Here is a 72,089-nt window from a genome sequence, read left to right on the forward strand (position 1 = left end):
CTCGCCAGGCTACAGATGAGCTATAACACTCAGATTCACAGAGTAAGTAGTTCTAAACATAGACTATGGGCTGTATCTGTAAAGAGTAGCCTGCCAAATGTATTATATTGTATAGAAATGAGCATATTAATATAATTTTGACAATGGGTCAGTAATTTGTGATAATTAGGCTACTTTACAATTAATTTCATTGTCTGTGGAACGTGTTCAAGCTCCCTCTTTCCAACCTGCACTTCATTTCTTGTAACACATGTTAGTAAATTACAATATCACACCATTTCAAATGTATATTTTAATTTAATTTAATAAATTATAATACTTTAGATATTGCACCTATTGTATCTGACTGTAGCCACTGTGCAGAATCTGTATAAGAATATAAATATATATGTTTATGAATATAAATAACTCTTGGCAGAAGGCAAAAAATGCAGAAGACACAATGAATGTATTTGTGCACACACACACACACTCTCTCTCTCTTTCTCTCTCTCTCTCCTCTCTCTCTCTCTCTCTCCCTCTCACACACACACTCACACTCACACACACAAAGAACATGAGAACATATGAACATCACTATAAACAACCTCAAAAAAGTAGTGTACACATTTACAATTTACTTTTCTTAATTTCTTTCAGCCACTCATCTTTTGACAGAGGCTCTGTATTTGGACAGTATATAGTGCCCTTAAAGGTGCCATGTGTAAGAATTGAGGTAAAAATATCCAAAAAATTAGCTACACGCATCAAAAGAATGAGAAGAAATAAGGGTGATGATGTCATTAAAAAAATGACAAGGTATAGTGCTGCATAGATATCAACCTGAATTAGCATGCTAAATTACTAGCCACAGCCCGACAGGTGTCATAATACCAGTTTCGGCCATGGGAGGCGGTATGCGAGCAACATAACCGCCAGCCAAACTGTAATACACGTTTCTCGGTTGTTACTCTAGGGTAGACAAACTCACTTTCTGAAGGTATACTGCCCCTATCTTTTATGGAATGTGGAGTATGAATTGATTTTTTGGCGGACATTACACATGGCACCTTTAAAGGGTTATATAATGGTGTAATGGTTCGGAGTAATCAGAACCAGGGTTCGACCAAGGGAAAACAGGTTCTGGGAGGGTGTTTGGCTCGGGGTCATGGTGCAAAGGACCCTAGGGTGAAATTACTCCGAACCATTGCTTTAAACTGACTGTAGCCAGTTGCCTTTGTCCGGAACTGTCCACATTTCCGCCATGAATTCGCCTCCACTGTTCGTTTATTAAACCTGGCCATGGAGGTGGGTTTCTGTGGGCCAGGTGAGGGCTGGTGTGGGATAGCAGGAGGTCTGGGATGCACTGAGGGAGCAGGTGAAGGGGAAAAATCAGTGACTGTGGCTGGGCTCTGAGGGAGGGTAAAAACAACTGGAGCAGGGAAAGATGTAAGTGGAGGGAAATGGGCAACGACAACAGGAGGTGGTGTGGCTGAGGCAGCTGCTGGCTTTGGGAAAAGCTGCCTTGATACAGGTCTTGCATAGACGGTAGGTGGGGCACCAACAGGGTCTTCTGCTGCTCGCCTCTTAACCCTGGCTTGCCCTACTGTGCTCAGGGGCAGATGGTAACTGACCTGGACACCAGAGGTTGGAGGAAGGATAACAGGGCGAAGGCTGGCCAAAACAGTAGATACTATAATACTTTTCAGTAGCCTAGTTATTTTATTTTGCTTTAATTATAGTTATTTTGCTGTAGGTCTAGGTTGTATATTGATTGATGTGCCCATAACAACTCGCTGGTTGTACTGGCTGCATGCTTGCACTGAGTCATAACGTGGAATAGTCCTCGCCTAGTAGGCTACCTTCGGAGTGGAGATGTGGGGTGTTGGTTAACATCTGTTGATTTCGAGGAAGGTCTGTATTTGTCCCAAAGTGCATGAAACTTGCAAGTTCAAAATCCCCCCGTATATATATATATTTTTTTTATCCCAACCACCACCCCCCCTTATGGGGGACCTATATTATTCTGTCTTTTTTTCTTTCCCTTTCTTATATTTTTTAATTATAATTTCTTCTTTTTCCAAACAATCCTCAAAACACAGAAATCACATATAATGGAAGACAATAAAAAAAATGTACAAAAACAAAAATAAAACAGTCCCCAACATTTCAAACCATATATTAATTAACCCACATCCCCCACCCCCCACCCATCTCCAGGAAGGAATTATATCTTACTTAATTGTTTACTGATTTACTAAGAAATTATACCTTAAACATCTAAGTAATGAAAAGAAAGAAAAATAAAGACCTAAGGCCATCCTTCTCCATGCTTTATCTTAGACCATCTATCTACATACTTTATTTTACCTGTCTCACATGCCATTATACCCTCTATTTTACAATAGTGTCTGATATAATTCTTAAAGACTTTTAAATTATTATTTTTTAAATCCATCATTTTATGTATGAATACTTTTCCCAACAACAGAATTATATTTTGTATTGCCTGGCTTTCATTTACCAAATCGCCCAGGAGTACTGTAGGGAGATCTAAGCGCAAAATGATGTCATATTTTAACAGCCAACTTTGTATTTCAAGCCAAAATATAGCAGTTGAAGGACAGTACCAAAATAAGTGTTCCGTAGTCTCCTCCTCCTCTAAACAGAAACAACAGAATGGATTTGTCTCTATCCCCCAAATATGCAGCATCTTCTTTGTGTTTAAGTATTTAAAAATTAATTTATATTGAAAAAAAACATATTTTTATATCTAATGATGCTTCATATAAGTTACTGAAGATTTCTTTCCATGGAAGAGGACAATCTATCATTTTTTCCCAGCTATTAAAAATTTTACATGGGAACTCCACCAATTTATCAGTTTGTAGATAAAACGTATATATTTCCTTGTTAATTTTTGTTTTATCTAGCCATTTGTTCTGCTTTATATTTGGTCTACACACTAAATTATTATCAGAGCTGGTTTTAATTTTTTGTTTCCAACTTAAAGGCAGGGACGCGGTTAATTGATTATACTGTTGAATAGTACATACCTCCCCATACCTAATTCTTAATTGTTTATATGGAAGGATCTCACATTTTTCATTCACAATATCTTTAACAAAAATAATTCCTTTACTAAACATTTGCTTAAAAAAGATAACTTGTCCTCCAATTCATATATTTGAATCCCCCCGTATAGTTGGATGAAGGATGTACAAATGAAAAAAAAAACAGGTGTTATAGTATAGGCCTTGTAGATGATAATGCAGCTATTCCTGAGGCTGATTGTAAGAAGAGTCACAACCAAGGAAATTCTTTGGAAGCATATGCAAAGCATATGATCAAAGATACTTTAGAACAGTTGTTTTTTTATTTGTACATCCTTCACCTGCTTCATATACTCATCACATTCCATTCTTATATACAATGCACATTACTGTTGCTGCAGTATCATACTGCATGTTATGTACATTGCTTTTGTAAACACTCTGTACACTACCTGTGTGCTAAATAATACTATATGTGCATTCATCGTCTATTGCCTATATATTATTGCTGAAGATGGAAGCAAATTACTTGTGTGTACTGACTCACTTGGCCAATAAAACACATTCTGATTCGGTTTCTGGGACCATGTGGGAATAGTGAGAATATTTTTCAGTAGCTTTGGTACTTTCCCTCTCTGGCCACAACATGGCACTGTAGGCATACAAAAGGGCCATTGAGTTAGTGTTACAGTAGTGTTGCTTCATCATTTAAAACATCAAAACAAAGTGACAATGCTAACCAAATGCCCTCTTTAATATTGCATTTTAACTACTGTTAGAGGGATCACCCAAACCTAACAGGCAGAATGGCTTGAGCGCAAAACCTTTTTTTCAGCTCAGGGGAACAATGTTTATGTAACCATGATTCAGTGATTGGTTGAACCAGGCTGCCAGATAATGTTTTATCTACGTTTTTTTTGGAAATTTGTGTCTATTTGTGTATATCCTCTGGGAGACTGAACTTCAAAGCTGTTCCCTCTTACCCCATGAATAGTTATGGATTGAGTACATAACCCACTATACATCATAATATGTAATATATATCATAATATAATATATAGTCTCTTGTTTTCATGATGACCTGGCTGCCAAGAGCATCTGACTCTATTGAGTGTGTGGTAGACATATTCTAAAGACTCTCTTATACTCATATTTACAATTATTTATTATAACAAAGTGTGTCATATGATTCTATTTTATTAGACACACATCAAGACTTATTCAGATTGAACAGACATTACTATTGCTTAGCCATGTTTCTGGTTGGATAATCTTTTTTCAACCATCAGTCCAAATGATTACCCCTGGGAAAAGGAAAAAAAAATACATTTTTGTTTTAGGACATTCTCTCCTATATGGTCTGAGGGGTAAAAACCACATGATTAATTTGTACAAAGCTACTGTACGCCACTGTGTGTTCTGTAATGCCAAATGGCAAATCTGAGCCATCTCTTATTCCATCTCTTAGTTTTCTGTTTTACCCATTTTTAAATATCTCTCAACCCAGTTTTCTATTTTAAATCCCACAGTGCAAACATTTAGTTCTCTTTACTTTTTGTACATCCATCTCATCTCATCCTACACTGCTGGGAAAAAAACAGCTAGAAATCAGCTTATACTGGTAACTGGTTTTAGCTGGTCTTGCTGGTCTTTGCTGGTGGTTGGGCCACCAGGTGGACATGCTGGCGTGACCATCTGAGGAAGCTGGTCATGCTTGTGTGACCAGCCTGTCGTGTGGGATACAGCTGGTGTAAGATGGTCATGCTGGTGACCAGCCTGCCAAGCTTGACATTGTTGGTGTAAGATGGTCATGCTGTTTCCTAGAATGACCAACATAAGCTGACATGGCCAGTTAAACCAGCAATGTAGACTAGCAACACTAGCTAAAATGACCAGCTTGAGGTGGTACGACAAGAAAAACCAGCTAAATTACCATTGTAAGCTGGGTAAACCAGCTGAAGGTATGCTTTCGCAAGCGTTTTCCTGGTTTTCTCCTTCTTTACGCTTCTCTCATCCTCTCAAAGGAACTCTGGATCTCATTCATAGTGACCACTGGGTCCTTGGTTACCTGTCTGATGAAGGCCCTTCATTCCAGATTACTCAGTTTGGCTGAGCGGCCAGATCTAGGAAGACTGTTAGTTGTTCCAAACTTTTACATTTGAGAATGATTGAGTCATGCTCTTGGGCACTTTCAATGCTGCAGAATTGTTTTTGTATCCTTCCCCAGATCTGTGTCTTCACACAACCCTGTCTCGCAGGTCTACGGACAATTATCTTGACCTTGTGGCTTGGTTTTCACTCTGACATACACCATCAACTGTGAGACCGTATATAAAGAGATGTCTACCTCTCCTAATAATGGGCAATGAATTAATTTAGGCACAGGTGGACTCTAATCAAGTTGTAGAAGCATCTCAAAGATATTGATAGAAGTAGGATGCACCAGAGCTCAATTGCAAGTGTCATAACAAAGGGTCTGAATACTTATGTAAATTGAACATTTCAGACTTTTATTTTTTTTAAATTTACAAAACACTCCAAACACCTGATTTTTTGTGGAGTGTCGGAGTATTGTGTGTAGATTGCGTCAAAAACACACCCTTTCTTCTCTGTTACATTGCTCCGGAACTGTTCACGCAACCTTTATTGTGTGACAGAGCAGAAGTGGGGCTTTCCAACGAGACTACGCACTTGTCTGTACGATCAAGTATAAATATAGTAAAAAAAATAATGAAATTAAATCAAATTGCATCATATTTACAGTCTATACTTCTCTGCGTTCACCTGCACACCCATTACTCTCGTTTGAATTACTCGTTATCGCATAGATATGCCACGCATGTCAGATGAAAGAGGAGACACAGAGCTATCATTTGATACCAATACATCCTTCTGGGTTATAAAACAGACAAAGTGACAGCAAAATAATAACTTCATATAGCTGGACTTACCCCACGTTTTTGTCTGTTTTTGTGGCAAAGCATGTTTATAATCCAACACTATCGTGTGTTTCTCTATGGCAAAGCATGTTCATAATCCGTCTTTGAGATCCTAGCAAATTCCTGCATGGCATCCAATTCAAGGCTTACATTGCATCCCAATTTGTTCAACAAAGAAACACCTTTTTTGCAGTAAGAATCATTATGATATGAGGCTAACACGCAACCTCGGGTAAAGTCAGGTCAGATCAGTTCGTGTCACAGATATGGAGCGCAGAAAGGTCATTTTTCATCACTAAATAAAAAAATGCAATTTATTTCTGTAAGGCGCACACATATGTCTGTAAATTGCTCAGCTCCAGAGAATCCCTCCACCATGCCGGGATGGATTACTGCACGGGCCCAGGGGCCCAAGGGGTCAGGGGGCCCTGAAGCCCAAGCCTTTGCATGGAATCACTGCCTCAATATCAACAAATCAGGATGTAGGCTATGAATCTGATTGAATTAAAGTATTGGCCATCCCCAAAATGCACCAGAATACAGGAAATCACATCAAACAAATGAAAAATGTTCTGGGGGAGGACCCCCAAACCCCCTCTCCCACATATGCGACAATTAGTGGGGGGCCCTTAATACATCTGGGCCCAGGGGCCCAAAAGTTCATAATCCGTCCATGCCACCATGGCAATGATATTGCCAGATTCAGGACAGTCTGCTCTACACACACATGTAAGGCAAGTCGAGCTGCCAGCAGTGGTGAGATACATGTCAAAATATAAGAATTTTTATAATTAGATTTTTATTATTTAAAAATCAAAATTAAATAAATGCAAGTATTAATACATGAAATGAAACAGATTTGGGTAGCCTAGACTCTGAAAACAACAATACTGTATATAGCATGTGTATGCCACTTACAATGACCAGGAAAAATCCTTCTAACTAAAGGTAGTGAAAATGCCATTAAAACAGTCTAGGGTTCTAAGGGTTAAGATGAGCCTGAAACATAACAAAATGTGGAAAACTTAAAAGGGTCTGAATACTTTCCGGTTGCCCTGTACATAATTGAAGACTTAACTTTTATTCAATATTATCAGTAGTAATTGGTGGTTTTAAATATGTACAGAACAAATGTATTCATACCCCTGGCAAATATTGATGTAATGTTGATTTTCTCTTGACCAAGTTTGTTCTGACTGAAAATGACACTGCCACATGCCAAAAGGTTGTAAGACAATGTGGTAGAAACATGGAATCAAAAAAGTAATCGTTTTTAATCTTTTTTAGCATTTTTTTATGAAAAATAGCAAGTCCAAAATTTTTCATACCCTTTTTAAATAATCAATGGAAACACATTGACCACATTGTCTTACAACCTTTTGACATGTGGCAGTGTCATTTTCAATCAGAACAAACATATTGAGAAAAGAGAAAGAGAGAAAATCAAGAGAAAATCAACATTACATCAATATTGGCCAGGGGTATGAATACATTTGTTCTGTACATATTTAAAACCACCAATTACTAATATTGAATAAAAGTTAAGTCTTCAATTATGTACAGTGCAACCGGAAAGTATTCAGACCCTTTTAAGTTTTCCACATTTTGTTATGTGGAAAATCAACATTACATCAATATTTGCCAGGGGTATGAATAATTTTGTTCTTAACTGTATGCGTTCAGCTAAAAAAACATGAATGGTTTCATGGTCTCTGGGAAATGTACACCAGAAGGGAAGGACTCTTGATAAAGTAGATAATATCAGATTCTCTACAATATATTATTTAATTCAAGAGACAAATGTCACATTGATCTGAAACAAAATGGATGCCATAAAAATTTAAATTTCAGTCTCAAGCCAAAACAAGGTATAACATTCCCAACTCATTCATATACTGAGGAATACCATGCTTCTTGGTGTATAACAAAAATCATGGTCATCATCGCAGGAAAAAATATAGAAAAATAAAATTTTATTATAAAACATAATGGTAATTTTTTCACTTTCCAAAATAAATTAGTAAACCCCAATTATTTATAATGGTAAACATGTTAACTCAATGATAGTTTGTATATGGAAGAGTTTAGATGCTATTTTAAGGGTAGAAGTTTTTTTCATTCAGGTCACAATGCAAGACAAGATATAATGAATGCGGATGTGGATATTATTCCAATCACCTGCATTGCCTGATGACAGTACAACTAAAAACATTTCAGTATAATCTTCCCTGATAGTCCAGGCAAAGTAGTGTTTTACGTGAGACTAATTGTAAAATATTTTTTTGCAGCTTAGATCATTTCTATGAGGTGTCCAGAACAACATACTAAAAGTCCTAAGAAATCCTAGTTGAGGAAATATGTAAAATTCTCATCAATCCGAGATGTGTGCCAAGAAGGCTAGGCAACAGTACACCCCCAATGGGGCTACTTTTTTCTTTTACTCCTATCAAAATTAAACTTTACACAATGAAAGTACCCATTAAAAAAGTAAACTTTTTTGTATTACAAGTTTCTTTGAAAATTAATTTTAATATGCAAAGGAGCTATACACTAATCGAATATGCTCGAAATACACCCAAATAGGCCTAATTTTTCCTTTACTTTTACCACAATAACACTTTACATAGTAAAAGTATATATGAAAAGTAACTATTTTTGCATCACAAGTTTCTTTTAAAAAATGAATTTGAATATGCACGTGGGTCCACACCATTCATATGTATAACCCCCGCCGGTATAGTCGTCAGGGTCACAGAGGCACACACACAAGCCTCCCCACCACGACAAGGTACCAACAACAGGAGAGTTTTCTTTTTTTTTTTTTCCTAATGTTTAAAAAATCCAGCCTGGATTCTGGACCCCTTCTCTGTGACTCTTCCTGGTTTGTTCTTTGCTTAGTTCTTCCCCTCTGGGTCATATTCATCTGATAAATCAGGCAACTGTGAGTTTGTAATGACTAAGATGGCTATTCTGACTTTCTTCTGATGTTATCTGTGGGGGAATGTCATTAGGTAAGGCTTGTTCGCAAATAATAATAAAAAAAAGAATTTAGAAAGCAACTAGAGGCAAGATTGTGCAATCAATTCTTAAGGTCAATATAAGTCTTTTTGTGGCAAGTGACCCAGGTGGTAAGTGTGGCAAGTGACTTCAATTTTTTTTATCGCGTTTATGCATACATTAACTTACCGAATGGACAAAAATATGTTAGTTATTTGGTCCCTGTTTTTTTCTACTTGTGACATTATGGCTTCTTGGCCATAAGTCAGTTACGCCTAGTGTTGAGCTCATTTGCATATTTAAAATTGATTTTTCCAAGAAACTTAAAAAATGTTAGTTTTCATGTATACTTTCACTGTGCGAGGTTTGATTGTGATAGGAGTAAAGGAAAAAATAAGCCAGGGTGTATTTTGGGCATATGCGATTAGTATATTGCTCATTTGCATATTCAAATACATTTTCAAACAAACTTCTAATACAAAATGTTTTACTTTTCATGTAGACTTTCATTGTGTAAAGTTTTATTGTGGTAGGAGTAAAGGAAAAAAATCTTGGATTGATGAGAATTAAACATATTTCCTCAACTAGTATTTCCTATAGGACTTTTAGTATGTTGTTCTGGACACCTCATAGAAATGATCTATGCTTTTTTTGCCTCCAAAATGAGTTACTTTGCCTGGACTATGAGGCAGCTTTCTTCACACAGTCTCAGTGGTCATTTGTACCCACGGAATCCAAAACGGAATATTCTAGCTGTCTAAGCTGTACTTCAATCCTCACCTAGTCAACATGGTTGCCATAGTTAGTCACAAGCTTGTCAGTTAAAATGAAAAGAAAAGCAGACATTGCACAAACTAATGGATGTGATAGCTTTATGAATGGTGCCATGCTGGATTAGACATTAAATGTGAAGCTTTGGCACAGTCAGAGGGAGAATGCACTTTCAGACTCATTCACTCTCTGACACTCAACAATCAGCTCAACAATCAACATCTCAACTCAACAATCAACATCTCAATCAGCTGAAGCTGGACATGACAGAATTTGCACTGAAGTGACAAAAATACAAATAAAAATAAAAATGCAATGAGATCAGAATATGCACCGATATCGTATTGCCATAAACTAAGCTTGCTTTTTCCAATAAATACAGTATGTTAAGTCTAATTATTTGCCAGTAATATCTTGCAGGTAGAGTAAATGTGTTTCTCTCAGTTTCTTCTGTTCACAACCAGTAAAGTTTTTTTTTTTTCTGGGCTACTGAACACCTCTTATAGGAGTATAGTGATCTGTTTTCGTCCTGGACTTAAGAGTGCATGCCCATGCTTTTTATGCAGTAAAAAATTGATAAAGTCACTCTGCCAAATCAAGGCCTCAGAGCTGGGTGGTGACCGACTCCTCCTGGTCCCCTGTCCAGCTGATGGACCCCAGGCTGTCGCAAGGCCCCACCCAGCCCTCGTACATGTCCTCGCTGGAGCTGAGTAGGCGTGAGCTGGACGCCGTGATAGTGGAAGCACAGTGCCGGGGCCCCAGGGCCAGGGGCTGCCCCGCCGAGGGCGGTCGCAGCAGCAGGGCGCCGTCCCGCCCGTTGGACTGCCTCTGTTGCTGCTGCTCCAGCTGCTGGCGGTGGTGCCGCTGCTGCTGGGACGTGTTGTGATGCGCGTCGGCGTGCGCCCCCACCATCTCGTCCAGCCCGAGCCCCGCCAGCCGGTGGAGGTGCATCTCGCTGCGCGTGACCTGCAGGGGCTCGGCGGCCATGCGGAGGTCCACGCCGTCCGAGATGCTGTAGGCGGAGCGCGAGGAGCTGGGGGGCTCGGGCAGGTGGCCGTTCATGCGGGAGAAGAGCAGGCCCAGGCGCCGCAGCGAGTCCTTCTTGGAGCGCGAGAAGCGCTGCAGGCGTCCGCCGTTGCGTATGAACGAGGACGAGCACGTGAACTTGCGCAGGCCGTTGCTCTTTGGTTTCTTGTCGTTGTCCGGCGCGCTGTCGTTGTCGTCCTCTGTCGCTGGACCCTCCATGGCTGAGCCCTCCGTCGTGCCCGACATGGAGTGGAAGAGCGCCGACACGCCAAACTCGGAGTCCCGGGAGCGTTTGTCGGACGACGAGGAGAGGCTGAAGGATACGCCCTTGGGGCTTTTGGCTTTAAGGTCGTCGGCGGGGTCCTCATCCTGCTGTGTGGCGTCGCTGCTGGACGAGTAGGTGCGACGGGGCGGCTTGCGGTTGCCCAGCAGGTCCAGCACCTCGTAGCGAAAGCTGGAGATGTCCTGCTTCAGCTCCTGCAAGGGCAACAGAGAGGAAGAGAACTCAGAGATTCACATTTCACTGTAAATACTAAATACAGAGAATCACATTCTTTCGCATCACTGGTCCTAAATAATTCAGAGGAAATCAAATGTATAACATTTTCACTTGGATTTATATGTAGATATGACAAGTGTCACATTTAGTCATGAAAACTGTGAGACAAAACATTTAGAAATGAATAAAAAAATAAATAATGAGCGTCAGATTTTGGACAGGACATTATCTGTAACTCACTTTGAAGTTTTCCTCTGTCAGGCCTTCATCAGTCTTTGCACTGCGGATCATTGCAGCAACATACCTCTTCACCAAGTTCCTAATTACTTCCTGTAATTCAAAGAGTAATTTAAAAGACTGTAAGTTCTATACCAACTATACCAAAACCACACCAAACATGCATAGTAATAATAATAATAATAATAATAATAATAATAATAATAATAATAATAATAATAATAATAATATTGTATTGACTCTTTTATTGACATAAGAAGAAAGCATTTGAGACATCCATGAGGGACCAGGCTCACATGAGCGTATTTTTGGTTTTAATTCGATCAGGGAGAACAGGCATATTTATGACATATGTGATTGCTAGAGGTGAAAATCTGGACATGCATGTATTAGCATTTATTTACATGTTTAGCACAACATAAGCTGTGCTACTGCTGCAGTGCAATATATACAAGACTTCCTGAAGAATGGAGGAGAAATGGTCTGTGTGCTCAGGTTTGGAGAGGCGAACAGCTTTAACAGGCTCACACTCGATTCCCTGCACTTCCCTGTTCAGCATGTAGTGTTGTACTGCTCAATAAATGAATGGTCCTGCATCGATCAACCCCTCGCTAAAACTGCCATGCTCTCCCCAGCCCATCATACATTGTCCAGTTGGTGCAGCTCTGGGCACAGTGATCCCAAGGATCTGTGTACCGACAGCTCAGCTCTCGTCATCCTCATCCCTGCATCGTGTGCACCAGCCCACCGACACACTAGCACCAGCAACAGCAGTGGCTTGCTTGCTTATTTATTTATTCATTTATTTCTTTATTTATCCCCTTATTTATTTATTTATTTTTCCCTCCTGCTGATGCCCGTTCATTATCCGGCAGACGGCTGCTAGCTGGCGCTGCACTGGTGGTGAAGTCACATTAGCAATCGGTAAGGGAGCTCAGGCAGGCGGGCAGCTCGGAGCAGAGCGGAGCACGGGCCTGGGGAGGGGGCGGCAGAGGGATGCCACTGAAGGCAAGCCAAGCCACAATTAGCGTGATGGGCAAACGAGCCGAAAGCCAACGGTCAGACTGTTTCAGCGATGGAAACAAGATTAACGGCTCAAGCCTCCCTGACATACACACCAGTGACAAGGACATGGGGGACATTTTTCATTTATAAAGGGTTTTTTTTCACCCTTCTCTTCTTTTTTCTGGGAGTCATTCTCTTGACAGCCTCTAACTGAACAATATAATCACATTAGGAAAAAAATAGATCTCTCTAAAACAGATTAATTATACGTGGCATAATACAGCTGTCTGACTCTTTTCATTTTTACACTTACCATCAAAGATTAACACGCATGAATGCAAACATTCATGTCAAGCCATGCCTCAATGTGGAAACCAATGCCCAATTCAAGAATATTCCGTAATCCGATAATTACAGATTACATGTTGCACTGGTTTTGCACTGGTTTGAGAAACCAGTTGTAGGTGTGAGAATGTGTGTTGTCATTTATTAAGAATTATGATAGGCGGATATCTCAAATACTGTATCTCAAAGCTGAACTACGCTAGTTAGCCTCACTGAGATCAGTAAACTATCTGTGCTTGGCTTGGTGGCAGTAACAATTAAATATTTCTCTTAACGTTAAGTGATAAAGGCTGATTACTATAGCAAGGATAGAACAGTGAATGTTGCTGAAAATATGGTGTAGGCCTACATGGCATGCATAATGTGTAAGTTCCATATCAGTAAGTCAATTCAGTGAATGTCATTGCCCAGTTCCACAGTTTAAAATGATTCCCTGTGGAGCTTGGTCAGATCAAATTCATAAAGTGACTGGTTCTACAGACTATGTCCCTATGACAGACCCCTGTAATCTTTTGGCGTTATGCTGAAAGCATGTGTCTTACCTGATAATGCTGATTCTGAATGAGGTTGTCAGCATGACGCTCCTGAAATCACAGGAAGAGCAAAATCATAGTTGAAACTGAATCATCTGAAACTGCCAAGATGTAATAATTAAGTAAGATTGTGATCAAGAACGATTTAAAATTATGTGCTGATATACAGTATGTTCATACTGATAGATCATGGACTTGGATGGATCTTCAACTTACAGTCTTTTAAATTTAGAAAATTCCTTCTTACCATGACAAATATTACTCACTAATATTACTGCATATAGAAACTTCAGCAGGCCAAATCAATATTAGATGTGACATCTCATCCCGGAGTTCCTTGAGCAACGTACTGTACCAATCAATAAGATCCCTTGATCAAACTTCTGCTGTGGGGATTTGGAGAGCTTAGGGTGGCTTGGGGTGGTGATGCCAGCGGTGTAACAGCCTGCTAGCTCTGCAGCTTTAGCTCGGATTTCAAAAAGTTAGCATGAGGTGCCTTATATAATAGCTCTCATCCCAAACCATCTCATCTGTTCTGTACTATGTGTGTATTTGTGTGTGTGTCTGTGTGTGTGTGTCTGTGTGTGTATTTACTGCATGTGTGGGTGAACGTGGGTGACTATGCTTGCAGGAGAGAGTAGCGAAACAGTCGATCCCTTGCTCAAAGAGGAGAGAAGTTCATCTGATGGAGGGGATGTCAGGGGAATCGGTATGGTTGAAGCGCCGGTTGCCTAGCAACATGTGGCGGGCTACTGCAACTCGAAGCTGGACAGCCCAGGGTTCTCTCTCATACCGTATGCGTTGGAAAAAAGAAACTGTTCAAATGTGTGGATGGACAGGCACTACGCTCCACTGCTCCCCGCTATGTTCGAATTGATGCACACAGAATCTGCAGCTGTGGCAAACAATTTAATGTGGCTCCAACCTCCTAGCTCTACCCAGCTCAACACACAGAATGATTGGCTTGTAAGTCCTGATTTAATGGAAAAAAACTAGAAAAAAAACTACGAAGGCGTTATAATGGTGTTGAACAGATTACTGTGAGGGATAATATACAGAAATTCAAATGTTCATTTAATTCTCTAAACAAAACACAAAGAGTAAACACACAGCAGCCCACTATTATTATTAGACACAGACAAACACAATGACAGCAGCAGCAATGAAAGAATGTCTGCTCCTGCAATGCAATTCTGAGATTATCTTGAGAAACGAAATTAAAGACAAGACAGGAAGAAACAAAACCATTTTGTCACAACTCTTAGCACAGTCATTAAAAGTGTGCATCAGTGAGAGGTTAGACCGAGAATACAGACTCAGAAGACCATGCAAAGTTTCTGGCTTAAGGGAACATTTACAGAAAGCAGTGTTGTATAATGACTGCGGTAACTCATAGTGCTGGGCTCAGAATACTATTCTCTCTCTCTCTCTCTAATAACGGTCATTACACAATAGTGCTTCTGGGAAATCCAGTACCCAAGATCCATCCCATAATCGGCTTCCAACTAGTGAAATATAGGAGTGAGAGGGACATGACCACCTAATATATTTTGGCTTTGGCTAAATGATTTTTAAAAATATTCAAGTCAGAGTCATATTTTTATATGTCATATTTTTGTCTGGGCGTTGTCTTGTCGTAGGATTTCCCACCGTTATCTCCTTGAAGTTCCCGTGCTTCTTCCGCTCCTCAGGGTTGGGTTGTCCCTTCGCACACAGCCGGCTGTGCACCCACACGCACAGGTACCACACCGACTTTGGGCTGGGGACGATGTTAAAGGGGGGAGGCAGCGTGGCGCCCTCGTCAAAGTAGCTCATCCACAGCTTCGTTCGAGCGAACTTCCACTCGATGTCAGCATGGTCCTGTACGTGAGAGCATGGCAGAGAGTCAAGACCTAAGTCTCCTTAGACATTTAACATGCTATAGCACATTCAGAAGGATGTGGTCTTTGCGTGAGGATCTTTAGGAGATATTCAGAGAAGACATTAGGAAAATATTATTCGTTTTGCAACACGTGGAGACAGGGCATAGTATTTCATTTGGCACATATCTTACCGCTATGAGCTGGTATGAGTTGTTCATCATGGCAATGAGCATGTTGAGTAACACCACCAGGGAGATGACATTGTAAGTGCCAAACATGGTTGCACCCACAAATTCTGTGAACTCGTGTCGTGCCTTAACGTTGGTGACATACAGGTTGAGGAGCCCAAACACTGACCAGAAAAGTGACTGTAGAGTTTCAAACAACCTGCAGAAAAAAGTAAACAGACAAGTGAAAATATGCCCGCCTGACTTCTACAAATGATCTCAAGGAATATTACAAACACTGCTGCTTCGCTTATGATCATGGAACAAAACAAACAACAAAACAAACTCCAACATGGTCTCATATATTGGTGTGATTTCTCTGAAAATTTGCAGTCTACACAGTGAAATCGGGAGCTAAGTTGGAGAGCTGCAAAACAATAGGAAAGGCAGAGGCACAGCTCCAGATGTGCCTCAGCATTTCAATAAATTAGATGGATTCCCATTAGGCTTAACACAATGTGCAGATGAAATCAAGCGATGGAGGACAAGGCAGGGAGAGAACACACACTGGCTTCCAGCTACGACTGCAATCGGCAGGCAGAACACCTCCCTTGATGAGAACAGTGCTGCTGACATCATTTATTCAGTGAGACAGACAGCGAGGAGACGACAGACAGGAACAGAGAAACAGGAAGAGGAAAGTGGGAACAAAAAGGGACAAAGAGAATCAAGACTGACAGACAGAGAGGGAGAGAGATGGCAGGGGAGAGGATGTACACTATCACAATCACACTACTTTGCTCTATCAACTTGAAATCACGAGGGCAAGGTCTTGGCTGAACTTTTATCACAGCATTGATGGAAGAGAGTATGGTTGGATTAGAAGGCTGAATTTTCTTCATTCCTTCTTGTACATTACCATAGGCAGAAACACACACAAGTTCCTGACAAGACTTTCTTGACTTAGACCTGTGAGATGGTGCTTTAAAGATCTTGTATATTTCTGTTGTATATTATCTTCTGTTTGTGTTGAACAGAAAAAGACATGATGGCAGATGAAAAGAGTTCTGTGACACATAAATGACAAAACCTCCTTAAATTTACTTGTGTTGTTGTTCACACTGGCTACTGGGGTTGGAAAAATGTGTGTCAACAAAAGTAATCATTGGATTCATTTAAAGCCACCAACATTATGTTCATCACTCACAGACCACAACATATATCTAGTTCATTTTGTGGTCACTTTGGACATGTTTTTGGCCCCAGTATCCGCTGCAGGGCGAGACTTCATCTTGGAATTGACAACCTTAGACTGACTTGTGGAAAGAGAGCAGTGGAGAGACATTTTTGCCAGGAAAGTCTGTACTCCAGCAGAGACTCTTGCTTCAGGAAGCTAGTGTGCTTCTCCTCCTCAGCAAAGATCAAAGCAGGACAGGGGCAAGCGAAAGGTAGGTAATAAAGGGAAGGAAAAAACGTAGCATAGGCAGTTTCCCCTGCCTTTGGTATAAAAAAAAATCATGTAGTAGTATACTTAATGGCTGAAGAAGATATCTGTGATTAAATAAATGAGGAGTAAACAGCGTGTACTCCTTGTGTCCTATATATCCAACTTCCTTCCTCACATCTTTGCTGCCACATTTACTTTGCATATTGAGTTAGCTATAAATTATTTGCTACTAAAGTAAATGACTTTATTATTTATGCAGTGTTATACACACAGTGCACATTTAGCTGGGCGGGTTGCCATACTGTTTTAAGTCATGATAATCAAAACAAACACTGCTCCAGTTTTATTACAACCTACTGTGCTCCATGAAATCATAACAAACGGCAGGAAAATGTCTTTAGAGAGATGTACATTAAAAGCATTGTGAAAAGATTATGCCTTGAAGAAGAATGCTTAAAAAGTGAATGTGTTACATAGCTCCTGTTACATTGTACCATTATGTACATGTAATTCCATTATGTAACATGCTTATTATCCATGTATAACTTAAGCCTAAAGCTCTCATTGGGGTCTTTGTAACTCATTATATTACATAGTCACTGTGGTGTACTAATTCATGTGTAATTACATTGTGATAAGGAATACATAGTATAAAGTATGTCTGTTGATCTGATCATCTCCATTAAGCTATATAAGCCAGAGTATTCACTTTCAAAATGAACCCCAGCTCTGGAAGAGATGACATAATGTGAAAGGAGCTTTTCCTTTCTAAATATGCCCCCTCTCCATCCTCAGTATCTATTTAATCTATTCACATATTCTGTGTCCTTCTCTGCCCCTGAAATAGATAAATGAAAACAATATGGCCAGCATATTAAAACACTCATTTGGGAACAACTCCAATAAATCATCTTCAATATGCAGGTGCTGAAAAGAAAAGGACATCATTTGCTTCTATGTACCAATCTTACCGTACTGAAACGTCTGCTTTAATTACAGGCAGAAAAAAACCCCATCATAAATCACACAACTGTTGCAGATGCAGTAAAAAAAATAATCTGCCTTGTCACCTGGCTAGTCATATCTGAAAACTCCCTTCCAGATTCACTTTGCCAAAGTCTGCACTAATACCTTTGAGATCTATATCCAACGACAGATGTATGGTGTCATTTCCATTTCCCTACACAAAGCAGCAATTTTAACCAAATCCTTGGCAGAGCACTGAAATGTTTTGGTAGTACTTACGTGGAGAAGGCATTGTTCTGCTTCTCACAGCGGATGCCCTTGCAGTTGTTGGGCTCGTCGGACGCCTGCGTCTCGTAGTAGAAGTAGAGCTGGTTGAGGCCGTTGGCGAAGGCCAGCAGGACCAGGCAGTAGATGAAGAGGAACTTGAGGATGTCCAGCAGCATGCGGCCGAGCGAGATCTGCAGTGGGCCCAGGTGCGAGTTGGCCGTGAAGAGCGAGATGAGACGCAGCGAGCTGAAGATGTTGGCGATGGCGAACAGGGCCTCGGCGATGAGTGTCGGGTGCCACATCTCCCACTCCTCACGTGGGCGAGAGCTGTTGTACTTTTGGGGGCGGTATGGGGTTAGGGGACAGGGGCAAATGAGACAGAGGAAACTAGATTAAAGTTAATGTTAAATGAAATGGTAGATTATAAGTGTGTCATTGGTTTGTTTAAAAAAAGAGATGGAAAAATTATTAAAGAATTATTATTTACAATTAAAGTTAAAGAGAAATGGAGATAAAGACAGATTATTTAATTATGGGGAATTGTTTCCATTCTCAAAGTATAAACAGCAAATGACAAAAAAAAAATTGTTTAATCACACTGCAGTAATTTCTTATTAGTAATAGTCTGTGAGTTTTCATCAAATAGCTTTCATGAAAATAGAAAGTCAATTGCAGCATGTCTTGGTTGCAGAGATAATTTATGAAGAAGGTGAAAGGCTACATAGATTAGGTTGATTAATATACATCAAAGTGAGCTTTAAGATTTATATCTTTGTCTGATAGAAGCCTGTGATGATATATTATCATCTGTGAAAGATAATTGCTTTTGTTTAGCATGACTGAGTTCAGAAGTGGCAAAGGATATTTATCAAAATTGGTTTAGCTGCAGTTCATTTTCAACCAAATGTATATTGGTTGTACCTTGAAGTAAGCGACCATTTTCAGAGATATGGTGGCCAAGTAGAGTGAATTCATGGCAAAATCCATGAGGTTCCACCAATCGTGGACGTACTCCGTGAAGCCACCATCCCACATCTCTTTAATCTCGGCCCAGATGAAGCCTGTGGACAAAAAGTGATGATTATTCACAATTACCCATATGCAGCGACCACATAAAACCAGCATATATGTAAATTAAATCAAATAAGGTTAACCTTTCTCATAAATAGCTTTAGGCACTGGCTACTTAATGCGTAATCAATTACATAATTCTGATTCTTGTAATTCTATGTTTAATTGCTATATGTTCTAATGTACTTAGAGTTAGGCTTAGGGTTTGGTTTAAAATATGTACCGGTAACCATCATGTTAACATATTATGTAAATAAAATCACTATATTATCACACATTAACATGAATTAAGCTGCAGAGGCTCTAACCTTGGCTTACAGAAGACCTGAAACCATCTCATGGTTCTAACATTTGTAATTTATGGCGTACGAATGCATCTGTGATGAAAAGATCTCTACATGATTCAAAAGCTTAACTCGGGCTATGAAATAGTTCATGATTGGCATGAAATAGAATGACATTGTTTGATTCTGCTTAATGTTATATCTCTATCAAAGCTGTTTCATTATTTGCTGCAACTATGATGTAACAGCAAAGATATCTTCTCCTCAGCTCCACGGGACTGTGTGTTCACCGCCGAGTGGTGAACGTCATCATTTCCAGCCACCCACCCATTCCACACTTTCTCTAACCCACGTCCATCTACTTCACAACAAGCACAAAATAACCCATAAAGCAGCGCTGGCCACAACAACACCATATACCATATGCAGTATGGTGTACTGCCATACAGTGAAATGTGTCAATGCAGTATTTTTTAAAGCAACACCAAAGAGTTTTTTGTACCTTAAAATAATGTTTCCAAAATCGTTTCAGTGGTTCATCAACTTGTAACAGGGTGAACGGCACTTCTGCATTCGCTTTGCGGCCCTCTATCGGCTATAACCGCACTATGTAAGTTTGCCAGATCGGGTAGCGGTCTGTAGTTCGATGGAATGAGACATAAGAAACTACAAATTTGACTTGCATCTGATGTCGCAATACATTGTACTTACATAAATCGTGCAACATATTCTACCTTGTCTGTGGACATCGTTATTTGCAAAGCCGGTGCTGGATAAACAAATAGCGTGCGTGAGACAGAGGGAAAGTTCTTTGGTGTTGCTTTAAATTTTACGAAAAAATGTGATACATTTTAATCTGTATGTCTATGTATACCGGTAATGTCATTGTTGTAATTTTATGTACACTACCGGTCAAAAGTTTGGGGTCACTTAGAAATTTCCATTCCATTCCATTATAGACAAAATACCAGCTGAGATCAGTTGCATTGTTTTTTTTGTTTTCACTGTTAATTTTGTACAACATGACTGTCTCTGTATACTGTCATTGTTGTATGAGTATATCTGTGAATACTGTCGTTGAATTTGTACAGCATGTGTTTGTCTCAGTATACTGTTGTTGTAACAGTATGTGTACCGGCATATCTGTGAGTACTGTGTTATTTGTATGTGTATGTCCATGAATATCGCCGTGTGTGTATGTCTCTGCATGCTGTCGTTGTTGTAGTGTATAATGTGTTGGCTTCCACCCATGTGCAGTGCGCTCTCTTACCCAGCACCCAGGGCAGGATCATCCACTCTACCACGGTGGGCGGCGGGCCCTGCACGTGCAGGTCGGTGCGGACGATGTGCTGTGAGGCCAGCAGCAGGAGGAAGAGGAAGGTGAGGTAGGATGCGGTGTGGCAGATGAACTTGATGAAGGGCTTCTTGATGAAGAGGCCCAGGGCGCTCTTGGGCGCCAGCAGGTAGACCAGGGAGAAGACAGGGAACAGGAGCCCGATGACGAAGCAGGTGACCAGCTTGACCACCCAGTGGCGGCGGCGCCAGCCCGGGAAGCTGTCGTACCACAGGGTGGCCAGCAGCTGCTGGCAGTTGGGCTGAGCCACAAACTACAGGAGAAGAGATGGAGGGAAGAGGATGGGTCACTTTTTACTTGGATGGTCTCCGAAAAGGGCGTTCACACCAAGAATGATAACTATAGACCCTTTCAACAATAAAAACACAAACAATGCTTGAACGTTCTATTTGGGCCCCAATCTACTTCCTCTGCATTAAGATAACATATGGAATGTTAAAACGGAAGCCTTGTGGGGCCAACTATGATGCTGATAATGGAACTCTCTTGGTTCTATAGGCTACATTTTGGCGAGGGAGGATATGTTAGGAACATGCGCACATGCATGATTTTACTCAAAGTGACACAAACATATCATTCTTCATGTCATTATTGTTATAGTTTTGTGAACGTTGTTATTCATATTAGCTACAGCTATACTTTTTTGCTGTTATTGTTTGATTTCTTGTTCTTGGAGTGAACAAGGCTATCTACAGATGCTCAGGTTACAAACAAACTATCTGCTGACCATACTTTATGGTTATAGTTAGGGTTAGGAGTTAGGTTTGGTTAAGGTGATGTTCAGTAATTGATCAACAACCGTTTCAAAGACTGAATTTGAAGTTCAACAAACCATCTGCTGTCTCTGTAGGCGAACTATCCAAGCGAAGAGTTACCAGAGGATGCAACAAAGGCAAGCGATGTCACCAAAATACACATCACTCCGCCCAGATATCTAGCTGAACACATTCATCTGAGCCCAGAGGAATTCTATTACATAGGTTGCCAAGTATGTCTTTGTATTCCTCTGCTTGCTCTCCATTTCTTTAGACAAACTGCACTCCATATTTAAAATATACATGAGATGCTGTGTTATGGTTCTGTTACTCCTCTCTGCTTCCCAGCGTGGCCTGTGGCACACACAGTGCATTATTCTCATCAGGAACTTGAGCTGCAACCCAAACAGTGACAAATGAGCATACGGCATTTTCCCCCATTCAAAACTAAATTGCTTTCTGATTTGATGTTTTAGCCCCTTTGCAAGTCTAATGCAGAGCCAACTGACTGGTCATTTCCAGTTGAGTTGCCACAGAGACTCAATGGCTCTGAGCCTGAAATGTGTTTGTGGTCTCATCTCCTCTACGGGTGCCTTGGTCTCTGCTACAAGGAACCTGATTAAAGGCCTGTGAGCATGAGATACTGAATGTAGATAGAGGAAGAGAGAAAATAAGCCTTCAACTAAAAGAGATGATCAATCCATATACGTCTTCCTATGCAAAATGGGAGACACAAGTCAGGTTACACTGTTTTAAAAACAATGTTTTCATGCTGTCGTACCCTGCCTTGTCAGACTTTTAATAAATTAATCTTTGAAACTTTGAAAGTGATAAAAGAGGCATTTCTGGTGAGATCATCAGGATGCTGCCCTTGTAAATTCAATTTGTGAGAGAAAAGACCCATTAAAAGCATCACAACAGCAGCCTCCCCCAGCACTGCGGCGTCTTCCCAGAAAGCCTCTTATCCACGCGGGCCGCTGATCCGCTGCTGAGGGGAAAGCAGCCGTAAAGGGGATTTGGCCCTGTGACATATCTCGCTCAACCTGAGACGTACCAACTGACTGTGCAAGGAGTCAAGAGACTAAATCACAACAGAGGAAGAAGTAAGATAGGGAAAAAACAGAATTGCACTCAAAATGATTATTTGTTTGATGTTTTTTTTTTGGTTTGTTTTTTTTAAAATGAAAACAGAAAGAAAAGACACCAAAATAGAGTGGGAGAGATGGCTCAATAACTTACTCACTGCTCTGGATAATAAACTGCTACTGCAGGCGAAGCTGCTGTTCCTAAATAAACTTATTTCCGATAGCAACACTCCTACAATCTGCCTTGGGGGAGTTTTCGCACCGCACTGATACAAGATTACAAAGAGCCCAGCGGAGGGCCTCACCAGGGACCAGGGAGAGAGAGAGAGGGAGATGGAGAGAGAGAGGGAGAGAGAGAGAGAGGGAGAAAGAGAGAGGGAGAGAGAGAGAGAGAGATGGAGAGAGGGAGAAAGAGAGAGGAAGAGAGAGAGATGGAGAGAGAGAGAGGGAGAAAGAGAGAAAGAGAAAGGGAGAGATAGAACACTTGGATGATGGGAAACTACAAGGTTTGTGGTGGGAAGTGCAACACTGCAGCAGGATATCTGCATTTCATAACACTCACGGAGGCCAAAATAAGCAGCCGGCAACTTAAGATATCTGGGTTCTGAGCAAGGATGGGTTGTTTTTCTGGAGTGTACACATAGACTCATACACACTCACTCTCTATTTCTCTTTCTCTCTCTCTCTCTCTCTTACACACACACATACACACACACACACACACACACACACACACACACACACACACACACACACACAGATTTAGTAAGGTATCAGCCAAGCTCCTTGAACATTTTGCCTGGTTGTGCACTAAAATCCTGATGAAATCTTGGAGGGCAGATCTGCACTGCTTTATATTCAGCCTCTGATTCATCCAGCACCTGTTTGTTCTCCCCCTGGATTTCTCCGAGCACAATCAGGATATTTTGACAGCTCTGAAGCGCAGACCAGAAGTAATAATGGAGTAATATTTTCTCTGTTGCAAATAGTACCCCTATACCTGACTAACTAGCTCAGCCAAATAAGAAATGAGTTGAAAGCAAAAACGGGATGTGTCATGAAAGCAACGGCTTTCTGTACCAAGGCTCTGCTGCCGCAACCGAACCCCCCCCCCCCCCCCCCCCGTCCTCACAGCGCACATAACATCGGACAAGACCTACCCTTTGGGAATGCGTGGGGCAACAGCCTGGATCCAAACGAATGCTGTCTCTTTTGTCCCTGTCCCTGTGAACGTGTCACTACTTTTATGCGCCGGTCATAATACAAGATGGCACATGCAAGGGGAAAAGGTCTTGGACGGCCAATCCCCAAATGGATTGGCTCGAGTCTCTGAGTAGCACCACAAAGCCCCTGTCTGGCTCAGTCTCCTCTCCTCCTCTCATGTCATGTCTACATAAGGGGAGAGAATAGCCTGTCTGTGCCTTGTCCTTTTTTCTTTTGCTCTAGTGAGGAAAGAAAGAAAAAAAATAGATGGGTGTGCAAGCCATGCATGTAAATGTCTGTGGGATTATAAATACATATGGATGAGGTGAGTCCACAGGCTTTTAAATACTTCACAAACAGTGATATGCCATTAGGAAGATGCTCCCCCTTTGGAATGGCTCAACTGGCAGAGCCCAAACACCAAGCCCTTATTCCCTCCTGCTTGCATTGAATATTTAACGCTATTCTCTCTCCCTCTCCCTCTCTCTCCCTCTCTCTCTCTCCTCTCTCTCTCAGTTTATCTTTCCATCTCTACTGCTCTTCTGCCTCTCTCTCATACTGTTTCTTCTCCCTCTCTAGCTCCCTGCCATGAAACCACGCTTTCCAACTGACAACACCCACGTGTGTGTGTGTGTGTGTGTGTGTGTGTGTGTGTGTGTGTGTGTGTGTGTGTGTGTGTGTGTGTGTGTGTGTTTGTGTGTGTGTGTGTGCGCGCGCATTGCATGTTGATGCAGGTTGTGCACAGTGCAGGTTGATGTGCTATTTGGTTTGCCCGTTAACTGCACTTGCAAAGATCTATGCTGACTGTGTCTAAATAAGCAAAACCTCAATAACCTACCTACTGTTTTTTTGCTATAGCATTTCCCAGTGTGATCAAATTTATGGAATATGTAAAGCACTAATCAGGAGGGTGGCGGAATATAAAGTAGCACATAAAAATCAATGGTCCATTTTGTTGACAGACACAGAGCCAGTGCTAGCAGACGCTGTTTTTACTGTTACACAGTAAAGTCATTTAATTGCTTAAGGAAAAAAAGGCTCTCTGTGCTGAAAATAACAAAAAGGTAAACAGAGAAAGGAACGGCCCGCAAATAAACAACCCCCAAGAACACCAGGTCTCTGGAACACAATTTCACAAGGTAGTCGGGCTGCAGTAATCAACTGCCATTCAGCCGCAATCTTGTGTTAAGCAGAGCCATCTGGAATGAGTGCTTTTGAATGATTGGGTGAACTTGGCAGATATCGCTGACCATACGGCGACCAAATTCCTCAAGAAGGGAGCGCCATCGATCGCTCTGCAGCTCTGCTCACATGTGCTGCTACTGTTTGCTCCTCTGTGGAATTTGTTTCCCCTCCCCCCTCCTCCTTGTCAGGCTCTTCAAAGGGGCCTCACAGCAGAAGCGGTAGCGAGTGAGGTGCAAAAGCCCAGGGAAGCTGAAGAGCTACCACGAGGATGGATACCGCCTTTAGCCAAAGGAACAAAGACACCGTCTCCGCGTTCTCAATTCTGACTCCAGATCCGAGATGAAGTACATTGGAACTCGACACCAGCAGGTTCTATCCGCTCTGTCTGTCAGAACACGGTTGCGTAAGCAGCACCTCGCTCCGAGCCTCTATCCATGGCCTCTTTCTCTGGCAGGTACTCTTGCATACACTCTCTCCAGCCCAACCATCTACTTGCACACGCTCGGCCCCGGATGGACACAACACAAGTGCTGCGAAAGTGGACTATTGTCTGCCTGTTTTTGCTTGCGGAGAGTGGGATATCATCTCACTCTTAATGGCAAGCGATCCCCATTAACGTACGGCAGAGAAGCGCGGGCTCTGTCCAGAGAGCCTCTCAACAAATGGCGGAGTCACTAAACAACAGATGGGCTCACCGCCTGCCTCGCTCTCTTAGCATTCTGTACTTAGTACTACCTGCCAGACAATGCTTGTCATCTGCTCCGAGGGATGCTGGTGGAGATTGCGGGTAGCACCTGTGAAATGTCAGTCACCGGCCGCAGCACTTTGGATGTTACCACTGACCCATTTCTATTGAGAGCCCTGTCTGTGTGCCAGAGGGAGGGAGAAAGGAAGGGTGTCCAGACTGCCAATACCCCACTGGTATCAGAGGGTGGAGGTGTTATAGAGCAGTGTTTCCCAAACTTTTTTTCTGGGGACCCACTTTTTAAAAATGACAGACCATCGCGACCCATTCACTTCAGAGCAAACAATCATCCACCAATATTGTTTTAGGCCACAGGTTCTCAAACTTTTCATCATTAGCGTGGAAAGTTAGAAAGGACTACCGAAAAGATACGCCTGTCACGGTATGTTGTGACAGGCTATGTTGTAAGAATGGAACAAGAGGCTTTTGCGCAATAGCCAAAAGATAATGTGCCTTTATTGTAGGATAGCCTAGTAGAGTTCACAAGGTGGAAAACGAGAGGAAATAATAGCATTTAAAATGTTCATTTAAATTGTAGCCTAATATAATGTGCTGTAGTGTGTTTTAAATCCGAAATATTAAGGAATGTGAGGAGGTTGCTATTAACTTTAAAGAGTGCATCTACAATTGAAAATATCTACAGCCTATGAGACAAATTGAATAGCCATGTCCGGTATACAGATGTCTGATTTAGTTGACTAGATTTTAATTGGTCAAGCTGAAGAGATGGTGTCCATTAAGGTTTGTGCAAAAAGGCTGATTCATGTCCCTTGCATTTTGCAACTGTGAGGTCCATGGCAGGCGCCCCACATAAATGTTGAAATTTGGTGAGTGAGATGTCCACACTGTCCCCTCTGTGTTCGCCCCCCAGTTTCAGAGCTATTCTAAATGCAAAATTGCACATAGGGCCGTGACTGTAGTTAACAAACTAGATCCTAATAGAAAATTGTTAGTTTTCCTGGCTAAATGGTATAAGTTAGGCCTATTACACAACATAAATTGTGCTGGCGACCCAAATAAAATCTCCTGCGACCCACCCGTGGGTCGCGACCCAGTCTTTGGGAACCAATGTTATAGAGGGTTATTGTATGCAATGTATGCATTGTATCCTCTGGTCAATGTTGTCAAGCTAATATTTTTGACAAAATAAGTCATTGGTTATTCCTTATAGATTATAGATAAGAATGTCATTTGTGTGGCAAGGTTGTATATACTTTCCCATTTCTTTGATAATGTGAAGGTCAAAAAGCTACAATTTTGGCAACTCTTACTCAAAGTAAAAGTAAGGTCAAATCACAGTTACTCTACAGTACACAGAAGTAAGACTCCTTTGTGTGTAGTCAGCACAGCCCCATTGATCAAACCGCGGCACCCACCTCCTTCTGGTGGTACTTGATGGCCAGCTTGAGCTTGGCCAGGTCTCGGCACTCCCGTGGGTCCAGCTCCTCGCTGTGGTCGTCGCGGTGGTTGAGGATGATCTCCAGCTCGCGCGAGCTGCGTGCCTGGTCCAGCAGGTCCTTGGCGAAGAGCTTGCACTGGTGCGAGAGCTCCTCGTACTCCTGCCGGAACTCGTTCTCCACCTTGCTGAGCTCCTTAAGCTCCCACCCCAGGCGGAAGGCGGTGAGGATGGGATCCTCGCTGGAGAGCGCGATGAGCGACGGCGACGCCAGAGTCTTGTAGATGTTGAGGCGCGAGCGCGAGTGGCGCAGGCTGTCCACCTCCGAGCTGGACACGCACTCCACGCAGTCGCAGCGGATCTGGTGCGGCCGCGGCACCGTCACCTTGCGCTGCACAAGCAGCTTGATGATCTCGTAGTTGTTGGTGTGCGCCGCCAGCATGATGGGCGTGATGTCCGGCGTGAACTCGGAGAACTGCGTGTCCATCATCATGGAGGGCACCTGGGCAGGGGAGAGGGGAGGAGGAGAAGAGGGTGGGTTGGACGTCAGTGGTGTCAGAATATGGTTACAGGTAATGGAGGCATGGTGAGACAACACAACGACACACTGATTGGAAGTATGCAACACACACAAAAAAAACAATCCTATCAAAAACAGGTAGGAGGAGAATAACCCTACATACTTCGAATGGTTTTCCGCACAGAAAGGCTGCATGGAGCACTACCAAGCAGCGCTTCCTTTTGGTGTCCGAATCAAATAATAGTGAACAATGTCGGGCACATCTGTGCTTTGATGTCAGCAAAATGTGGTAGGCTTCCGCCAATCCTTTTCAGACTGCCTTTCTGCTCATTTCAAGAGATGGAATTTCTCCACGGTGTGAGATTCATATCACTGATCGAAAACAGAACTGCAGACTCAACTTAATGCACATAGATTTTATCAAATCATCAGAAACCCTTACGATTTATAATGCTCCCTTTGGAAGGGATTTTGTCATAAATTCAAGCGCTGCCTGGGTGTTTTGGCAAGGCCTGACACCATTAATCTCATTTAGAAGCAAAGTTACACGCATGAGCCATCCCACTGCAGCTCACCATTCAACGTCTATCTGAACTGAACGCAATTCACTTTCTGCAGTGTCACTTCTCCGAGCTCTGTGGGACATATTTTGGGTGAATAACAATGGAGTGAGAGGCAGGGCAGAGATGTTATTCAGGAACAGATATGAGTCTATAATCGAAGCAACCTCAGAGGAAGAGAAGCAGGTTTGAAGACAAACATGCATGCAAACAAGAGGCTAATACTAATGGACAAGGTTAAATTAGATTAGTAATGTCTGTTCATCGTGGAAGTGACATGGAAAGAGGTGGAATACGGAGAATGATGTCATTCAGTTTCATCACAATGCCAGGCATCCTCTACTTTCTCTCTTCCATAATCAACCTTGAGTCGCTCTGCTCAGTTTTACAGTTTGGTAAAACTGTCCATGAGTGTGTAGGCTATGCACTGTAACTTTGAAATGATCTTTTGCTTCGATTTTTTTATCTTTAACAAAAGAGAACCTAACAATGTAACTGGTAGTGACGATTTCCCTTATTTAAATGTAGTATGTTGCCACAGTCCCTTGTGATTTCCAAGGGCTTGATGAACATTTAATTAAAACACAAAGCAGGGGAAGACACTGTTGTAGAGAAGGAGGGGCTGAGAGGAGATACACACTCAGTAAACATCACACGACACACACAGTACACAAAACCCAGCAATAAGACACCAGTGTGCAGAGGCTACAAATATTAAACATGTTGGTACAGTAACTACATTTTGGAAATATGCAAGTACAACCACTGTATTGTTGGACCGATTTTCAGGATTGTCAAAACGTTGAGCATTGTGGAGGTAGAGTCCCACTTTATGATGCTCTATCATGATGATATGATTATTAGGGGGGTGGGGGGGGGTGCCTTGGTGCCTTGGCCGGTGATGATTACTGGGCCCCCTCATATTTTACTCCTATGCTGCAGTGTGCCTCATCTTGTGCATGAGTGAACAAATATTAGTGATCTTCACAGGGATGGAGAATGCTCCGATAAAGCCCAGGTACGTGGTAGGTTAAAATTCCGACACCATTTTCCTAACTAGCAGGGGTGAGAAAAATGACGGTCCCTTATTTTAATACACTGACTGCACACATTGTAACACGCACACATCACAAGTCAAGTCGAGCAGCACATTCTTCCATGTGTGGTGGCAACAGTATAAAATGTGCATTTTTTTTTCCTTCCCTGCGCCACTTCAAAGCAGACAAAAGTCTGAGCTGCGTGTCTGCCACCTCGCTCGCCGAACGAATGCATTTTGAGGAAGTCTGCCACAGGCGCCTCACATCTCCGAGAGACGGAAAGTAAAAAGGGGAAGGGCGGAGTGTAGCAGAGAGGGCAGGAAAAAAAAAATTTGATTAGAGCAGACCTTTGGAGTCAATGCTCGCTGTTTCGCTCGTGCACACATTAAAGGGCCCAGTACTGACCCTAGCCGCTCAGGAGCATGGGGGACTGTATTCAGTAGGACTGACGGAGCCCAAATCACATCAGGTGTACAGAGGCCAGCATTACCATCAATCTCATGAATATGAGAAAAAAAGAAATGTCAGCTGAGCTGTTTATCGGAGTGTGGAAGCAAGCTGGGTGTTGTAGGATGAGAAAATGTTGGAGCACTGAGAAGGGCCTCTTGAGATTGACCTTCAGATGCCGTGACTGACGACAGCTAATTTGCTGACATCTCAAAAATAAAATGAGATGGCGAAATTCCAAAATGAATTTGATAGGGCCCGCTAGGCCTCATTTTGAGTTCTCCTGGATGTGCGGAGGCTTAGAGGTAGATGTGCCTTCTTCCCAAGTTTCACTTTTCTGTTCTTTTGAAGATTATCACTTCAAACCTGATTAACAAAGCTTCATGTTAAATCACAGACTATAGTCAGCAATGGCATCATCCATCAGACATCCCTTTAGGAGCTTATGCCTTTCTGAACTCTCGATACACACTAACACAGTCAGTTAAATCAAATGACAACACAGCATCAGCTGAGCGCTGCAAGAGTAAGATAGATTTGTAGAGCACTTGGCCCTGTCCATTTAGTAAGCATTCAGACATAAGGGCTACAGTTGGCTTTCTGCCAAATTGCATCCAAGGTCCCTTGCGGTTGAAGTTATAATTGTCAGCCTGACTTTTTCAACCTTGTGTATGACATATGGCAACACTATGGCAGTAATTTCAAAGATAGGTAAAATGTGAGCAATCGTCTACTCTAGTCTGAAACAACGTAGTCAACTGTCACATGACCCTGAATGGTAATTCATTTTTACACTGCATTTCCAGCACAGGCAGATTAACATGTACCTGATGGATGAAGTACAATTATTGTGAATAATGAACCCATCTTCTGGCGTCACCAGCATCTGATTAGAATGGGGGAAGGCGGACGCTAATGGGCAACATTAGCGAGTTGAATAGCATTGAGTCACCTGCCTAAAGCATGGTGCAATATCCTCCAATCAGCACTCTATTACGGAGGCAACCTTTAATCTTTACACCATTCAGTTTCATACATTTCATTATAATTGATACATATACAAATTGCAGATTACGCTAAAAAATAAATTGATTTTTTTTGTTGGTTGACGAATATGAGTTGCATCTGTTACAATGAAATAGAGTGTGACCAAATTATGTTGAGTTATTTGTTTTCATTTACAATTCATATCAATCTAACACATGTGCATTATTTATGTGTGACAACTCTGATTAAGATTCAGCATTCAAATGATCCATTCACAGCACGGCCCCATTGCCAGGCTAGCCCTGCGTCCTGTATGTGGATATCTGAGAACTGGTCACAACAGAAGCCCCTCTCACACCTCTTTAATACTTCTCTCTTCCCTTCTGATAATCTGGGATCCATTTTCAATGTGCATCAATGTCCCTGTGGCAATAGTTATTCATCCAAACACTCAGTTCAGCTTGAACCACTGACACACTGGAGATTGTTTTTCTCTGGTTTGAGTTGGGATGAGGGCTTTTCTATGTAGTGAATAGCAGTGTTTTGTGCCTGGTGACGTGTGCAAGTGTGCTGTATAAGGGGATTTGAAGATGTTAGTATTTGCAGAGAAAGGTCCGGATGTTCTGCAATTAGTGAGAAAACGGGGGAATGGCGCTTATGCAGTTGGTTTTTGTGAGCCTTTCTTCTGCCAATTCCCATAATGGTTCATGAGCCTTTGTGAGTATAATCATGTTCTCTGTGTGCAGTTAGTGGTTCCAAAAAACTGCAAACAACCATTAGAAATTAGAATTTCATGCCTCCAGCAAACCAGCAAACCAATTCATACATACACTGATGTTTTTGGCAGACTTAAGGAGCATAGAGACAATATACACACAAATACGGCCATATACACAAAGAAACACGCTCACATTTTCTGTACAAAGCATGAAAAAGCTGACCTACGCAGAGACACACAGACATACGGAGCGTACCAGGCACACTCTTAAAACAAACGTGTTGAAAATAACACAACTTGTGTTGTTTATTTACACATCTCTATGTCCAGATAGGGACAACACAGTTTGTGTTGTTTCTAACACATTCATTTCAAGAGTGAATATGCATAATTGGCCACATGTGCACAAAAACACACTTGTACACATACCTCCTCCACACCCATACTTACATATACACGACCCCCACCCCTACACACACACACACACACACACACACACACACAGACACACACACAGACACACGTATATACCACCACCGGCTGCTTGTCCTACCTGTTTCTCGCCGCTGGGCCGCCGGTAGGAGAGCAGCAGCTCGACGGCGCCGACCACCTCCTTGCGTATGGCGTAGAGGAGTGCGTCGCCCACGTGCACGCCGTGGCTCAGCAGCAGCTCCATCACCTCCAGGTTCTCGTTCTCGATGGCGATGAGCAGCGCGCTGCGCCCCAGCGGGTCCAGGCAGTTGACGTTGATGTTGTAGTAGATCTCGGCCTCCTCCAGCGCGTGCTTGACGCCGGCGTAGTCGCCCTTCTCCACCGCCGTCAGGTACGCGCGCTCGGCCGGCGACAGCTCGGCCTCGGCGCGCACAATCTGTAGCGGGATGCGGTCGCGGTACGGCGAGTAGCTCGCCTTCTTGTAGTACAGCTGCGCCATGGGGTTCATGGTGAGGCCGGTGTGGTCTGAGCGGTCTCACAGGGCTCTGGAGAGGGCAGGCAGAGACACAGACATTGACCAGGGGAAGGAGTTTTAGAAGGACAGAGAGATATAGAACTTTCTTTTAGGCTTTCAGATAACCCTTAGTTACACTTCGTAATGTTCTATGGAATGTTCCATAACGTAATGTTCTTTGGAATGTTCCATAATGTTCTCTACACTCATACACGTTCCTACATGTTACTGCCTAAAAGCCTAACCCTACATTTCACCTCATTCTGTAACAAAAAACATTAATGTAATACATACAGTACGTTGATCGTATATTGATTATTAATTATGAAGTGTATTGTAGCTAAACTCAGGCATATATAAATGTCACGAAATGGAACCCATCCTGTTAGAACATATGTACTGTAGCCACACTGGCAGGGAGGCTGGAGAATGTGCTCTACTTTGCCTTTGATTATTCCACCCACAGATGTTAGTGGCACACTGGGCTAAAATGGTTTTCTGTTGCGTAGGCTACCTGACACTGGGATCTAGGCTACAGTCCATGCCTCAGCCTTCTCTCTCTGATTATTGCGGGCTCTCTCTGATTTGAGGCAAAAATATGCTTAGGGGTAGAATGTGGATAAAGACATTGTGGTCAACATGGCAACAGTGGATGTGCTGGCAACACAAGCAAAACCATTATGTTTAGACTGTCACAGAGGTCAGTTATTGCTGTTAATGGGTGCTGGAGGGAAGCTAGAATTAGGCATAGTGTGGTTTATACAATCATGTGCCAGTTAGGTGAGAAATAAATTTTTCGGTTAATTTCATAATAGGAACATCATTTTATAAAAAAAAGTGTATGTTTTGGCACACATGAAACATTGTCTGTATAGGCTTGTGAGGTTTTGCTGCAGTGTGTGCCAAAATATTTGCTGAATTAAGAACCATAACCCCATGTCCCTGTCTCACTCTTAACTATGGATTTTAAGAATTCCATTCCATAGCTGACCTTGTGTGAACCTTCTGCCTTAGATCAATGCATATTAGATTAATCAATTGTAATTAATGCCTGAGAGATCATTAGGAATGGTTCTTCTGGCCCTGAAACATCAGTTGAGAATTTTGATTTTGTTTGCTGTTACAGAAGAAAAGAGCATTCTCACAAATTAAATATTGAGCTTGTTCCTGAGACACATTCAGCGAAATAATTGTTCTGCTCATGCTGTTGAGAGGATTGAATAGCTGATTTTCAGGCACATAGATGAGAACGAGACAGCAGTAGCTTAAAGAGGACAAACAAAATAAATAATCATTCTGTTATTATGAAACATCTGAAGACCTGAAACCGCATGGCTACATCAGCTGGTCCTAATTAGTGAGACTCTGCTTGCCACTAGTTTAAACAGCATTCCTCTCCAGAGAATTGAAATTATGTTTTTCCCCACTGTCAGTCTATTTTAGTTTGTGTACAAAACAGGATGAACTGTTCCTCACAAAGAGGGAGAAAACACTCAGTTGTCCCATCACTCGTTGTCTGTGGGACATAGAAGATACAGTGTATAACCTTCTAGACTTTTTTGGCCCACCCTGGCATTTTTCTTCAATCTGCCCTTTCTGATGCTTCTCCAGAAGGCTGAATTAATCAGACGTGTAAACGCTTGGTGGAGATCTCCCTTTGATCTCTGCGAGCGAGCGAACACCCCAACCTTCCCCCCCTCCCACTCCTGGCTTCACTCAATTCCCTTCCCAAGATACTAACACACAGGGAAGCAATGGGTGACTGATCTACTGGTCCCCATGTGCAACACCCCCTACCCTCACATAAACAAACATACATAAACACACAGATGCGCCCACACACAGACACACACACACACACACATGCACACACACACACACACAACTCATTACAGTCCCTCACACAGGGGGAACCAGAATACCTCTGCAGGGCTACCTCCTGGCTTCTCAGTTGGTTCTGCAAAGAAAAGGAAAGATAAAGAGAGAGAGAGAGAGAGAGAGAGAGAGGAAGAGAGAATAAGAGAGAGAGAGAGAGAGAGAGATAGAAGGAGAGATGGAGGTGCATCCATATTCATGCTGCAGTGCTGCCATCAAAATGGGGGCCTGCAGGTGAGCCCATGCAGACCCCCACCAAGCCCTTTTTCTCCCTAATGGCTTAAAAGAGCGGGGGAGAGAGAGACTCACAGACGCAGAGGGAAGAGGACAGAGACAGACACAGAGAGAACCATTAAGGAGGAGTTGGAGGATGGGGTTGGGGAGGTGACTTGCTGGTACCCATGGGCATGAGAGTGTGTGGTGGGGGGGGGGGGGCTGCCTTGATGGCCTTGAGATGCGGAGTGAGTCAGTTGGCCCCTGCAGTGAGTTAAACATGAAGAGAAACGGGGAAACCGACACTGGCGTCGACCCACCCTCCCACCACTACGCACAGCTCTGTGTAAGCCTTTAGGCCAGTCATGGCCGTAGAGACTAAGCTGTCCTCTTCTGCCTCTTGTCAAACTCCCCGTGGCGTGGCCTTGAGCCCGGCCAAACCTGGGGTCCTGCCACGCACATCTCCATCCTGACTTTATTTGCAGGGGATTAACCCCTCAACCCCACACGTCCTCAGGGCCATTATGCGTGCGCTGCCGTCACACGTCCATCCTCAGGATGAACCCTTTCTTTTTTTAACAAGGAGCAACTTCCCTATATCAGGGCATCATTACTGATGAGCTCACATATCCCGTCGTTGCTGTGGCCAATAGTACAATCACTTGAGGCCTAGTAATTCATGGCTAAGTGCTGTACAATAGAGTTGGAGCACACAAATAATTCCGGAAGCTTTCTCGGGAGAAAATAGAGAAATCAATAAATGAATGCAATAATAGCCCTTCTGTCCGTCTTTCAAATCCAAACTATTACTAGTGTCTGATTTATGGCTTTGGATATGGTGAAGTGTTGCATACTGTGGGTTATGGTAATTAAAGTCAAAGACAGGAAGTGGCAGCACCAACACAAAAACAAAAGGCCTCAGGTAAGTCCAAACATTAACTATGAAAGACAGCTTCTGTCAAGGTCCACACACACACACACACACACACACACACACACACACACACACACACAAAGTGACATTGAGGTCAGAGAGAAGACAACTGTTTGCTACAACGATTCCACCTTGCGGTTTCTAATAAACCTTACCTCACCCTATGCCAGCCACACACACACACACACACACACACACACCCCTTGGGGATCAATAAAGTATATATTTATTTATCTATCTATCTATCTATCTATCTACACACACACACACACACACACACAATTTTTTTTTATAAAATGTGTACTGGTAAGCAGCCATTGTCATGATATATTGTATTTTGCATGTTTCACCCCCATGTCCAAACCTATGATTTGTGTCGGGAGCGGGAATGAGAGCCTTAGCAGCGAAAACCATTACATACTCATTTGTATTTCACCCGATTAGTCACTGACTGGCTGGTATACACTTGTGCACCATTAAACAAGACGAGGTCCTGAATTATTCACTAAAAAAAGCACCCCTCGGAGGGAAGGTCCATTTCTTCCACATTCTGACAGATGCAACATTTCACCCTTATTGGCAGCGGTCTCACTGGGGACAGAACACTGCTGTTGTCTCACTATTCCGCCTGGTTTTAGCAGCAACAGACACAACCTCCTTGTCAGATCCTCTTTGCTTTGAAGGGACTATTTATTCATGCCCGTCTCTATGCCAGGAGGAAGTGAAGATGGGTAGGCCAGATGCTTTTGCTTTTGAGTTTTGTTGGTGCTGATGTTGGCTGAGCTGGTTGCCTCAATGACAGAGGTCCCAGACTTAGTCTAGGGATGTTGTGTGAGCAGCAGTGTTCATCAGTGCATGTTTTATTCAGAGTATTTGTAGCCCTGCACTGACACCTGGGCTCATCTGAAAGCCTCTGCTACAAATGAGCACCACTGTAAATGCACGTAGCCTCTCCAGGCACTCACCCGCACACACACACACACACACACACTCACTTACACACACACACTCACTAACACACACACACAATGCATATGGACCTGCAGACCAGGCACACAAACATTCATACAAACTCGCACACAATGCTTTCATCCTGTTGTGCTGACCTATACACCATACACCTACTTAGACAATATTACCCACACACACAAATATCACACACACATACACACACACACACACACAATGCAAAATATACAATCCCGCGACTTAAACAGTCTCAGTACAATCAAATTGTCTTCGATGCCACAGCAGAAACTGCATACAATTACAATTCACCATCCTGTGCGTCTGGCCAGCCTGAACCTGGTTAGTTAAATGCCCACTGTAAATAGCAGACATGCTTCAGCTGCAAGCATTCAGGTATTTATTGATTAGATTAGCTCTTTGCTTGTGTGTGGCTTGTCATTAGGCTGACCAAATGGCTGAAGATGCACAGCAAGCCTTTTTCCTGCTAGTAGTAACAGCGCTAGCACACACAAACTAAAGGCTTAGTCTTAGAGGTTTCATCTGGCAGGGCTTGCTGTTCAGTGCAATTTCTATACTGCTAAATACAGTATACTGTACAGTATGCAAAACTTCAGTAGGTGGCCAAAGACGATTAAACCCTATCAACAAACAAAACATTGAGGAGGTTGCATTCAGATATTCAGTTCAGTTGTTCACTTGTTTATATGGCTTGTTAAACCAAAAGGCAATACAAGTCAATGATGCCTTTTTTTATCCCATTATTAACATACAACTGAGGGAACGCTTATCAATCCGCACTGTAATGCGATGCAGTAAAAATAGAACGCTGGCATCATCTGGCATGTCCAGGAGCGAGCGTGTGAGCGTTGCGATGCAGGGAAACGGTTAACATCACTGTTTCAAAGTACTTCTCTGGGCAGTAGCGGGCGGGTGGGCAGGCTCCACACTCATGGTACAGTGAGTGGGCTGCACATGGGTGCTGTATGCATCTCAACAGGGCAAAAAGCAATGGATGTGTTTATTATTGCTATTATTATTTCTTCTCTCTTTTTAAAAAAAAAACAGTGAGGAAGCCTGCAATGAGTTCGGCTGGCTCTTGCTCCTGGCCTTGGGCTAAGCTCCAGGAGCAGTGTGTAACATTGGGAGGCAAAAGAGATGCAAGGAAATAGAGACAGAACAATAAAGTTGGAGAGGGAGGAAGAGAAAGAGATTGAGAGGGAGGAAAAGAGTGAGAGAGAGAAAGGGAAAAGGTACAAGAGAGAGGTGATCTAGGCCACGGACACGGGTTCTGTTTTGTTCTTTGCTGTACTGCTGGCAGGAACAACAGGCGCCCCATTGATTAGCTTGCAGAAGAATCTGAAGAATCTCGACATTTGTTGGGGGGCAGGGAGGGGGAGAAGGTGAAGAAGGGCCAGATGCATATTTAAGATCCCACTTGCCCCCCTTTCCACCTCCAACCAACACCACCATCATCACCACCACCACCATCTCTCCGCAGTTACAGTTTTTATACAATCACTTTGCTACTATTTTCAGAACCTTGATGTCATTTTTCAAAACTCTAGACACAAAACTCAAAACGGTTATCACTTGTAACACAGGCTGTCTAATGTTCAAAACATTGCATTGTGCATTCACATCTTGCATTTGCACAATCATTGGTTCAAAAAACGAATTTACTGTGAAATACCATTGAAACATTTAGATCACCCACACACAAGCAACCGATAGTTTCACTGTGTCATTGTTCGTACAATCATTAAATATTGTAGAACAAAATAGGTGATACAGGTTTCATCATGGTACTACATGTACAGTAAATACATCTCTGTAAAAGTACTGCAGTAGTAGAGAGAATACTACAGACACAGTGACTGAATACATTAAGGGATGCTCTAGCTAATTGTTTGGAACGCACGTTGCCGTCGCTGGTAGAAAGTAGGACCATTCGTTCATTGCATCTTTGCGGGGAGGTTGTGCCAGAACTACACACTGGGCATTGCTCTAACAGTAACTCGTTTTGAGGTGTATGGCTCCAGCACACGCCAGTCTTAAGTGCCATCCCTTCTACTAAGCACCGCGGCGCTACCGAGTCTGACTTATGTCCAGTGGACGAGGGTGCACACTAAAGCTGACGTGGTTCTCTACTCCATCCCAGTTCTCTCCTGGGTCTCCCTCTTGTATGGCAGGCAAGGCCAAGATCACAGCAGCAGTTCACCACGTGTTAGCTTGACCACTGTTTTTCCCGGTATGTGTTGTTTTGGGTTAATTAGCTAGTTGTGTTTACAGCCACCACTATTGTGTCTCCTGTTTCATATTTGTATTTGTTTACTTATTTGCTCTGCCCCTGTCGGTCACTGGTCCAGCCGACCAGTGTCATTATCGCAGCCCAGTAGCGGCGTCTCTGGTTGAGACGTGGGCTGCGAAGTTTACAATTACCTTCTTTATTTCTACTCTTCCCCTGTTTATTACATTTTGCTTATTTTATATTTCTTTGGCTTGAGTGTTGATCCTAGGAATGGTTGTTAGCGCCATCTGTCAATGTTATGTTGTGTGAGTAACCTACTGGTAGTACTGTATTCTGCCCTTAGTTTGCAGTGTGAACATGCCCTTGTGGCTGAGTGTAGCCTCAAACTCATTTACTCATACAGTATAAGCTTGTTCGCCGTCTGATTTATCACATTGGTGCATTGGTGTGCAAGTGTACTGTGTGATCACGTATGGTTGAGTGTTTGCCAGAGGTACTCTAGCAGTGTTACGATAGCTTTCCCGGGATTGGCACCTTGCCTCATGTATGTTTCCTTATGTTGTTTGTTTCTTTTCTTTTGTGTTATCTCATCCATGTTTTGTACCCTTGCCTCTGATACAAATTTAAGTCACCAAGAAACGCAGACATAAATAAAATATTTATTGATCGTAACAGCCTTCTTGTTTGCATCCATTTACTTGGATAGCCTCAGAAGTACTAGGTAGCAGTCACCAGTGTTTAGTGTAGGCCTACTTCTACTTATCGTAAGTGTGTAGATCTTGTGTACTGGAGCCTAGCCCTGGTTACACTATGAAATAGAAAATAAAAGACAGCAATTACAAGGGTCTGCATCTGTACAGTGCAGTACTGTCAATACTGTAAATAGTCTGAAAAGGTGGTACAGTATTTGGAACCATAGACACGGTGTCTGATGAAGCATTGTACATGTTAGGGTACATCCATGGATATTGTAGTCTAACTGGTTCATGCTCCACGCTAATTGGTGACAAGGAATCTCGTTACAGTATCTTGAAACTTTCGTGATTTGCAGTAAACATGGGCAAATGTTTGTCTGCTTCCATACAACTATGCATTAAGAGTAATGCAACAGTTACAGTACTTATCATTTTGAGCAGTTGTATCATTTGATAGTTAGATCATTGTAAGGAAATGAATAGACACTCATTTGAAATGTAATGTGTGAATTGCCTTTTGAAATAGTAGTACTTTGATGTTGTGTCATAATGAAAAGGTGATTTTTGTTGAATGAACAAATTATCTAAGTTTTATGTGTATTTTATCCAAGCAATTGAGAAAAGGGTTAGAGTTTTGAAAAATGTGCATTTTGATCATTAGTTGTGAGTTTTGTGTCTAGAGTTTTGAAAAATTACATCATGGTTTTGAAAATAGTAGCAAAGTGATTGTAAAAAACTGTATTTATTTTTCTCTTTCCTTGTAAATCATGGCAAGCTGATATTAATAATGCAGGAAAGCTTTGGTTGTGGTTTTAAATTTGTTGCCATGAAATGCAATCACCACTACTCCTTCTCATTATCCCGTGAGAAAACAGAAGATACATTTCCAGTTAGAAGTGACTAATTGCCTTGTCAATAACAAGGTGTGTGTGTGTGTGTGTGTGTGTGTGTGTGTGTGTGTGTGTGTGTTCATTTCTCTCGATGAAACCAATTGGTCACTAAGAAACAGAATGTGATAGTGGAGTAACTGGCACTAGGCTCCACATCAGAGAGACCCAGGTGGAACACAAACATACAGTATGTATGTAACTTACTGCTCAGTGACCTGAGAGAATAAACAGCAGAATCGCTTAAAGGGTCCCCAAGGAGTTTTGAACTTTCAAAGGCACAGACACAGATAAGAGTACAGGTGGGAAGTTAACAGAACATAGCTCTGGCTGTTCACTGTGAATAGAACCGAATAGCAACTCGTCTCCTTTTAACCAGCGTGTACTGAGTGCATAATCTGAGTGTTTATATCTGTAAAGAGTGAAATGGATTGTTTCTTGATGTAGGGTTTTTTTTCTCTCCTTTACTGCTACTACTTAGCTTAAGTTTGTGTTAGTCTGGTGGGAGTGCGAATGGGAGATGCCGATCTTTCCCAGGAAGGGTTATTTAGCTTCTTTATGTTGTACGTCAGCTGTAAAACAATACGAGTCCTACAAGTGGCGACGTGGAAAATGGTTTTCAGGAGATCTTATCCGCCCATTCATCGCCTCAACCGCCACAAAAATGATTAATATGATCTTGCTAGTTCAAGCACAGAGACATTTAGGTGTAATATCTCCTCTGCCACATCAGTCATGGCTCATAAAAGAAACATGCCGTATGGAGGCACTTGTAAACACTGCATAATGGCCCTTCATGGTCCGTTGGACATTGTAGTCACACAGCAAAACTATATATTCCACTAAATGTGTAACACCATTTTCTTTTACAGCTTACAGAGAGAAACACACACAAGATACATGGACTCATGGGAGCCCTACATAATAGCTGTTTCCTTTTTGAACGCCAAGCCAGCAGTAGCATCGCTGACATCTCCAAAGAATCTTGAGGAAGCAAATCACGCTGAGGGGGGGAAGGAGGGAGGGAAGGAGGGAGGAAGGTTCACCTTGACACCACTGGTCATCAGACGCCAACAACGGGTTGCGGAGCAGTGAGCGCAGGACTGGCAGATGAGGCAGCCTGACATGTTGGTGAGGCCCCAGTGGCACTGCATTGCTCCTATGGGGAAACTCTCAGTGCAGCACAGTTACTCTCTCACAAGAGTACCATCCAGAAAGGATTTGTTTTCGTACTAAAGTATTGTTTCTATACTGATAGGGTCCCTCTGTTTTGCTTTATTCATTTGTTAATTTAGGAGAAAGATACGTGTTTCCCATTTTTTTGTTTTATTTTGCTTTTTGGAGAATGATATGTGTCTTTTCGTTTGTGTCTTTTTTCGGAGGGGAAATCGAGGAATCTGACCGTGCAGGACACAGTTTAGCCCCCCACTGTGCCCCTGGAGGTTCAAATGCCCCTCTCCTTTGGGGTAGTTTTTCCAGTCATCTGTCTGTTGGTGGCAGGAGGCCAGGGGACAGAGAGAGAGAGAGAGAGAGAGAGAGAGAGAGAAGGAAAGAGAGAGAAAGAGAGCTGATGGAGGGAGAGATTGAGAGATGGTGACGTTGCTGCACCCTGTTCTGCCCCTTCAGATCGTCTGTTCCCCTGTCACAGTGACTCACGCCATGGTGATGGATGATCACCACTAGCGCTAATACACCCCCCCCCCCATCTTTAGTGGGGAGAATGGCGTCATCCCCAAGATGGCATTTGTGCCTGGGTTTTTTCTTCTGCTGCGAAGCAGACGTATTTGTCTGGACAATTTAGGAGAGAAAATCTGGATTAAACTGCACTTAGATACATAAAAGCGCAGCAGACATTTTACTTCTGCTCATGGTTGCTGAAGTGTTCATCAGCTTTCTTGTTTGTTTGCTGCTATCACAACCAAAGCCAACAGTCACATTCTAGCTAAGCATGTCCTATTTCACCTCAAAAGTTTGAAATTACAAAGCCCTTGCTAGGAATATTATATTTTGTCATACTTTTTTTAAAGGACAACATTTATTTTAAAAAATGTTAGAGATAATAATTTCAATTTGACACATAACCCTTTCGTTGGTTTCTGCATGTTTTTTGATGTGAAACATAAAACAAGCTATAAGTTGCTTTAGTGAATATAAGTAAACAGGGAGCAGATGTGTTTACATAACGCAATGTTATTTTTGGTAACCCTTGTCAGGTGTTGAAATAAGAGCATGAGTCCCTCTCAGGTGTATCGCCACAGGTGTCACTTCAAAGCCCACCTGGGTGTGCGACGTCTTCCCTGGAGTGAGCATTCAATCAGAGATGCAGCTTCGCTCCACATTTTTACATATGCCTTTATGTGGCGCATATACAGTAACATGTGTGTATCTGTAAATGCGGCAAAACCATCGAGATCATCCATTTTTTATGCTAAATTGCTCCCCCTCTTCCTATCCCCACTCTCTTTTCTTCTCTCTCTCTCTCTGTCTTTTCATTTCTCTCTTTCACTTTGTCTGTCTCTATAGTATAGTATAGTATATATGCTTTTTTGATCCTGTGAGGGAAATTTGGTCTCTGCATTTAACCCAATCGGTGAATTAGTGAAACACAAACAGCACACAGTGAACACACAGTGAGGTGAAGCACACACTAATCCCGGCGCAGTGAGCTGCCTGCAACAACAGCGGCGCTCGGAGAGCAGTGAGGGGTTAGGTGTCTTGCTCAAGGGCACTTCAGCCACAGCCCACTGGTCGGGGCTTGAACCGGCAACCCTCCGGTTACAAGTCCAGAGTGCTAACCAGTGGCCCACGGCTGCCCACTATCAGTGATTATATCAAAGCACAAACACACATTTTGCTGGTGTGCGCTGGAGAAGCTATCACGCCACACGTGGCGATTGATTGACTGTCTGGCTAATTGACAGATTTCTTGATTGGAGTTAGCACATGACTGTATAGGTTCTTGAGCGCTTCATACCCCTGTCTATAAATCTGGCATGTCTCTCTGTGTGTGTGTGTGTGTGTGTCTGTGTGTCTGTGTGTGTGTGTGTGACAGAAGAGCTCTCAGGTGTTTCGCTGGCATTTAAGGCTGGCAGCCGAGGGAGATTCATTAGGGTGTTAATAACCTGTGGAGCCGTCTCTCTCTCGCTCTCTCTCTCTCTCTCTCTCTCTCTCTCTCTCTCTCTCTCTCTCTCTCTCTCTCTCTCTCTCTCTCTCTCTCTCGCTCTCTCTCACTGCTTAATTGTGTTGGCGTCCTTTTTTCTTTAAAAAAGGGTTTGAGAACAAGAGGTGCCATGAGCTCCACTGCCTCTCGTGCCCCTGTTACGGCTGTCTCAAGCTCAACAAGGCATGAACATCACGTAAGAATAGGGGCTGATAAACACCCTTTTTGTACTCCGTCAGATTGCTGCTGATGTGTTTTTTTTTTATTATTTCGTTTTTTTGCATTAACCAATATAAACATATTATGTTTCCCCTCTTTTTCTTCTGACATATTATTTGAGTAAAAGTAACATTTTTTACAGTAGGTTTTTAGTATGGTAACGTATTTTTCTCATTGAAATCGACTCCTTGTTTCTCTTCGGAGGACTGTTTATCATTAATGCATATCTGTAAAGCCATCAATAAAGATCTATGAAATATTCAGCCTTAAACCTTAAGCTCCCATGAGATAGAGAGAGAGAGAGAGAGAGAGAGAGAGAGAGAGAGAACTACTCAATAGCACAATAGCAGCCATAGTATCAGATTCAAACTGGATTCGCAACGCCAAACTCACCCAACGTGGATCTCTTCACATGCTGTATCGGTGGCAACCCAGCCACCAGTGAGCGCAAGCAGGTCCTGCGTGCGTGCGTGTGTGTGTGTATATATTTTTCCAAAGCAGCTTCTCTTTTCCGTTGGTAGTACAGTTGCCGTCTGCTTGATCATTGAGTGGGGTCCCTGGCTGCTACTGCAGAGCAGTGGTTGTGCGCTTGGTTTGCGGATCCCAGTCTGGGGACGCAGCAGTTAGAGAGCAGGTGGTGGGCTGGAGACCCTCCATCTTCTTCCAGCAACGTTGCTACCCCTGATTCCACGCTTCCCACCGCTACACAAGGAACAATGAAAACATAATGGAGGGGGAAAAAATGATGTAAATATCCACAGTTGCTCAGAGAGAGAGAGAGAGAGATCTATCCACCTCCTCCTCCTTCTCTTCCTCTGAGGATGACTGCCTTGTGTGTGTGTGTGTGTGTGTGTTTTCTTGTTTTCTCTCGTTTAGTCTCTCTCCTGAAAGCTCACATACACACTTACACAAACACACGTATGCTCATACACACACACACACACATGCACACACAGTACCGTGCCTCACATCTCCTTGATTGGCATAGTGAGAGAGCTTGGGGCTCGGCATGTGCTTGCCTCGGTTGTCATGGTGCCGGACAGAGTGTGGTCGCTGTGGCGGCTGTGTCGTCTGCGCTCCTGCTCTCTCTCTCTCTCTCTCTTGTTTTTCTCTATCTATTTCTCTGTCTCTCACTAGTACCAGCCAGCTACAATCTGTGCATCCTTAGATCAGGCTCCCCCTTTGCTCTATGCATTTTCTCCCCTCCCTATTCCACCTCCTAATCTCCTCTCTCTCTCTCTCTCTCTCTCTCTCTCGTTTCACCCCTCTCCTCAGCTCTGTCTCTCCTTCTTCCCCCTCCCCATTTCACTTCACCCACTCCTGTATGTTCCTCTTGAGCTCCCCCCTTCACACACACACACACACACACACACACACACACACACACACACACACACACACACACACACACGCACTTGCACAACCCCCATTTCTTCATATCCAATATCGGGTTGTTTTGCCTCTGTTGTCATCTCCCCCTTGTGTGTGTGTGTGTGTGGCTTTCTCTTTGTTCCTAAAATTGTAAAATCATAAAATACAGATCAAACCAGCCAAATTTCCAGTTAATATTTTCCTGCCAGCTATCATTGTAGTTTTATTTAGTCTTTGTCTACATGACGACGTCGAAAGAACACCTGACGTAATGGTTGTGTGCTCATCGTCATTGGTGAATTATCCTGATTCGTGGCAACGTCTAAAATTATCCTGGGAGTCGGACGTAAATATCAGCCAGACCAGGCTCTGTGACGGGTGGTCTTTCTCTCTAGGTTCAGCACCTGCCTGTCTGTTTAGCACATTCTGCCTTGTATCCTCCTTACACAGATAGATTATCCTTGGAGTTACTGAGACTATTTCCCAGGTGACATACTCCTCTATTGCAACTGAAACAGCTCTACTACTGCACCAATGATTATGGGGGTTTTTGTCTCTTGTTGTGCGAGGGTAAAGAAACTCCTCTCTCATCCATTTTTTTAATGTTGTTTTTGTTGATCAATTGCTCGCTACCCTCTTGAGGTTTGAACTGCTGATGTGAAAGCTTCCCTTCCAGCGCCTGGTCAGAGAGATCACTTGGGACTTAAAGATTAGTATCAAGAAAGATGCTAACATTACCAGATAGAGGCACGCAGGATTTCAGGAGTGGTACCTTGGACCTGTGGCTAACAGTGGTGTATTCCTAGATGGTTAAATGACAAACCTAGGTAAGTTAAGCCGGAGGAAGAGGTAAACACCCTAATAGAAAATCCCGTTGGCTTTGTTAAGTTTGGAGACTGAAACCCCTGGGCTGTTCTATTATCAGGTTTACAACTTCATCTGGGTTACCTTACCTAGGTTTGCAACTAAACCACCTACTTGGAATCATGGCCTAATCTGCATGTCCAGAGCTCTACAGACGGCTCACACTGGACTGTTAAAAGGTTCTCTAAGCAGGGTTGGGTGACATCACTTCTGTGGATGTTTCAAACAAAACAGAGAGCTAGCTCGTCCCTCTCTCCTGTGCAACTGAAACTGTCATGAACGCGCATCTCGTCGGTAATTGGCTGGAACAGTCTGTTATGTGTCATGGTCCAGGCTGGACCAGGCCGTTTTTGTTGCAGTTTTTGGAGCCTGAGCTGTCCACAGGGACCGCAGTTTTTCACAGCATATTTAGGAGACATGCAGCTAGCAGATCATGAGAAGATGTTTGCTGTATGTGACAAAAAATGTTCTATCTTAGAAACCACGTAACAAGACTTCACGAACATCATGCTCTGCATTGTTTACGCCAAGAGCCACCACTGCCCCATGCACATGTGCTCATCATGGTAGAGTGTGGGTTAGGTTACGGGCAGTGGGGACGGGAGCGGAAGAAGTCCAGCTGAAAAGGACTAAAGGGTACAACAGGTGTACAGTGTGCAGCTCACCTTGGTTGAGCCAGTTGTGCCTGTGGGTGAAGCAAGCGCAATGAGCATGGATTCCAAGCACTATTTATTATCCCCTGTGTCAGAGCATGTTAGAGGCTGTTTGTGGAGGGATGGAGCATGCTGGTTGGAGGGAGACAGATGGTTCCACTCCGTGTGTATACATGGATTTAAATGTCATGCACACAGAAACACACACACACACACATGCACAAAAACCTGCAACATATACTAATTTCATGCACTTGTCAGAAACAATGACTATGTTTACATGAATATTAAATATCCTGGAGCTTCGGACTTGTAACCGGAGGGTTGCCGGTTCGAACCCCGACCAGTAAGAACAGCTGAAGTGCCCTTGGGCAAGGCACCTAACCCCTCACTGCTCCCCGGGCGCCGCTGTAGCAGGCAGCTCACTGTGTCAGAATTAGTGTGTGCTTCACCTCACTGTGTGTTCACTGTGTGCGGAGTGTGTTTCACTAATTCACGGATTGGGATAAATGCAGAGACCAAATTTCCCTCACGGGATCAAAAGAGTATATATACTTATACTAAACAGTTTTCTTTCAAATTCCCTCTGCACGCAATAGGATAGCGCTACAACCCATGAGTCCCATGTGTTTTGGGTTGGCTAGTTGATAAAATTTGTCAACTTAAAAAAAAAAGCCTAACTTGAGTCGCGGCCAAAGCCAGATTCAAAGACCGCTGTTCGCCAGCAGCAGCATCCATCGTCTTTGTTTTCAAGTAGCAGGGAATTCCCGCGGAACCGTCGCAACTCTGTGGTCATTATGTTAAGCCCGTCCACCGACTCTATACACAATATGGTTGGCCTGACAACTGTTTGGTTTTAACAACTCGCAAGCCTAGGGTGCCACCTGACATTTTTTGGGTGGTGAAATAGCAAATACAGTCTAAAGATTATATTTTGAAAACACGTTTTTAAAAGCCTTATTTATCAATGACCCATAGGCAATATATGGGATACCCACTAGCATGCCAGCTAACTTTGTCTGCTTAGATAAGCAAACAAACAAACAAAAAAATCCCTGGTGTGGTGGGCATTTTAAAAAAATCAAGATCGAGAGGGATTTATTTGTCACATACACAGTATACAGCTTCTTTGAAGTTGCACATAAATCTGCATTTTGAGGAGACATATGCAGTAATTGTACTAGAGCACTGTGAAATACGGCCCTTGCGGTCTGTACCCACATGCTGGATGAGCGGCTAGGACTCACTGAGGTGAAGTGATGATGGGGTGAAGAAACAGCAAGCAAACATGGTTTTCGGTGGAGAGTGCAGATTTATTTACAGTGCGATAACAGTGCAAACAAAAAACCTTGACAAGACAAAACAAAATTCAACCAACCGGTTTCTTAAGCAATAGCAGTCACAGTTCCAAACTCTGTATTGTCCAGACTTCTCACACAGCACCTCTCCTTAGACTCTCTCACCAAGGCAGAAAAGCCTTGCTTTAAATAAAGCCAACCAATTAGGGGCCAATTGGTTGATACCACTATTACGGGGGGAATCTGCTCAGCATATGTACAATCAAACACTTATCACACACATAGAAACAATAAAGCAACATACATTTCACCATTAATAACAACAACATTACATATCCCTAATAAAATAATAGTAGCACCGCTATACATACAATTATTTAAAATGGGGATGAAAAACACCCCCGCATAATTATACACAGTTCAATTCCCCAATCAGGGAATAAGCTACATTTTCAATCCCTGTAATTGGGTGTGTGAGGGTTTTTCAGTGTCTGTGTGTAAGAGAAAAATAGTCAGTTTAAATGTTCCAGAAAGGATTGGGGAAAAGGAGGGACTACCTTTTCACAACCACACAAAGTCTCGTATTCCCACTCAATCTCCACAGACGACAAAGGATCAATTGTCAACGAGTCATAGCCGATTTTAGGCTATTGTTAGGGCTGCTCAAGCAGTGCTGGGGGCATGTCCGAGAGCCCCCATGTACATGCCCACAGAGTGTAGCTGTCAGGATCCTGCAGGGACTGACTGACTTTTTCCACCCTGGTGGCCATTTTGTGTATTGTCCTGTGTTTGTTTGCTTTCGCCTGTTCCCCATGTGCTCTTTTTACCTGTCTGCTGTCATGTGACTGTCTCCACCTTTTTTTCCTAATATGGTCTGCACTTCCTGTCTCGTTAGTTTCCCTCCGTTTCTGCTCGTACCTGTTCCCCGTTATCGTCTCTTGTTGGTTTCGTTCAGTCCTCTGTCTTTCTGTTAATTAGTCTTTGTATTTCTATCCCCCGTTTCTCTGTCCTTTATCGGTTCGTCTCTCTGTTTACCCTGTCTGAGTCTGTAAGTAAGTCTGTAAATGTCTAAGTTGTATTTTGTTACATGAAAGTGTGTTTTTCTACACTTTGGCCTGAACGAGTCTTGCGCTTGGTAGTGATGGGTAAATGAAGCCTCGAGCGCCGCTCGGCACGTTTCCCTAATGTGCCGAGTAATGTGCCAAAGCTTTCAAAACATGTAAGACAAGGAAAACACAGCGACATCTGGTGGTTTGCATAAATTATAGCAGCCACGGACTGGTGAAAAGAATGCCTATGATGTTCAAAACAATGCCAAAGCTTTGAAATGTTCTCATTTATTACATTAAAAGTGTTGCAAGAAATTTGCATTTCTGTTTGTCTCAATTCAATACAATAAAATAGGATTAGGCAACATAATCCCGTCACTCATTATCACGTGAAGATTGGTGTTTTGGTGGAGGTGTGAAATGATGTGTTATTCCAGTCAATAATCCAATCGGTCTCCCATCCACTTACCGACCGTAGTAGACACTACTTAGCTTCTGAAGCAGGACGAAGTATTATCCACCTCAAAACACTATGGACGAGAGTGAAAAGGGAACGACCAGGCGCCTAATTAAACCATACCCTATTGCCCGACATGTTTTGACGATTCATGAATCAAACTTTCAATAAAGAAAATATTATGTCAGCCATCATTGTTACATATAAATTATTAGCCTGTATTGCTTTGAAATTACATGATTGAAGTTGAGACAAGATTGCAACACAGACACGTTTTAATGTCATTGTTCTAAATTGCAAAGCTTTAGGTTAAGCCTATTTCTTCTTTATTTCTATGTGCAAGACATTATTGATTATGGACATTTTGCAGAAAGAAAAGAATGTAAATTCACAAATAGAGAAAGCATCCTATATAAAACAGGGCTAGAAACACAAATTTCACCTGACTCTTGCAATACAACACAACACATTCCGACACTAGAATGGGTGCCATGGTTCATGCAATTCAAAGCCTTTGAATCAGATTCCGAAGCAGTCACATGGGTGTGTGTCCCAAACGAAGCTTTAGACGTCACACTCATAAACCAAGGCCTCGTTTGTCATCAGTCACGTGATTTTTATGGAAATGACACAAGCCTCGAACCGGGGCTTCATTTGGCACGCCCCTTTCTGCTCGACATAAGCTCCAAAGTCTTCATTGGGCACATCACTAGTGCTTGGGTCCTATCCTGAAAAACCCTGACAGTACGAACCAACCAAGCATGGACCCAGCAGACTCTGAAGCCCGCATGGAAGAGCTAAAAGCAGTGGAGTACACTCTCAGCAGGCTCAATGCTGAGCTTGTAAAGTCCGGAGCGCCGGCTTACTATTTGCTCCTGCTGAGTTCCAGTTCCCTAATCCCGAGGAATCGGCAATCCCGAGGAATCGGCATTCTGGGAAACTAGGCTTGTCCGCAAGCCTCCCTCTAGGAAGAGACGTGGCTCCAAGCGTCGGGCAGTCCAGTTGCCTGATGCCACGGCTCCTATGGCCAGTCCTGAGGTGCCTGCTCCTGTGCCCGCAGCCGAGTCCGCTCTTGTGCCCGCAGCCCTGTCGCCCGTCTGTCCGGCCCCGCCTCTGCCCGAGTGGCCCCACATCTCCTCGAGCCGGCCCCGCCCATCTCTGTTCCAGTCTCCCCTGTCTTGTCCGATGCCGTCTCTGTCCCAGTCACCGTGCCAACAACTGGAGGCCAAATGAATACATTTTTCCAATCAATCATGACACAATTGAAAATAATACAAAACAGCTGTCAATTTAAACTGGTGCATCCTTGCTTGTATTTTGTGCTGTGTGCTGTGTTATGCCTGTGTTACTGTGTCCAATGCAACCCCTTGTAAAGAATTACTGTAAAACACAAATTATAAAGACTTTGAAACAAAATGTAACGTTATTGATGCCATTATTTTCTATGGTGGTAAACTGAAGTACTCTACACATTACAGAACCCATTACATAGGAACAACCCATTACATAGGAATATACTAGAACAAAGTAACAACAAAGTTCAAATACGTAGGTACTATAGAGTACAGTAAATATTCAGTCCACTCTGAGTGTCACGTCGATTAGGCCACATATTCTCATCCACATCACACCAGGGGAAAAACCTCTTTGAATGTCTTATCCACCCTTGACAGTCTTCAGCACTGATATCCTGGGCAGCAGCTATCATCGCATCCTGATCATAGGGCTGATGATCATACACTGTCCACCTCCTGATCCTAGAATCTCCGCTGCTAAGCCTGCTAGGTTGACCCACAGGAAAACATGCTCTCTGACACACGCATGGGCTGGGTACAGTATGTCTCCTTACCAGAACACAGGGGCACATGAAATGAATTCCTGAGCTTCGGCTCGTCTGCCTCGCTCAGAGCCAACACAAGAGACCGAGAGGAAACGGCATTAGAGACCCCAAAACAGCGGGAAGCCAAATTACATCATGCAGCGCAAAAAGAAAAAAAAAAGCTTTATTTCTGAAATCTCCACACTTCTCAAAGACACACACAGAGGATGTATTAAAAAAGGAGACAAGGGTCTCAGCATCATCTAACAGTAGTAGGGTGGGGAAATGGTGAGGATTTCACATGGACGACACACTGCGACAATCCGCTTACACTGGCACAGCCTGCGCACGAGGAGGCTCCCTCTGTCACGCTTCCTAGGCTCCTCTTGAGGTGCTTATAGACCCTTTCAAGAGAGTTCCATTATCAGCATCATAGGTGGCCCCACAAGGCTTCCTTTTTAACATTCCATATGTTATCTTAATGCAGAGGAAGTAGATTGGGAACCAAATAGAATGTTCAAGCATTGTTTTTGTTATTATTGTTGAAAGGGTCTATAGAACCAAAGAATATCAAACAGAGAGAGAGAGAGAGAGAGTGATGGAGTCAAATGAGAAAAAAAGGAAGAACGGGAGGGATGGGCCATGTGACTCTAATGTGACTTGTAGTCTTTCTCTCTCTTTTTCTCTTTGTCTGTTTCTCCCTCTCTCTTCCTGTCCTTTTGTTCTTGCGGACGAGAGCTACGGTTTTCATTTCCTGGATGTGAACGGTCGCCTGAGGGGCTCAGTGTGCAGCGCTCATCGAGCAGAGCGGAGCCCTGTCTCCCCTCATGCATTTCCAATGCCCACTTTAATTACAGCGCAGCATATTTGGGCACCTCTCCGACAGAAAAGCTTTCTTTCTGAAAATGCCCCTTCAGCAGGTGTTTCTGTGGTGCGCTTGCAAAAGCAATACATACACACACACACACACACACATACACACAAACATACAGACAAGACACTCACACGCATAGGTTATGACTGGGTACAAATGACATCAATCATGTTGATTGTTTTGTTATGACAACGGGTACTTAGAGGTTGCTGAGATGCAGTCTCACTGCCATAAAAAGGACAACATCATTCACATAACAATCACAATGATAATGGTGATTTTATAGTTTCTTATTTCATGGCCATGAGTGTCTCCTTCGACAGTATGTCTGGTCCCTGTCTTCCATTGGATGCCATTAGGTTCCACTGGGGGCCCTGAGACAGTGTGTCTGTCTGCATCTCCCTAGTCCCTATGTCTGACCACACAAAGATGCACCTCCAACCGCTGTCAAAGCAACTCTTTGTCATTCCAAACCTGGCAGTCAGAAGCTTTGCTACAGACTACCCCCTGGAGTGGAGCAGTAGAGAACATGAATGGAACCTTGGGAAAATAGTCAGTGATTGACATGAAGCGCTGACCTGGGGTGCTGTATGCGTCTGAGGCACTGAGTGTCTGAAAAGGCAGCATGTCTGCTACAGGATGGTGTTGTGTTTGCACGTCGCCCGTTGTGTGTTAGTACATCCACACCCCTTCCCCAGCCCCACACCTCCATACTCATATAACATATGCAGGTCAGGGGATGAGTCCCACACCTATTCTTTCCAATTGTTTTAAGGTTCATCTTCTTACATATTGTTGCTTTAAAACATAAATTCTGGCTCTATGTACGTAATTGTCTCTGGAGAGGCCAAAAAATATTTACACTGACATAGGTCTACATTTAATTTACAGTATTCATCATCATTATTTTCTTGGACTATTATGCCAAACTCTAACATCATACTTGATGAGGTTCCGGTAGAAAAAGCCTATGATTAATTGTAAGTATCTACTCTCTAGTAGCTCTAGTGAGGGCTTTCAGGTGAATTTGGGCAAGGCTGTAGTTAGTGTGGCTGACGGGGTGTTATGCTGCTCTCAATTAGCCTAGAAATCTAGACGCACCCTAGCGGCAGTGAATTACATTTGCTGCCAGGGCTAGTCTAGCAACTCTCCGTTGGCTTGTGAGCTGGAAAAATTAAACTTCTATCAGGGCAATCAAATCATGTATAGAGACGTTAGGCGGGCTTAACATAATGATTGATGGTAGAGTTGCAACAGTTTGGCTTGAATTCCCTGCTACTTGAAAACAAAGAAGAAGGATGTTGCTGTTGGCGAACAGCGTGACACGAGTTAAGCTTTTTTTAAGTTGGCAAAAGTTTGAACTAGCCAACTAGCTCCGCTGGTGGGAAAACGCATGGGACTCATAGCGCTGTCCTATTGCATGCAGAAGGGAATTTGAAAGACAACCGGTTATCCCGACCCTCAGACTGAGCACTGCCAACGGTGAGTGTCAAATTGGGGTGAGTGATTTTAATGTGGGTCTGGCTCGTCAGGCTAGCTGTCAATCATACTGCCACATGATCATACTCAAATGAACCTATATGTTGTAGTTCAAGTGACTGATGTAGCGCTCAACCTTTCCTCATTTTGTGACATATACTTATCTCTTATCTTACTTAATGAGTGTTAGCCTATTAGCTACTGCCTCGATCACATGCTGCCATTCTGTATCGCAGCTGATTAAGGTCACAAATATGCCACAATTAGACCCCATCCCATAATATTAAACCATGTGGCTTATCTTCATTCTCCAAAAATGTGATGCCATGCTAGCAACCCATCATTTTTGATCAGGACACAGAGAGTTTATATAGACGTTTTGTGTGTGTGTGATACAGAGAGAGAGAGAGAGCGATTAGAGAGAGTGAATGAATGAGTGGGTGTGAGAGACAGGCAGACAGAGAAGATGGCGTTGTAAATGATGGCCATAAAACAACAAAAGGCACAATGGACAAGATAATGGAAGTCCATTTGGGTCATAATTTCAGCATGCACTTGCAAGCACGGCACTGTTTTATCATAATACCAGACTGGCCCTAATGGAGTGAAAATATGTAACTATTTTGGATGATTTTTTATTGCTTTGGCATACACAGTATACAACAATACAACCTGCACACTATAGACTGTTGTTGTGGAAGTTGGCTGAGTAACATGGCAGCATGAGTTCCCGCCTATGTTGTCTTCATTTTTGTCTTCCAAATTGTAGGCATGGGAAAAGAAATAAAACTTCAGAACTATTTCTTATGAGGGCTGTCTATAGCACTTGGTTTCTCTATGATATTACCCTTTATTGTGCTTTCCCACAGTCTTTCCCAGGCAATATTGCCATTTACAGGTCCATACTTTGGGGCAGCCGTAGCCTACTGGTTAGCGCTTCGGACTTGTAACAGGAGGGTTGCCGGTTCAAACCCCACCCAGTAGGCACGGCTGAAGTGCCCTTGAGCAAGTTACCTAACCCCTCACTGCTCCCCGAGTGCCTCTGTTGTTGCAGGCAGCTCACTGCTCTGGGATTAGTGTGTACTTCACCTCACTGTGTGTTCACTGTGTGCTGAGTGTGTTTCACGGATTGGGATAAAAAGAGTATATATATGCTTATATGCATATCATAAACACTAAATAAAATATCACAGTGATGGTCCTGGGGCATGTGTAGACAGCTCTAAATACCTTCCTCTAATACTTTCTTTATCACAATGATGCCAGTGAGTTAGAGCATGGTATGCTGATGCACCATAGTGTTATTCCAGCTAAATTAGCATATTGTAACAAACTGCAAGGTTGTCTCAAAATGGTCTTTATTGGTTACGCACCAAAACACACGAACACATAATTCCGGGCCAGACCTGGCCCTTATGCTCCAGCACTAAGCATCTATGTGAGGCTGTATCTACAACACACACTAGTTAGACCCGGTTATGAACACTGTAATCAACTATAAACATCAACACGACAGTCAGGACGCACAACATTGGTAACTTGCATGGTTAACATTAACAATCAACATAACACATCAACCGAACAGCATCATGGGAGCACAGTCATGAACAGCTAGGCTCAGATCATTACAATATTCTAGTGGCTACTGGTCTTCTCACTGGATTCAGTAAGACCATCAGACATTTGCTTCATGGTGACATTTGAATGACATTAAGGTGACATTTCTGTAAGCAGAATTGACAGCAAATGTTCTGGTGCAAACATCAGTGTTAAAAAGCATAATGGGAGATCTCTTAGACACGCACATGCTCTCTTATTCTCAAATCTAATTTTGTAAGTGGCAGGCCTTTAGCAAACAGATGGCTTCTTTTCATGTTTGTTTGTTTTGCAAATCAATAGAGATTCATTAAGCAGACAAAATAATTAGTGTTTAACTTCATTGGCCAAAATAATGAGGTACCTGTGTGCAGATACAAAACTGTGGGTGACACATTTGCACATGCCACTGTAAAATACCCCCCCCCCCACACACACACACACACACACACACACACATGGGCAATTGTACCACAAAATGACATGGTTTACTGGCACAAAAAAGTAGGGTAACGCTTTAGAATAACATGTGCTTATTAGGTATTAACAGTGCATAATAAGCAGTTAACAATTCATTACTAACAGTTAGTTAACTGTTGTTATCATTTAATAACATTAACTAACTGTTAACATGCAGCTTGTAAGTGTTAATAAGCAGCCTTTTAGGTTACTTAATTGTTAACAGTTGTAAGTGTTAACAAGCAGCTTGTTAATGCTTGTTAATGGTGTATAAGACAAAGAGGTGGATAACTAATACGCTTATAAGACCTTTCTTACCTATTTGTAAGAAATTTTGCAGCCCCCCAATCTAAAGCGAGGACCATGTAGCCTATAGTTCCACAAGCCCAACCTTCTATCTCTCTATACTATATCTCTCTATCTAGCTTGGTTTAGCTGTGAGAAATGCACCTTTAAAATTGTTGCAGTGAGCAGGGATCAAACCCCGGTCTCCTGCATCAGAGAGTGCATCACTACTTATTGAGCTACACTACTTTTCTTGTTCGGCTGATGAATTTGTTCATTTTGATTGTAAATTCCGAAAATATTCCGATGTTCTATATCACACTAGCTATGCTTTTTACAAATATGTTTCTAAAGGAAAAAGTGGTGTTTAATTAATGCAGAAACAGACCACGAATGTTCGCCTCTGTTCAAGGCAAACTGAAACATGTTTCAAATCGATCACGAACGTTCGCCTATGTTTGCAACTGCTTTAAACCAGAACGCACCCACTTATCGTCTTTAAGCCTTGGTTGCTAGGTAACCAAACTATATACAAAGCTGGCATATCTTTAGACTGCTGACAAACTGTTTTATGCGTTCACTGAACAAAGATTATGGAAATTAAACACCACTTTCCCATCAGAAACATTTGTAAAAAGCATAGCTAGTATGATATAGAACATCAGAATATTTTCCATCACCCAATTAGGAACAGTAGTGTAGCTCAACAAGTAGCAATGCACTCTTTGACGCGGGAGACTGGGGTTCGTTTCCTGCTCACTGCAACAATTTTGAAGGTGTATTTCTCACAGCTAAACCAAGCTAGATAGAGAGATACAGTATAGAGAGATAGAAGGTTGGGCTTGTGGAACTTTAGGCTACATGGTCCTCGCTTTAGATTGGGGGGCTGCAAAATTTACTACAAATAGGTAAGAAAGGTCTTATAAGCGTATTAGTTATCCACCTCTTTGTCTTATACACCATTAACAAGCATTAACAAGCTGCTCGTTAACACTTACAACTGTTAACAAATATGCTTGTAAGTAACTTAAAAGGCTGCTTATTATCACCTACAAGCTGCATGTTAACAGTTAGTTAATGTTATTAAAGGATAACAACAGTTAACTAACTGTTAGTAATGAATTGTTAACTGCTTATTATGCACTGTTAATACCTAATAAGCACATGTTATTCTAAAGCGTTACCAAAAGGAGTTATGGCCAAATCATTATCATACAAAGAATTACCTTAAACATGAAAGACAACACAATACATTGAGGATAACATAGCAGGTATCCATCTTGCAGTAGGTACATGGTTAGTTTCTTTGGAAACTCCGCCCCTCCACGGATGGAATGCAGGGTCATGTTTTGTGCAGCGGCATAAGGGCTCAGTTCAACTCCCCATCCCCTGGATCCTCTCACAGCCTGTCTTTAGCTCATCAGCGCCATATGGTGTCAATAAAGGAGGCTATCATGCCTCAAGACACTGCATACAGTCTCCCTTGGCTTTTAGCGTGAAGCCATTTCATGAGCTGTAATTCTTTATCATCAGTGCTCTTCTGCTCCAGTGATCCTTAAAGTCGTTTAATTAATGATGCCATTTTACTCAAGTCGGGCTACAAGGGTATTGATCTGATGCACGTGCAGGCTGATGCCAGTAAAGATATTAATTAGAGCAAGAATTCAATTAGAAAGTGATATGTGCTCAATGGAAATGACCAGGGGTGTGGTGCTAGTTCTTTATGAAAGCCTTCAGAGATCATTCTGAAGGAGTTGAGTAACATGTGCACTTCTTTCACGCTTATGAAAGACAGATCTGTGATGTCATCTGGGGTGGTTTGAAGCCCGGTCCATTGCTTAACCCCAATTTGACACCTTGTGTTGGCTGCAGCTGTGTCCAGACACCACTCTGACACCAGCCTCAGGTACAGAGACTTTGACCTATTTTGTACCCGAATCAGTGGTCACAGTCAAACAGAACCAGAAAGAGAAAACATTATAGAGACAGTCACGGTTGCCATCAGGTTTACAAGTTTTGGTGACACTTTTGTGCATTTTAGGTGACAGAGCACGCTGTTAGGTTTATTTGAAGTTTATTATTAATAAGATAAACCCCTTGAGATGGATCATTGAGGGGGTCTTCACACACACACACACACACACAGAAAAAACAAAACAATACACAAGACAAGTCACAGATACACTTCATATTCTATGTCACTATATTCTGGTTTATCTTTGTTAAACCTCAGCTGTGGGTTATAGACAAACAACGAGGACACCTCACACACAACTACCCCCTCTCACTCCACACACACACACTTTTTGTTTTACTTGCAAATCCACTGAGACCACAGCTCATATCAGACTGGAGTCAACCCCCCCCCACCCAATAGTTGAAGAAGGTGCCTTTGGAGGAAATGGCCTGTTTAAGTCGTGGGTTTCAGGTTCACGGGCTGGCAGAGACGTCCATGCTCATCGCCTTCCTCTGATCCCCGTCTTCATGGACCCTCATTAGAGCGCACGGCGGGGGGGGCACACACACACAGCACATGCCTCCACAGGGTTCGACATGTGATCAGATGCTTGCCGGCTCACACCGTGCCAACGTTGTGGGATCCATTTAAATGTACAAATTACTGGGGAGTTTTTTTCCCCCTTGCCTAGCGATAGGGACTGCTGCAGAGCAGCGAATGGTAATGTTGACAGAAGAGAGGGTGGAAGAGAGAGAGAGAGAGAAAGAGAGAGAGAGGATGGGGTGGTGGCAGCGTTTGTGTACTGTATATAAACATTGAAAATGTTGCTGATAGAAGATTGCTTGTCAGTTTATTCACGTATGTCTGTGTAAGTCTATGGACTAACTTCAGATGTGCATATCACTGAATCAGTGGTGTCGTATATGTGGAAGGGATATGTTACATTACATTACATTACATTACATTACATTACATTTGGCTGACGCATTTTTAACCAAAGCGACTAACAACATGGTAAACAGTTTAAGTTTTAAAGCAATTCTTTCAACAATTTTAGGACAATTTAAAAAAGGTACAGTAGAGTACAGTAAGTGCATCAGTGAGTGCTGTTTTTAAAAAGTTGTGTGCATTCATACTTGTTTATGTGTATGTTCTGTACGTGTGTGTGCATTTGTAGGTGGTTTTAACAGGCCAAATCCCCACACAAAGCCCCAAGTGGATACAGACACAATCACCACACATTGCTTGCAGCAATGATTCTAGACGTATGCCAGATCAGGGCCAGATTTAAGCCACATCTCGGCCAGATCCGTTCCTGCTGCCAGTGTCTGTTTTGGGAAAGGATTGGCTGCAGACAACTCCTTGCAATCAATGGAGCCACTTCGCACCGTAGGGGCTTGTGGGTATAGAAAAGCACCAACAACACACACTCATTCCTTCAAAACACAGCTCCCCACAACACACCAGGGACAGAGAGCAAAGCCGAAAAATGTGTGGTCAAACACCATCGTTCATCAGACACTGAGTCTCCACTGTACGCCGAGAGGGAGAAGAAGGCTGATCACCTGGAGTGTCTGTTTGATTTCTTAAGGTGTTATTACACTTGAACACTTGAAGTGTCTGTCAACATACTGAGAAGGGGCCACCTAATTGCTGGTTTTGTTGCTGTGAGGCTGATTTGTTGTAGTGAAGCTGATTTGTTTTAGTGAAGCTGTGTCTGTCAACAGCCACAATTACTAAAATGATTGATAATAGCAGTGGTTAAGCATGAAGAAGGGCAGCTAAATGTGTCAAATCTATTGTTAATTACCTTTCGATTAAATAATCATGTAATGTTGCCAAACCAGAACAAATGTCTAACATAAATCCTGATTGCACATCAAATCATACAATATTCAATACGATTGCATAACTCAAATCATATAATATTGCATATCTGCCAGCATTGGCTAGGATATTTCTTCACTTTAACAAATGGTAAATGCTACACTGAATCAGTGAATTTGGTGTTGGTCAAGTCTTTTTTTCTCTCCCTTGATTATAAGAGGGTGTGCTTGTGCACTTGCTGCCCTATGAGACAATAAGTAAGAGGAGTGATATTAACATAAATCAATGGAGTGACAGGGGAATCCATTGGTCCTCTCAGCCATGATGGATCAGTTTTGGAAAACCCCAGGAAGAGAACCCCAAAGCCATGGCAACCGCATGAAACTACACCCAGAGACATCTACCCAACAAGCTCTCTTTCATTTCACCTTATAATCCCTGTTTATTTATGAGAATGGTCCACTCTTTCAAAAATAGATAGCCCAGAAAGATGTTAACATTAACTCACCACTTTTTGAGAACAAACAACTGTTTAAGAACACTGCTATAGTGAGCAAATCACTGGATGTTATATATGTATGTATACGTATGACTAAGGAGTATATGGATATGTTAAGAATGTTTAGTAGTCTTCATTGTCTCTTTCACCCTTTTCGAGTCCCACAACAAATTGGAGTCATGAATGCTAGTGTGACGGCAATTTCTGAGTGGATGTCAGCGTGCACTGGTGTAAATCATTAACAGAGTGCAGCGTTGGTCGGTTGGCTGCTTTAAATGGCACAGCTCCTGGGAGGGCTGTGATGAGGGAACACCTCGTCGCACACCCTGTGGAATGCAACAGCTGTGAAAGCTAATGTACTGTACCACTCGTAGTTCCTTAGCAGTCACATTATACAGGTTAAGTGGTGGTGGTGCTAGCATATAGATGTCCCCATCCTCAACACTCATACACACACACTGTGAAAAAAAATCTACATTTTAATAATGTCTGGAATGACACGAATAAAATAATCAGAACATTTAAAACAATCTAAATAAAAAATAAAAATATATACAAAAAGATGATTTATAAATACCAATTGACTAATTGCATTAGTACTGTACAAAATCAGAGATGCACAATGTCATGCACTAACCCCCCCTTCACCTTGGGCTTCCAATAGAGAGACCAGGTCAGATTAGTCTTCCCCCTCCCCCTCCTCATCCAGTAGGCCTACTTCTGAGTAGCATGCCTACCTCACCCACTCTTAAGTTAACTGACAAGGTTATTAACCCACACAATGACATGACATTATTGATGGGACATGCAAATAAGCAATAGAAAAAAAAAATGTAAATTGATTTTTTATGTGTGTAGGTACAGTAGGTGCCTTGTTGCACCCGTTGCAAGATGCTGCCTATCTCTAGATCCAACATGCTCCGACATGCATCGGTGGACATATAGGTGGACATGCACCATCCTGTGTGACTTCTGTTTCTGCAGACACTAAAACTGCATCAGAAATGTGAATTGCTAGTCATAATTGTTACAACGAAAATATGCTTAGCGCTACATTGCTAAAAATTATTATGTTTAATGCATACATAAGAGAAACCTCAGTCTGTACACTGCCGATGCCACCCCATCAAATATTTAGTGTGTATCGTGGGTGCTGCGTGTGGGATCTTCAACAGGCAATATATTCAATTAAATTATCAACATGTTCGATTCAAATTCCCCTCATCACTCACTAAGAATGATTATAACTGAATGGGGGAAAATGAGATCTTCCAGCCTATGAAGGTATAGGCTTTCGGTCACAGAAAGGCCCAAAGACTTGACAATAAAAGATGAGTTCTGCAAACTGGATCTCTATACACAAAAAGATATATTTCCCCCATTTGACAGGGTAAATTCAAAGATATGACCGTCATATTCAAAGATATGACCGTCACATTCAAATATATGACCGTCACATTTCATTCTTATCAGAAAGATGTAGCACTGGGGGGAACATAAAATATTCATTTTGAGATTTATATCTGAGCAAACAGAAGATATGCTTCATTTCCGCACATCTTGCACATCGTGTAGGGGGAAGGGAGGCATGAGGACGATGAGGAGGAGGAGGAGGAATAATGTTAAGGATACATTTGACGCACTTAGAGCAGCCACAATCTGTGCTTTGCAAATTGTGAGGGAGGCCTAATACAATCCAAATCCAATTTGTATTGATATTATTTTATGATTGCTGTTTTTGAGCAGACACAGCTGAAAAACAGCACATCTGTGCTGTGTGGATCATGAAAAATGGCTTTATTTTACTTCATTGTGTCCCATTGGTTTCTCACATTTGCATACTGTGGAATAATTGATTAACGTTGCAACAATTTGTACGTCCTCAATAGTTAGTGTGTGTGTGTGCGTGCGTGCGTGCGTGCGTGTGTGTGTGTGCGTGCGTGTGTGTGTGTGTGTGTGTGTGTATGTGTGTTCATGCAAACATGTTATGTGTGTGTTCATTAATTAGTTTTTTATGAATGACTTTGTGTTCATATGCACTTGACACATGTATTTTTGCAGTATACGCTCATGGAAGCTGTTGATGGCAACAAGGCATAACAAGATCAGAAATGTCTTATGGCTTTGGTTGTTCATGTCTTTGCTGGTGTCACATTGCCACACACAAACTGCAGCTGCCACATCATATAAAAAATTCATAGGTCAGATGTTCAGGCGCACATAGAGCTTGGGGGAGATCACTTATTACAGTGATTGCTCTTCAGAATTCTGCTGCATCTGTGCAAAACCCCTCCCTCAGCCAACAGCTCCATGCAGCAGTATAATGTGATGGTGATGGAATTAATAATGGATAACAAACTAAAAACATGTCTTTTCTAAAAACATGTCCTTTTCTAAAGTGAGACTGAAGTGAAAATTTAAAGTGGCTGATTTTGACTTTAGCCATCTTTTCTGTGTGTGTGTGTGTGGGTGGGGGGGGGGGGGGGCGTCAGATGTGTCATATTTGCTTAGCCAAAGCACTTTCTCCTCATAACAGCCTCTGTGAATGTAATGATTAGAGGTGAGCAGGTATTGACCACATACAGTTAGAAATAAACTAATTTGTGATAAGTTGTGAATAATGTCCGACAAAAATGATCTTGTGAGTCAGTGATGAGTTCAAATGAAATACCTTGCCAACCTGCACAAATGGACCAAAAGAAAATATGGATGCATGTTCCAACACTGCCTCGCAAAAATAGGCATACTGTACATGTGTCATCTAGTCATTATGTAACATAATGAATGCTCAGGTCTGGTGTAGTATAGTATAGTATAGCAAACCTGATCAAAATATACAGACTTTATCATCTATGGTGCTAAAATAGTCTTACGTCAGTAACACAGTGATCAATGTTTTGACCATGTCAACATTGGTTTACAAAAAGACACAAAACATGTGTGCATAGTACTGTACTTTACTACAGAAATGCAGTATTTTGGACATGAAAATACTATACTGCACTGTAGCCTACTGTGGTATAACTGAACTGTACTTTGAAAAAACTGCAGTTATTTTTTGTAATGAGATATGTACAACAAGCATCAAAGGCAAACATCCCAGACCGTAAAACTGGGCATTTATTGCAGTGTGAAGGTGATTCACACACAATTATGTTTCTTTCTCCTAGTCCTGTATAGGGAAAAACACTATATTTGGTAACTTCCATAGACATCCAAAATGGGGTGGGATGATTGTATTGGGGGCACTGAGGTGTCAGATGATACTGTAAAAAAATGGTTACATTTTGGCACTCAGAGTTTAGGTAGGAGGGCCCCTTAGCAGGATTTTGCTTAGGGCCCCATGGAGGTCTGAACCGGCGGCACTGAGGCCAGCATATGGTATGACATAATGTACGTCTGGGTCTGAGAAAAGTCATTTGCAAGGCTGCAGTAAGATGCTGCTGTTTAGAAGAAATGAAAATGGTTGAATCCATGCATTATGAGAAGTGAGAGGTAATAAACAGATCCATTAGGCCCCAAGCTAACTTGGTGAGAGGGATTTGAGTAGACACCTACATTGCTTAGGTTCAACAGCCAGATGCTGTTGTTACATTGCAACCAATGCACTGTATGATAATTGAGATTTTCTTTTCAACTGAGGACGTTTAGGGCCTCAGAAACAGTAAGGGGTATTAAAGGGCCATTCACACAATTATAACAATATTAGCATCGTTATCTTTATAGTTTATGTGTGGATGTCATCATTCATATTAACTAAAGCGATACTTTTTTGCCGTTATCGTTATAGTCATAGATCTTGGTGTAAACGGCCCTTACGTTTTCAGTCGGGGCTCGATGAAACCTACTGTATCTGGGGATATTTTCCTAACTTGATTAAGCTGCCTCTCAGTCTTGAGGGATGCCAGCTTCACTAAGTCCAAGGCTTGGGCAGAATCTTCAACCTAAAAATGTTTTGTTATTATGCTATTATTCACTAATCCACTGTAGTTTCTGAAACGTTTGAAAAAAAAAAACACTTAATTATGTTATTAGTTACACACAAAGGAGCATACAAAGCCACCCCCCACATTGGACTTTCTGACCATATCACTGTTATGCTAATGCCCGCATACAGACAAAGAGTGAAAGCAAACAAACCGGTTCGCAAGCAGGTAAAAGTGTGGCCTGAGGGAGCCTCTGATGCTCTTCAAGACTGCTTTGACACAACAGACAGGGAAATGTTTAAGCAGGCAGCAACTTACAACAACCAGACAGACATAGAGGAGTATACAGACACTGTAACCTCTTACATCACCAAGTGCATTGATGACGTGACCCACACAAAAGACATCATCACTCGGGCTAACTAGAAGCCATGGCTGACAGGGGATGTCCTCAGGCTGCTGAGGGCCAGAGACAAAGCCTACAGAGCTGGGGATAAGGCTGGCATGAGAACAGCGAGAGCCAACCTGTCCCGTGGCATCAAGGAAGCAAAAAAGGAATACACTCACAAGATAACCACCCACTGCAAAGATAGCAGGAACGCACAAAGCCTATGGCAGGGCATTCAGGCCATCACGGACTACAAGCCCGTGCCACAGAGCTGTGAGAGCAACATCCCTCTGCTTAACAATCTGAACCGCTTCTTTGCTCGCTTTGAAGCACAAAACAGCACTTGCCCACAGAAGACCCCTCCCCCTCCACACGAGCAGCCCCTGTGCCCTCTGCCGACAGCGTGAAGAGGACACTTGCTGCTATCAACACCCGAAAGGCAGCAGGCCCAGACAACATCCCAGGTCGTGCGCTGAAGGACTGCGCTGAGGAGCTTAAGGATGTCTTCACAGACATCTTTAACACTTCCCGAAGCAAGCCATCGTCCCATCATGTTTCAAAGCTGCCACCATCATATCTGTGCCGAAGAAAACTGCTCCATCCTGCTTCAATGACTACCGCCCCGTGGCACTGACACCCATCATCATGAAGTGCTTTGAGCGGCTTGTCATGTCACACATCAAATCCATTCTCCCCCCCACCCTGGACCCCTTCCAGTTTGCATACCGAGCCAAACGGTCCACAGAGGATGCAATCTGCTCTGCCCTCCACCCAGCCCTCACCCACCTGGAAAAAAGAGAGTCATATGTGAGATTGCTATTTATAGACTTCAGTTCTGCATTCAACACCATAATACCACAACAACTCATCTGCAAACTTGACAAACTGGGACTCAGTATCTACCTCTGCAACTGGCTACTGGACTTCCTCTGTCAGACGCCTCAAGTAGTACGTGTTGGCAATAATATCTCAAGCAGCATCACACTGAGCACGGGGGCCCCTGAAGGCTGCGTGCTCAGTCCGCTGCTCTTCACCCTGCTGACGCATGACTGCACTGCAACCTACAGCAACAACCACATAGTGAAATTTGCTGACGACACAACTCTGGTGGGTCTCATCACCAAGGGCGACGAGACTCAATACAGGTTGGAGGTCGACCTTCTGACCACGTGGTGCAGGGACAACAACCTCCCGCTGAACGTCAGCAAGACCAAGGAGATTGTTGTTGACTTCCGGAGAGAGGTCACACCCAACACCTGCCACTGACAATCGACGGTGCTGTGGTGGAGAGAGTGAGCAGCACCAAATTCCTGGGGGTGCACATCAGTGAAGACCTCTCCTGGACCACCAACACTGCATCACTGGCGAAGAAAGCTCAGCGCCGCCTGTACTTCATGCGGAAACTCAGGCGAGCAAGTGCTCCACCAGCCATCATGACCACATTCTACCGAGGCACCATTGAGAGCATCCTCTCCAGCTGTATCGCTGTGTGGGGCGGAAGCTGCACTGAATACAACAGGAAAGCCCTGCAGCGCATAGTGAACACAGCTGGAAGGATTATTGGTGCTTCACTCCCCTCCCTGAAGGACATTTACACCTCCCACCTCACCCGCAAGGCGACCACAATTGTGAGTGATGCAAGTCACCCCGCTCACAATTTGTTTGCTCAACTGCCCTCTGGGAAGAGGTACAGAAGCCTGCACTCCCACACCACCAGACTCACCAACAGCTTCATACACCAGGCTGTTAGGATGCTGAACTCTCTCCCCCCTCTACCCTCAGCTACATAACATCCTGGACTTTGGACCCACAATGGCTGCCTTGCACTACTCCACTTGTACACTTGCACACTTTGCAACTTGTTGTTGTTGTCCTGTTGTCCTGAAAACACGTCTGAACACACTTCTGCTGCTCTTACATAACTTGCACCACTATGCCACTTGCATACTTAGGTCAAACAGAACTACCTCAGCCATTTATTGGCCTGACTTTTGCACTATTATATTGACTGTCTACTGTATGCACAATTGCACATTTTCAACTCACATTTTGCTGCTCTTATTTTCTTCATTGTATGTGCCTTCTTATTTTTACTTTTTATATTGTTTACTTGTATGTTATGTTTGTCTGTGGACCTAATTGGTAAAATATGTCTTGTCTCCACCGTGGGATAGTGGGAAACGTAACTTTGTATGTCTTGAAGAAATTGACAATAAAGCAGACTTTGATAAAGCAGACTTTGATTAGTTAGGAAGAAATGAAGTAAATCCATTTTGCATTGAGATGTGTGAGATATATTCTCGTAAACATGCATAATTCTTTTTTTCATGTTTTGACTAAAATAGCAGTGAGAGGTATAGACTCTTCCAGTACATCCCCAATATCTGTGCTGCCCATTACATTTCTGTCCTGAAATGCTGAAACAGTCTCCTCCCTCTTTATGCATGCAGCCCTGGTCCTTTCACTCTGACATGGAGAGGGAACATCTTTTTGGACAACTCTTTCCCCGCGAGCATGTGAAGGAGCATGGCCTTACAAACCGTGCCCATCTCTAACCATCCTGGTGACACTGCAAATCAGCGTAACAACCGCCTTTTACATAATTCAGTTTCCAGATTCCATAATTCATTGATGTTTTTGAATATAGGAAGTAATTTATTTATTCATATATTTATGTATTCATATATCTTTACTCATTTAGGCATTTGTTTTGCTTTATTTAATGCTCAACGCTACTGCATAACTCTGACCTTTGGCAGTAGTTCAGTTCAGAGTACAGAGAACGGGAGAACTGGCAGTTTGTGACCTATGCATCACGGCAATGAGATTATGGTTAGAGGGATTGGCTAGGAGTCAGACTCACAAGGCCAGAGAGCCCCCATTTCCCAACAGCAATCCATACTGCACCACCCCACCCTCCCCCACACCACCACCCCCACCCAGCCCTCGCACATCACTCTGTCACAGTCTATCCTTCCCCTGTGTCATTCACTTGCTGTCTCTTTCCCCCGCCTCTTTCTTGTAATCCATTTGCTTGTCAGCTCTCAGGGTTGACCACTGTACGTGTGTGTGTGGTGTCTGTGTGTGTGTGTGTGTGTGTGTGTGTATTAATCAGCAGGCCTGAATGCAGCTTTGTTGTGTGGTTGAAAGCGCCCCAAGAGGAAACACTTTATTTCATTAGTGTTCTGATTGTCAAAGAGCCCTCCCTCTAGCTACTTCAAGATTAGTAATTGTAGTAAAACAACATAATACATTTAGTTTTACCTTAAATGGCTTTAAACTTATTTTGATGATACACTGACTTGAGATTGGCATCTCTACCACTGACAAGGCGTACCTAAAAGACCTAGGGCCAGATGTACGTACATTTGCGAACGTAGCGTTATCAGCATCATGGACAAACCGCAGATTGCGAACGCTGTCAGACCCAAGTTTCCGTTATATTTATCAAACTAGTGTAAACTGCGCCTTTCTCTGCCCATAAATGCCATTTACGAATGTCCACAACTGAACAGCAGAGCCAGAGCCTACAAACAAGCGCAGTTGAATAAATTTAACTGATGACAACATTAAAAAGAATTTTCATTAAAAATTTAGCGATCATGAAATAATACCATACATGGTAAGATGTCAACAAGCAGGGAGATAATGAAGATTAGTAGTTTTACTCAAACTACTTGTGCACGTAGGCTATGGAAAATTGGTCAAATCTAGCAAGTAGGAAAGTTTAGGTGAATGACGTGAAAGTGAAAGACATTCGAAAGGCCAACGAAAGTTAAGGTTGCTTTTGATAGTACAAATACTTATAAAACTGGTGCTCTAAATAGTGATTCTGTTGTCTTTGAAAGGTTCTCTTATTGATGCATTGAACTGCAATTTGGATTAACACCTGCTTTTACAAGGCGGAAGTATTTAGGCGCAGAATAGACGTGCGCTTTCAGGAGCCGTCTTTGTACATACCACGGAATACATAATTAGGTACTCTTTACGCTTCCCCTCCCATCTTTTTACGCTAAACTCCCACTTTCCCCTGGATCCTCCCATGAATGCATATGCATGACACGAACAACGCAATTAGCCATTTTCAGCTCCCGCAACAGGCAGTTTGCGCTTTTACATCATTGCAGCCTGTTTGTACATACAGTACCTCGCAATGATTACGCCTGAAGTGGGCGCGAAAGCATTAGTACATGTGGCCCCTAGTATTTGCACCATATGACTTTGGGGAGAGTATGGCATTGAATTTCCCCTTGGGGATCAACAAAGTATCTATCTATCTATCTATCTATCTATTTATCTGGCATGAAATTATCTTTTTTTTGTTATTTTTCCAATATGTGAAGGCAGGGCAGACCGATTGACTCTCATGAAACCCTGTAGGTTGAAAATGATGCTGAAGGGTAGCCCAGACCTCAGAAAAGAGGGGTAAATAACCAATACCATGCAATGCCATTATGTTGCTTTATTAATGTTTTTAAAATGCAAATGAGGCTTTTCTGTAAATAATACATAATACAACAAGAGCTATTGCTATTTATCCTGTTGTAAGGCACATCATGTAATGGGACAGTGCTTGCTTTGCAAAGGGAAAACATCTTTCATCATAGCTTGCGGCACTGGGGTATTTTGGGTTATCTATAGAAAAAAAACCAAAACCCTCTTGCATCTGATGCGTTCAGTGTCTCTTCAGAGAACCGATGTCATCAGATCCTTATTCAGATCTTTATCAGGAAGTGGGGGACGAGATTGAGAAGCCAGCACTAAGCAGCAGCATTCACCCCTTACTCCACTGGGGAGCCCACAAATACAATAATAATAATAATAATAATAATAATAACAATAATATTTATTTATATAGCACGTTTCAAGCATTGAGCACAAAGTGCTTACAGACAAACATGAAGAGCATTTTTTCTATGCACAAAGTGCAACAAAAGTGCTTCACACACAAGACACAAACAAACAAATAACAAAAATGCCTAACTGAGCGGCGTAATCGCCAGCGTACCCGTGACGCGTGAAACATGAAACATACAACGTGTGAAACATACGGACAACAAACAAACAAACAATCAAACAAAAAACAAATAATAAAATAAATAATTAATAAGACATTTTAAAAAGAAAACTCATGTTAATTTAGTCCAGTTGCAGTGGCGGACCGTGCGTTCAGTGGTTAGGCCTTCAATGATGACTATTTTTTGACAAAAAATAATAATAGGGGGGCGTTCTGGGGGGATACCCCCCAGAAGATTTTTTTTTTGCATTTCAGCGTTAAAATGTGCAATTTCCCAGCATTTCAGGTGGGGGGGAAAGTTTTCTCTTTCTTACGCAAATCTGTGTAGCACTCTAGAATTTTCGTTAGACAAACAATTAATGTTCCGAGCTGAATTCCGCATTGCTTAGATCTTTATTACCCGGCCATCATCCTTATCAGCAGAAAAGTGAATAGGCTGCTAGGCTACTTATTTAACACCCATATTCATTACAATGTGCTGTCTGCTACTGTCCGGTGAAGACGTGCAATTTAGTCCATGTCATATTGAAAGTGAACACCAAGTGCGCTCAAGTATAGGTTTGTGCAGACTATTTTGAAATATTTAGGCTATCGGTTGCCTAACTTATGTTCATGACTTGCACGCACATATGGCACTGCCACAGGTCTACAATGATGTGTCCAAATCATTTAATAGTTTAATCTGACATCAGCAAACTTGCTTCAGACTGTTAGACTGCTAGCATACAATCTAGTAGTAGCACTGCGGTTTCCAAGCACTCAGCACAAAAACACTTTTTTATATGGAAAAGGGCCAGATCACAAGCATGTATTACAAGTCTATGTTATCAAATAAACATGAAACAAAACTTCCTGCATAGGCTACTGACCAGCTACGTGCAGAGCTAGCTGACGTTATGTGCATCTCGCTAACTTGTAGTCCAGTTGACACTGTAACGTTAACATTACATTATATAATTTTGCTTAATGAAGGCATCAATATATATTTTTTAAAGCAAAAACGGTCAATATACTGTCCATAACTATAACCATAGCCATGTCAGTGTGACATGTACTTTTCCAGTGAATATCAGTCTGACTGACAGACAGAAGATACCCACGAAGTTCCACAAGTCAAATAGATAGCGTCAAAATTCGTGATGAACGGTTCCGGGTATTCTTTTCGAACATTGCAGGCCCAACTGCAGTCAGTCCTGCCTACCTTGCCATAATAGGTCGATTTGATTGGCTAATCAGTCAGATTTAGCCATCAATCAACCCGAATCCAAACATATGATTTCTAATAGACCTCTCCAGCATAAGTCCCGCCTCCGTAACTTCCGTATCTATCCAACTTCCGGTCGTCAAATGTCTATGAGAAATAACATGGCGTTTCGAAAGATCGTACCTGTCAAACTCTGTAGGTGACAAAGTAGAAAAAGCTGGTGGGCCGATTGGCCTACACACTTCTGCCATCTAGTTTCCACTGGATTTTTTGATTGTCGGTGCCGTTTAAGTAGTAAACGATTATGGTAACACTTTCTATGAAGGTTGTATTCATAACGCCTTATGAATGCATTCATAATGTTTTATAAGGTGTCTATAAAGCATTGTAATGCTCATTATTACCATTTATATGTATTCACAAGTCGTCATAACCAACTTCATGATGCATTATGACAGCTAATTATGAATGATTATAATTTTAATCTGAATAATGCATTATAAATATGTCAAGATCTGCCTACTCACTTGTCAGTTTTATGATGCATCATAACTACTTTGCTTTGCTAAATGTGTATAGTGATGCATAAAGAGTTTTGACTTCTACTGTAGTCCTATATATCTATAGCTATAAGTATATGTAATAAAGTTATAATAATGTATACATCTCCCTACAGCACACAATTATAAACAGCTATGCAATATCATAAGTGTTATTTGTCAGCTCTAAGTAAAGTGACAAGAATATGACCCTATTATCCTACAATGAAATGAGAGCCTGGACAGTAAAGACAAAAGGAATGCATTTAGTTCACTTTATTTTCATTTAAACCAAAGGTCTATTTTGATTCGAACGATCTTTCATAATGACCCAAGATAGATTTCAGTGGCATTGTGAGTTTTATTCCAATAATAACCACCACTACAAAATATAGGACCATGCCGTGCCACTTTTTTGGCCTGTCTCATTGTGTTTGTGTAATGTGCTCAGAGCATTGATAATCAGTCTGATTATGTGTGTTGATTTAAATGAAAATAAAGTGAACTAAATGCATTCCTTTGGTCTTTAAATCATACAGTATGAATCCTCTGACACAATAAGCAAAGTGCAAACACAATAAGCAAGGTGGTTCAGTGAGTAGGCCTGTTGTGTAGACTAATTATAGGCTACTGTTGAAGTAGGTCTAATCTTTTTTTTTTTTAGCTAGGGTTAGTTAAGTGGTCCTGAAACTGAAAAAGTTTGAAAAACACTATCATAGGCCAAAGTATTAATGTTTTACTCTGCCTCGCTAGATGGCGATATGCGCCCAAACACAACACATTCCCCAAACAGACTCTCCATCTTAGCCATAGCTAACTTGCTAGAGAACTTTCCATATTAGCTTACTTGCTAGCAAACTTTGCATCATCAGTCTAACTAGTTAAATAGTTGACATTACATGATGAACATTTTCGTATGGACATTCTGGGGGATGTTAATTT

The 72,089-nt window shown here is 42.5% G+C and overlaps 1 protein-coding gene across 1 annotated transcript; it reads right to left on the reverse strand.

The window, feature by feature from the left end:
- Positions 1–10,342: 10,342 nt before the first annotated feature.
- On the reverse strand, positions 10,343–32,380 carry trpc5b (transient receptor potential cation channel, subfamily C, member 5b). Its single transcript, XM_076273801.1, has 12 exons — positions 31,994–32,380; positions 27,152–27,673; positions 20,719–21,055; positions 19,015–19,154; positions 18,106–18,428; positions 15,438–15,633; positions 15,035–15,244; positions 13,394–13,435; positions 11,505–11,594; positions 10,973–11,242; positions 10,617–10,930; positions 10,343–10,565 (listed from the first exon to the last, which is right to left on the reverse strand). Exons 1-12 carry the CDS (start codon positions 32,378–32,380, stop codon positions 10,343–10,345), a joined length of 3,054 nt encoding a protein of 1,017 aa, XP_076129916.1.
- Positions 32,381–72,089: the final 39,709 nt, after the last annotated feature.

Source organism: Alosa pseudoharengus, unplaced genomic scaffold, assembly GCF_046254945.1.
Source record: "Alosa pseudoharengus isolate Yale_2024_CS ecotype anadromous, Long Island Sound unplaced genomic scaffold, YU_APseudo_1.1 YU_APseudo_1.1_scf_8, whole genome shotgun sequence".
In the NCBI taxonomy this organism is placed as follows: Eukaryota; Metazoa; Chordata; class Actinopteri; order Clupeiformes; family Clupeidae; genus Alosa; species Alosa pseudoharengus.

What these genes read in the sequence shown, in the direction of transcription:
- trpc5b (XM_076273801.1), bottom strand. Translation starts at nt 32,380, where the DNA reads ATGAACCCCATGGCGCAGCTGTACTACAAGAAGGCGAGCTACTCGCCG. An exon ending in GGAACTTCAAGGAGATAACG is followed by an intron (nt 13,436 to 15,034) that starts GTGGGAAATCCT and finishes CTGTGATTTCAG; the next exon opens with GAGCGTCATGCTGACAACCT. An exon ending in TGACAGAGGAAAACTTCAAA is followed by an intron (nt 11,243 to 11,504) that starts GTGAGTTACAGA and finishes TTGCCCTTGCAG; the next exon opens with GAGCTGAAGCAGGACATCTC.